The sequence below is a fragment of the Nelumbo nucifera genome, chromosome 4 (genome assembly GCF_055504915.1).
Source record: "Nelumbo nucifera cultivar China Antique chromosome 4, China Antique-T2T, whole genome shotgun sequence".
In the NCBI taxonomy this organism is placed as follows: domain Eukaryota; kingdom Viridiplantae; phylum Streptophyta; class Magnoliopsida; order Proteales; family Nelumbonaceae; genus Nelumbo; species Nelumbo nucifera.
The window spans coordinates 5,287,639-5,359,727 of record NC_142652.1 but is presented as its reverse complement, the minus strand read 5'-3'; the positions used below and the strand labels follow the sequence as shown (position 1 = coordinate 5,359,727).

The window sequence follows — 72,089 nt, the reverse complement described above, 5'->3', positions numbered from 1 at the left end:
AAATGCTCAAAGTAAATGCAGACAACGATCTAACTTTTCTTTGTACCATTGAGGGTGTGAAGTAGATTTAATGAAAGAGATGTATCCAAAGTTCAGCTTTGTTTTTAAAAGTCACAGACAACCAACTCAGAAAGTCTCAGCATCTCAACATGCACAAATGGTCATACATGCCATAGAGTGCAGAAACACCCTTACCACAAAACTTCTCAAGAACTTGAATAGCTTCATTGGCAGTATTCCCTCATTAGCATCCAAGATAAACATGCAATCTGGGTGGGCCACCCTTATGGCTTTAAGAACTTATATATCTGCATTCAGATTCTTTCCAACCTTAAGCTTCAAAGTGTTGAAACCTTGCTTGTAATACATTGAAGCCAATTCAAAAGCTTTTGAAGGAGAAACAATTGGAATCTGCATATATAGCATGCTAGATAAACTCAGTCCTTAAAGCAATACACAGTTAGCCACGGATGAAAATATTCAGTAAGAGATCAGCATCTAAGCTAGGAACTGAACTGTTATGTCAGTGGTTATGGTATTTGATACACCGCCAAATAATCTCCTTAGGGGTATGCCAATGCTATTTGCAACAACATCAATCAGTACCATTTCAACTCCTGCCCTAACCTTCAACCAAACATACAGCTCAATGAGGATTTGAATGTCATTGTCTAACTAGATAAAACCTCTAATGAGAATGAAAACTGCATAGAGAAATACAAGCAGATTTGTTGTTGGTGCTACGGGCTCTTATGGTATTTAATATGGTGACTGGTAGAGCTACCAGTAGTGTGAGAATATTATAAAATCCCTATGGATTACATCTTCATATCTCTTTTCTTTTCTTTAATAAATTCTTACCTTACCATTCTCAAAAAAAAGAAAAGAAAAACTCTATGAATGACATCCTTGGGCTGTGTTTAGTTTATGAGAATATTATAAAATCCATCAAGGACTTTCCCAACTTCAATAATATTTCCGCAGAAACCAAATACTTCAGTTCTAGGGCTTATTTTTTATATAATATATAAAAAAGAAAATTTTATTAAAACAGAAACAAACTGGTTTGGTTATCCCCACCACAAAGTATGTTAAAGCTACATTTTTATGGAAGCAACACGGAAATCTTGGACAATTAGGAATAAGTGGAGCTATAACAAATCATGAAATACATATTTATTGTGTACAAAAGAGAGTAGCTGTAGAAAAAAAGAAGAAACCACTTTCTTTTTCTCTTCTTGAAACCCGTGGATCTTTTAAATTTCAATAGTTAAAACATTAAAACAAAGCAGAAAGTGATATATATCATAGCATGTATCAAAACACATACTAATAAGATGCAGCCTTAGTAATAGCATTTTAATAAGCCTTTTTGGTACAGGTCAAAGTATTCAGTTTCAGCCGTGGCACCCAACCAAGAGCACCTAGTCAACTTAATGACTTAGGTGATGCCTTGACAACTATGTTTGGATCAAATAAAAGGAAACTCGATTAAAGTGTAACTCTTAGTGATAATCCAAGAACTAAGATTGGCTAAATCAATTGCATACAGAAATATATTTGTTGAAGGGGACTCAAAATCAGTAATTGGATGGCTGAAGGAAGAAGCAATCTATGGCATCTACCAACATCAGATCATAGAAGAAAATCTTTTAGCCAATTATTTATACTTACGCATTGTAGGGGTGCCACTGCCAGAAAATAATCTTGCTGATTTACTGACCAGGGAGAGAGTGCATAGAAAGAACTTGACTGGGGGGCATACCCTTTATCCATGGCCATGGGCTAGCTCTATAGTGTATCATACTCGTAATTGGCTATAATTATTTATACACTCATCTCATCTATAACGTTTTACAGTTACTAATAAGAAAACATTAGCAGTGAATAAGGCATCATATGATGCTTTTACCTTTTATTATAATAAAGATTTTAAAAGCAACATAAAACTTTCTGTAACTTTATTCTAAAAAAATGGCTCTTTGTCATCGAGAAAAGGTTTGGAAGTGGTTAAACAAAAATCAACATAAACAAAGCCAAAAATATGGGAGAAACGGTAGTAAACAAAACTAAATCTCTGAAATTTCGGTTGCATTAATTACAAAAACATGAAATGCAAGCAAGCACTACAAAGGTCAATTCAAAGAACACACAATATAATGTAAAAAAATGCCAAAAAAAGGGGAAAAAAACACAAATCACAACACAACACAATGTTCCCGGAAAGTTTTTGCTCCTTTGAGTATTGGTGTGCACGTAAACCACAAAGAAATTTTTACTGCCCTAAACATCTGCCCTGAAAAGAAAAGCCATTAAAACATGAAGGAAAGAAATGAAAAAAAAATGAAGGAAAGAAACAGAGAACAAGAGACAGAGGTGGTGAAGCTGTCACCGGTACTGGAATCGATGAGAGTAACCCCAACGCCCTATTCCCCAAGAAGGAGAAGGGGATGTTGGTGAAAATGTAGAGAAACCCCAACGCCCTACTCCCCCATGTCTTTAAAGTGTTTTTTCTGTTTGTTTAGTGCAATCCAGACTCAATCCAGTCCGTTTTACTCTACTATTCCTGCTCTTGCTTCCTCTAGTTGGTGAGTCAACGAACTGCTAAGAGTCACTTCGCCTCCAGTCCGTTTTATCTGATGCTCTTGCTTCCTCTACGACGAAAAGAGGATAGTATGAACTCAATGGACTCAGGAACCACCAACTCTCTAAGTAAAAAAATTGCCAGAAAAAGGAAAAAAAAAACACAAATCACAACACAACACAATGTTCCCGGAAAGTTTTTGCTCCTCTGAGTATTGGTGTGCATGTAAACCACAAAGAAGTTTTTGCTGCCCTAAACATCTTCCCTGAAAAGAAAAGCCATTGAAACATGAAGGAAAGAAATGAAAAAAAAAAAAAAAAACATGAAAGAAAGAAACAGAGAGCAAGAGACAGAGGTGGTGAAGCTGTCACCGGTATTGGAATCGATGAGAGTAACCCCAACAAAGTCCTGCCAATCTCGAAGGTTTGAAGCCTGTTGGCTCCTTCCTCCGTGGTTAAACCTTGTTACATTCCAGATCAACAGATTCTCGGAAAGTTTTTGCTCCTCTGAGTATTGGTGTGCACGTAAACCACAGAGAAATTTTTGCTGCCCTAAACATCTGCCCTGAAAAGAAAATCCATTAAAACATGAAGGAAAGAAATGAGAAAAAAAAAAAAAACATGAAGGAAAGAAACAGAGGTGGTGAAGCTGTCACCGGTACTGGAATCGATGAGAGTAACCCCAACGAATTCCTGCCGATCTCGAAGATTTGAAGCCTGTTGGCTCCTTCCAGATCAACAGATTCATACTTGCAACAGAGGTTGAGACTCTGTTCACGGTGAAGATTTCCGAGGTTTCTATTTTTGTGAGCGAGAGCAACAACGAGAGGGAGAGAGAGGGATGAGAGCAGGAATGCGTGGGAAGGATACGTGTTGCACATGCAATGACAAAGCTTATTTGAGAAGCCAAGAGAGTCCGAGAAATTGGTAGTGAGACACGCTCAAATCATTCGTACGTGAGAGCGCTAATCTGCTCGCACGAGTAGATTTCATTTTCTCAACGGAGAAACCACCCATGCAATGGCACATTGGTAGAAAGGTAAATCTAGTCATCCTCGAATTCTTCTTTATGAATAAATAAATGGATTATAGATATAGGTTCTTCCACCTGTTAAAGCAGATGATTTCTTTTCTCTGAAATGGAAAGCTATGACTGGAGCAGTTGTTTAAACTTTAAAGTGGAATATATTTACGATCTGGTTCTGCAGAAAGCAGAAGGTATATCTTGCGAAAAGTGGGAAACAAACATCAGCACTCTCATGTCCTCTCAAGTCCCTGCTAACAGTCCATATAGATAGGGTTTAATATTAATAAAAGTAATATATTTAAAAAAAATAAAAAAATAGATTAACTTTTTAAAAAATAATATCAATAAAGGACAAAAATACTGTTATCATTTTATTCTTGCCATTTGTTTATTAGAGTTATCGCCCGTTGTCGTCTGCCACCATTGTTTGCCGTCGCCCTTCCCCACTTGCCCACCTTTGCCTCCGGCAAATGTTGTCGGAGGTGGCCAGAGGCAAAGGTGGCGATGGCGGTACTAGTGGTTTTTCTGTCCAACGCTACCACCTCCACCTCCGATAAAGTTGTCGTTTGTCGGAGGTGGTCAGAGGTGGGAGGGCGGTGGTGGACAGTGGTTTTGATGAACAAATGGCAAGCATAATAAGATGAACAGTGTTTTTGCCTTTTATTGATATTATTTTTAAAAAGTTTACCTATTTTTAAAATTTTTTTAAATATATTACGTTTATTAATATTAAATCCCAAAAATTGCCTAAAAACCCTTTTCTTTTCTTTTTCTTTTTAATATGGTCCGGGCACACTAGTGGGGCACTATATTTCCCCTTCTAGCTATAGCTAGTTGCCTAGGACACTCGTGCAATCTTCATGGGTCCATCACGGCCAGATGGCCATTTCAAATTTCTGTTGTGAACCCACATATCCAATCATGTAAGTAATGTTTGTTAATGCCACGTGAGGCTGGGGCCTCTCAGGTTTTCTTTAGTCAAGAGTTAGGAGACATCCATTATCTCGAACACCGGGCCTTGTGGTGACTAGCCAATGTCAATGGTTTTGATTTTGCTCTTTGATTCAAAGCTTGACTACTTTCAGCACTCTGGGTTCATTAAAAAAATCATGGGTTCATCGGGCCGTTAAAGTTGTTCCGCACACAGAAAATGGTTTTCCTCTCAGAGCAATTTGGAGCTGATTCAAAATTCGCCAAGATGACTTTGTTAATATATGTTTATACTAGCGGGTTATTTTGTTAAGTAAAAATTATATAATTGTTCTATGTTTTAATTTTTTTAATTAATATTTCAGGTCCGGTTCTTATGAAACCTAGTAATTTCCAAAAAAAAAACAATTGAAAAGTCAGCAGAACCATGGACCCAGATGGTTGAACCGGTGACCCAATGAGTGGGCGATGGTTCAACTATCAATCAATGAATTTTAATTCCATGTTTTAGGTTTTAAATTTTATAAAATTCCCCAAAAGTCCCTAACATTAGCCCAAGGTTCAAAATATCGATATACACGATGCTGGTAGGGGCATATCGGGCAAATCGATACCCTTTTTTTTTCGAAACCGGTTCAGGGGGCAGTTTAGGGCTCCTCCACCCCCTGAACCGGTCAGACCCCTGATGCGCCCACTATAGGGACGTATCAAAAGGGTCACAAAATGATATGTATCGATACTTTGAACCTTGCATTAACCCCCCATCTCAGTTTCTCACTTTTGGTTTTACCTCTTTTGTGCCTTTGTTAGCTAGAGTTTATGAAATGAGGAGGAGAAAATAGAGACTAAGAGAACACTAAAATTTGCGCCGAGGAAACTTGCTCTTTTTCGTCTATACTCACCGGCGACACCGATTCTTAACATCCACGTCTGTTTATTTCTTTTTATTTTTGGCTTTTTACCATTTGTGCCAAATTTGGGCGACGCCAGTGACCAGACCAAAGCTCCATCAGTGTTTCTCACCAGAAATCGGTGACTGTATTAGGCTGGGTGAGTTTGGGCGACACCAAACCATAGCTCCTGTCGGATTCTTAGTAAGTCTTTAACTATATTTTGTATTTTTCATCTTTCCAATTTTGTGTAATTTTCATTTTTTTTTCCAGTTTTGGGCGACACCAAACCATAGCTCCTGTCGGATTCTTAGTAAGTCTTTAACTATATTTTGTATTTTTCATCTTTCCAAATTTGTGTAATTTTCATTTTTTTTTCTAGTTTTGGGCGAGTTTTGTGTATACTAAGATATGTAGTTTTTGTGTACATCTCATTCTAATATATATATATATATATATAATATTTTTATTTGAATATGAAATGTGCAATTTGGTCATTTTCATTGTTATTATGATATATATTATTTATGATTAATTAGGACTATGATTTATGAATTTTAAGATTAAAGAGAAATGATAATTTCTATTATGAATGAATGAATGAATATTGATATTATTGATATATTTCTGTTATAATTAGCAATTTATTTTGCCATCAATTGATTTCAAGGTTTAATGTTAGATGGTTTGCTTTTTTTTGTGCATTTTTATAAACACACACATACACATGTGTGTGTATGTGTGTGTGAATATATCTTTTTGTCACAAGTTGAGCCATTCAACCTGCCCGATCGAACGGGTGACTTACAACACAGGAGGAAAAACGAGTCGATCTTCAGTTAGGTTTTAAAAATATTATTTTTATAATTTTTTATAATACAAAATAACAATAATTAATTTTATATAGAATTATTCATCAATTTGATGAAACCGATCAACTTGACCCAAATTTATTGATTTTTTAATATCTCCCATTGAATTTCAACAATTTCCCAACTTTATATATATGCTAACAATTATTTTAATTATATAAAACTACTTTCTTTCTTCTAATAGCAAGGTATGCTTCTTTTGAGTCCCATTTATGCAATTTAAGCTTGCTCTAATTAGCACCAATTGGTACTGCGTAGGGTGGTTAATGGTGCGGGACATAGTACACCTTTCCATTATTTTAAACATTCAAAACAATGATCAAGTATTTTAAATAATATTAAATCCCACCTACCCCCACCCTCCACACACACATAGAAACCCTAATGTTAAATGGTGCGTTAGTGCCCACCATTATTTTGTATTGGCGAAAAGACGAGCCACTTTTGCTTCTCTCTTTGATTAATTAATAAATATGTCCTTCAATTTATCGTTAAACCATTTGCTTCTCAGTAATCCAAATAGAAGATGGCCCTTTGTTCTCCAAACGGTAATTAAAGCAAGCAAAAGCAGAAGTAGTGGGATGTTTGACATGAGCTGTATCCATTTCTTTAGTCAAAATAGAGTTTGTAGGATTGATTATTATTTGTTGGACTAATCTGTTGATCCCACGTATTCACAGGAAAAGTTGTCGGCCGCAACATTGTTCGTGCTTTTTTTTTTCTTTTTCTTTTTGATTATCACATTATTAACAAAAATCCTTCTTAATTAACTATTTTTCCCTTGTAGAAGAAGACACGTTTTCATATAGAAATGTTTACTAGTTTATTCAAACTAAAATGACAATGGGAAATGGCACAAATACGTTATTAATTAAAATCCTGGAAAATGCTGCCTCAGTTTGAGAAGATTATAAATACAAATATATATAATATAAATACATATAAAATATAAGATTTTACATTCTATATATTTTTATTTATACTCCTTCCAAACTGAGCCTTACCTCAAAACCTCTCAATAATGTAGTGACATAAAGTGTCATAGAGTTCTTGTTTTCACATGTACGGTTATACTATAAATAGACTCAAATATATAGCATCTGTATGCATATTTATACTGAAACATTTCATGTATAAATAGTAATGATTCCAAACTTAACCTAAATTTTACTTGTGTACTTGCTGTTTGGTTTCATTTAACACTAGGGGAGCATTATTTTTTTGGATTTTGAGAAGAAGGGAAGTTGATCAATGGGATTTTGGTTCCCATTTACCAAAAATCCCATGTTCTTTTTTTTTTTTCAGGTTTATGTGGGGACTAGGAAAATTTTATTTTATTGGGTATCACTTACCCAATACCCATCTCCTAGGTGGATAAATAAGTTTCCCACTTAGGGGAAAAGTTGACAACACTTGAATGAGACAAAAATGCTCATTATAATAATGGATTTTTATGGCTAAAAGTGTCATTGCCTTATTTACCTAGGGAATTAAAGAACATAGCTAAATGCACTTACCCGGGTAAGTGTTTCCCAGGAAAACCTTACCCAGTTAATTGCATTTACCAATGTAAGTAACTCACCAAAAAGCAAACGGGGCCTAAAAGTGACCCATTGGTTTCATATCTTAGCAATTTTCTTTTTTGATTGATAGAATTAGGAAATTGACTATGTTGTTTTCTGTTGTAAATTGTGTCCATAAGCCTAGGTCCTATATTAAGCCAATTCATATCATCACCCATGAGGCTAAGGCTACATTTGACATTCCTTATTTTAAGGACTTATTTCCTTTTTGCAGTTAAAATGTCCCTATAAATATTGTGTTTTTACCTACAAAAACGACATGAGTCCTTAAAATAAGAATGCCAAATGCATTTTCAAAAAAGAAAAAGAAAAAAGAAATGCCAAATGCAACCTAAGTCTTTAATTGATTTGTGTTCCTTGTATTTGGAACTCCCCTCTTAGCTGGTTAGACACTTTTCTCTCACTCGTTTCTTAGTTGTTACTTCTATTTTTATTAATAAAAAAAATCAAATTCTTAAATTAAATAGGTTCATATTTAATTTTTATTATAAAAAAATAAAAAAAATTGAAAAAATTTATTAATCAACAAACAATATGAGGAATTTGACGTGAATTAGATGGCACGCTTATATTGAAGTTTAAAGGTGACTAGGGGTGGATTCGAGCTGAGACAAGTTGAATACTTGACTATTCGAGCTCAAATCGCAAGAATAGTATCAAGCTCAAACTCAAGCTTGAGCTTGAGCTTAGCTCAATTCATGACTCGCAAGTTCTAGCTCGACTATAAGCCATGCTTTTTTGAAAAATAAAAATTATATGTATAAAATTATTTTTTTATTTTAGATAAAAAATTAAGAATTATAAAAATTATTCACTATTATACATAAAAAATAAAATTATTATTATATATAATAAAATTATTTATTATATATATATAATAAAAAATATTTATTTAATACTAGACTTACAAACTTCACGAGCCAAACTTGACTCGATTAACAAACGAACCGATATACCAAATTCAAATTCGACTACTCAAAACTTGATTTAAACTAAATCAAACTAATTTTTTCATAAACCAAACTCCAATAACTCGTGAAAATCTCGACTCGTGGCCACCCCTAAGTGACCATTATCATTTATCAGGTGTCGGTGACTTGCCTCTGCTTCCCCATACTACTTAAATCCACCCCACGTAAACTCTCGATGGAGCCCACCAATCCTTGTGGCCTTTCTTCATATTACCATCTTTGTTCAACTGCTCATAACAACATTTCTCTTTTTTTAGTTTTGTTTCTTTGGCAAGCGGGAGCTACCTAGTATCTGCGGACAACCCAAAAGCCCTGGGCCGTTGATTTCCCTTACATAACTATAGAGCCAAATGCCTTTTATGTTGCAAACTCACGTATCATAGTCGAATTTGGAATCCAATGCAACGTCTATTCGGTGATCCACGGGCTTACCAAGTCCCACATTACTCTGATTGTCCGTGCGATGGAGATTACTTTTTCTTTATTCTACCAAATGGATTGATGACAACTATATAACAGTAGGAGCAGCCGGACCAAATGAGGATGGAGATAGTTCAGACAAGACAGCGAAAGGTCAAGCGCCACAAGACATAACAACTGTATGATTGAAAGTGGATGGAAACAGACTTATGAGTCCACACACGTGCCATCGGACACGTGGAACAAGAGCTATGATGCCATGTGTGTAAAAAGGGTCCCCTTTTGATAGCCTTGTTGCAGGATTGATTGATTTTGTCCTTGTCATTTGATGGCTGTTCCTACCCCCTTGCCACACGTGGCACATGGGACCTATCTCCCCTGTTTCTCGGAAAATATTTCTTGCCTACTACTGTTTGCCCACCTCAAGAATACCCAAACTGTGCTCACCCCACTCCCCACTGGCCACTCTCTAATATGGCATTTTTGTATATGCCCTTGTTTTCATTGCTACGAGAGTGTTTGGTGTTTAATATAGATTTACATTAATGCTTAATTATCAAAAAAAGTCTTACATTTATGCTTTTGACTTTTTAGTGTGAATGGATAAAAGTGTGTTTGGTTGCAAAAATGGAAACTAAAAGGAATATTTAAAAAAAAAAGTCACTCTCTTTAGTTTAGATGATGGGAAACCAATATATATAGATTTTTTTTTCAAAAAATTCTAGAAAATTTTGAAAAATAACATTTATTTTTTGAGCTCTTTAAATCTTTCCGCTAAATAGGTAAAGAAAAAAAAAACTTGTTTTTTTTTATATTTTATATATACTATATATTTTTTATTTTATTTTTTCTTTCTCATATTTTATTTACACCCAAAAACGTTTATTACATTCTCTTGATCTTCCTTTCTTTCTCTATCTTTTAGGAGAGTACTAGAAGTAACCCATGTGATGCATGGGCTGTAAAAAGATGTCCATGTTACATTCAATTTCTTAGTTTCTTAACTGAGTTGCTTGTCGATAGTTTTGATTAACTGTGGATGAGCTTAAAGATCCCCATATTTAATTTTATTTAAAATAAAAAACACAAATTTCTAAAATGATTAAGAAGCAATATGAGAAGTTTGACATGGACAACTACACTTTAGAATATGGTATAGATAGGAATGAATAAGCAAGAAAATTGAACCCTGGCGCAACAGTACAGAAACGAAACACATTAAGAAAAAGCTTCAAAGAAAATAACTGAAGTTGAACTAATAAGAAGAATAATTCTTTATTGAATAATTAAGAGAAAATTCAATATAAAAATTTGTCTTAGCCTTCCTCTAGCTACTCTTTATATAGGCATACACCTTTATGGCTCCTACAATAAAGCTTCATAATCTATGAAAACACTCCATAATAAAATCATACTAGAACTCTTAAAAAAGAAAATCCCAATTGAACAAAAATTCGGAAATCATAATCTAATAATAATTTGGTAATTATGAACTAGAATAGAAGCCTTGCGCTAACACTGTCTTGGTAAATTCAAACTAAGATAGAAATTCTGTGTTGGCGCTATCTTAGTAAATTCGAACCATGATGGAAATTCTGTGTTGATGCTATCTTGGTAAGTTCGAACTAAGATGGAAATTTCGTACGGGTGGTAGCTTGGTAAATTCAAATAAAAGTAGAAGTTTTGCGTTTGTACTAATTTGGTAACTTCGAATTAGGATAGAAGTTTCATGTAGGTGCCAACTTGGTAATTGATTATTCGATTGGATCGTTAACGTCATCAAAGCTTCTTATGTGTTTTGTAGTGATCCCAACTTGCACATAACTTATTGGCCTTCTCCTGCCTGTACTACATCAAATCCAACCTCCTATTTTCTCTTAACTTTCTCTTATCTTTTTGTTTTTTATTTTTATTTTGGTTATCAACAAAAAACACAGAGGTTAATTTCTTTTTTATTTCCTCAATTTCTATTATTTTTCCTCGATTTCTTAGTCTCTTTTTAGTAAAAATTTATGATTCTTGAAAGACATTATATTAGAAAAGCTTTGATGAATCAAAACCCACTCCTGAATTTTGATAAATAGTATCTGATTGGTTAATACATTTATGATATGATTTTTTGGCCACGAATTTTTCAGATATGATGTCTTTTTGATTTCATAGTTCAACTCTCTTTCTAATAGTCAGTGCTAGGAATCTTAGATCCACATGGCAAGATTTAAAATTGGAGAAAATTATTTATATGTAAATTCTTACGTGTAAAGTGTAAACCAACTTTTATGAATTTGATGAACGTCAAATAAATAATATAGCCAAAAAATCACATCTATGCTTCTGCTGCCACCGCCTTGAATAAGAAAAAGGGGTAGTGGCGCATTTATACATTCTCAACATAGCTAATTTATCAACCATGAAAGAAACACAAACACAACCTTTGATCACACTATAATTTCACACATATTGATTTGTCTTTTCTTATTCATGATAGGGGGTTTTTGAAAATGACACACTACACCTTAATTCGAATGCATGTCAAATGGGAAAGGGTATATCAAAGAAGTATTAAACAAAATAAAATGAAAAAACAAAATTAATGTAGACAGCCCATATAATGGATAAGGCTTTGATGATGATGATAACGATGCAGTTTATAGATGCATGTGTATATGTATATAATATGCATATATTAACTATCGACTCTGTAATAAGCTTTAAATTATTAATTATCTACTTATTGGATCCAATGGAGCATTTAATAGAGCAAGTTCAAAACGAAGGGTGATGGCGCTGGCCTTGTATGAAGGATGCAAGCACGGGTCACATGCATGGAAACATAAGCACCATAATATTTAACCCCTTTTTTTAGCGACTGTTTGGCATCGTTGTCGTTGCTCCATAAATTGGTGATATATTAGTGTTACATCAGAAAAAATGGTTTTCTAAGAAACACCTGTTTGTTTGGAACCGTTTTTCTATAAAAAGCGGTACTTTAAGCCATGCCTTAGAAATTGAGAAGGTGTGGTTTAGAGCAATGTCGAATTTGGCATTTTCTGGAGCTGCAGCTTGTTACTGCCAACAAGGGCATGAGGTGGCAATGACAGGAAAATGACATGGCACTGGATTTACCTGACAAAAACATTTCCAAATAGGAATGGCAACGGGTAGGGTACCCGTGCAAATTGCCCTACCCATTTCCAAAACCGCATATATAGACCTGGCAAAAAGTTGACCCAACCCGCGAACCCAACTCAAAAAAACAGGGTTAGGGTCTCATATTTAGCTACATAAATGGGAGAATGACCTGACTCGACCCAACCCCCCAAAAAAAGCTGGGTTGGGTTGGGTCAACCCGATGACCCGATTGCCATGTCTAATTGAGACTATTTATGCGTTGTTAGAAGTTTTCACTCTTTAATTTTTTCTATTTTAGTTACTCTTTGAATTGTTAAATGTTCAAGTTTTTTATTTTGTATTTGGAATTTTAAAGTTAATTCCTTTAATTTTGGCATTTTTATGTATTCTTTATGTTTTTAAATTTCAGTTATTTTTGGGATGACCCCTAACCCGAACATTTTAGGGTTAGGGTAGTGTATTGACCCAACACAACCCAACCCGAACCTGATCCGCCCAACCCAATTGCCAGGTTGGGTTCAGGTTGGGTCGCATATGTATCCCTGATTCCAAACCCGTTTAACTTTTCCTCTCAATTTCCTAAACCCATCCCGTCCCAAACCCGTTAAATCTGTCCCGACCCGTCCCACTCGTTAAACCCCTTGACGAAACATTTTCTACTAAAAAAAGTTTCTTAATGCTTATAATGTGCCTTGAACCCAAATCAATTAGTGATAGCACCAAATCTCTTAACACTACTTTAAGCCACTAAGCCATCTCGCCATTTGTGCTATTTAATGAAACAAAATAGATTTTATTAACTTTTGTGTTCATCAAAACAATCAATACATGTATATGATTAACAATTCCAACTAAAAATTAAAAGAAATAATATTTAAAATTAGCATTTTGTAACTAAATGAAATAAACAATCTATCAAATCCAAATTTACATCAAATGATGATTTTAGCCCCAATAAATTTATACAAATAAAATATTAATAATAGAATAATTATCTTAGTACTTAAAATTTATAAATTTATGCATGATATATACTATAATAGGTTCATATTTATGCATTCCGAGTATCGGGTATCAAATACCCTAAAGTCAAAACCCATATACGTCCCAAACCCTATAAGGTTTTAATCTAAACTCCCAAACCTTACGGGGTTTTGATAAAGGAGTCCTATTAAGGTCAGGGCGGGTCAGATACCCAAAAATTCCCACAAAATTACCATCCCTATTTTCAAATAAAAAAAAACAGTATTTTCTCAAAAAACGATACTTCCAACCCATACATCAGAAAACGATGTTATACCTATAGGATCCATACCAAACATATACTTACTTACTCATTATTCATTGCTAGAGTGTTGGATCCTTTACGAAAGGAGTGAAATTGAGCTAACCCTCAGAGTTATTTTGGGTAATATGGATTATGGGCCGGATCAGTTTGGCTGTTTTGGGAGCTTCTACGTACACATAACATTTTAGCTAATTCAGATCCTCATTTGTTTTTTCAACTAAAAAGGTAACACTCATTATAAGATATCATTTCCAAGTTCAATAGCCTATGGCTGTCAACGGGGTTCTCATCGCATGACGGATAGGAAGAGCCTTGTTGACGGCCCAAGCTGTCTTTCTAGAGAGAGCCGTGGGGACAGGGAGGGAAGGTACGCATGTGAGAAACAAAAGTATATTTTGCTACACATTTTTAGAGGTAGCTTTAGCTTTGCGTTGAACAATCTTCAACTTCAACTTCAAGATAATGGGGGGGGGGGGTACAAATAGGCAAGCCAAGCCAAGGTGTCTATCACTATTCTATCTTTATGTCAGTGCTGAAAGGATAACTCGTCGACGTCAAGATCTTCTATCATGGTGTTTTTGTTTGCATCTCGATTTGTCGGACTTGGATCGTCATGTGATGGAATGGTGCCAAAATCACATTATATGTTGTGATTGTGGGTGGCTCTTCTACAACACAACACCACCTCTAACTTGGAGGAGAACTGTTCTCTCTTCTGCTTGCCCTTTATTAGCTACAGGATTTATTTATTTTTGGTGGAGTATCCAATGGAGGCACTTTCAGTAATGACAAATAAGTCTGTGCCACAGCAGCAGCAGTGCATCAGTGCATCACAATATTAACGGTCTGTCCAGCCCAGTCCAGTTCAGAGCTGTCTTATCGTCATATAAGTTATATGTAGGTGCCGTTTGTGTAGTTTTTTTAGAAAAACTCCGTTTGATAAGTGATTCGGTTTAGTGGATTTTTGAAAACGAGTTTAGAGGCTATCTTATCTATCACACAGAAAGATCAAAAAGTTTTATTTGTAGCTTCCAAAGTTTGATGTTTTTGGTCTTTCCGGATCTTAACGCACACATGTCTTCTCATCTTTGCGGTTTTTAATTATCAAAAGGACATAAAATCGCACAAAAAAACTTGTCAAACGCCACCTTAATTAAAATAAACAATCTTAAAATCTGAGAAGAACATTTTAGTCATTAAACATCAGCAGGAGGATGTTTTTATCTAGGTGCACCATCCATCTACGCCACGCAGACGCTTATTCCATTGAACGTACTTCAACTGAAGTGAAGGAATTGAATTGCATAGAGAAATATATAGAAGAATTAGTGACTGTAGCATTAACTAGGGTTAGTTGCAACTAATCCTAACCCTGGGTCTTAACCGAGATCACTTTCCACGTCCTATATATACAAATCATATCACATGCAACCCCGCTATCACCAAAGCAAAGCTCCATTTCTAGACATTTAGAGAGACGACTAGAGACCCAAAAGAGCCTTTTATAATTATCGTCTCAATCTCTGCTACTCTGTTAGTTAGCTCTTTAAGAAGATGACGAAGATGTACTTACTCCCCAATCTGTGCCTCTTCATCTTTTGCTTTGGAGCTACTAACCAGTCTCTAACTCTATGGCCTTTATTTCTCCCTTTTGCCATCTTCTTCCTCTTTCTCTCCTTACTCAACTCGTGGCTGGTTCCTGGTGGCTTTGCATGGCGAAACCACCACCGAAATTCGCCGCAGCTCCGTGGTCCAATCGGATGGCCCTTGTTGGGAAGCATCTCGCATATGAGTCGGCTTGCTCATCGTAAACTGGCCGAGATATCGGCCTCACTTGATGGTGATGCAAATCGTCTCATGGCTATTAGCTTAGGAGCTACACGCGTTATCATCAGTAGCCACCCGGACACTGCTAAGGAGATCTTGTCCGGGTCTGCTTTCTCCGACCGTCCAATGAAGGAATCAGCACGACTGCTCATGTTTGAGCGTGCCATTGGATTCGCTCCCTCTGGGGACTACTGGAGACACCTGAGGAGGATTGCCGCTAATCACATGTTCTCACCTAAGAGAGTTGCAGCCCTGGAGGGGCTTCGACGACGCATCGCCGATGACATGGTGGATCAAGTATGGAAGGAGATGGAGAGTAGAGGGGAGGTGGAGCCGAGAGGGATACTGCATAAGGGTTCCTTAAGCAATGTTATAGAGAGTGTGTTTGGAAGGGGTTTGTGTTCAGATGGGGAGCAGTTGGGTTCCATGGTTAGGGAAGGGTATGACTTGATTGCACAATTTAACCTGGAGGATTATTTCCCTTTGGGTTTCTTGGACTTTTATGGAGTCAAAAGAAGGTGTCATAAGTTGGCAGCTAGGGTTAAGTGTTTCTTGGGCGAGATCATAAAAGAGAGGAGGAAAGAGGAGTGCAAAGGAAGAGACGACTTTCTCAGTGTTTTGCTTACTCTGCCCAAGGAAGACCAGTTGAATGATTCAGACATGGTGTCTGTCTTGTGGGTAACTCTCTCTCTCTCTCTCTCTCTCTCTTCTTGGCCTCTAACGTCGTCTTGAGATCAGCAGATGATGGTATTCTGACGACGCATAGCCATTGGATGATAAACTCATTGTTTGTATATAATATAGCAGATGAACATTTTATTTCACCAGAAAATAAGTCCCAACCGGAAAAAAAAAAGAAAAACATTTTTCTCCTGTGTTTTATGCGAGACTCTGATGGAATTAATTTTGAGTAGATTATGAAGATGGTTGATATATGGTGAGAACGCAATGTTTGTTTATCATATTTTGAAATATATATTCCCTCATCTTTTACCTAAAAATTAAAATATATATCATCTGACTGTTTTCCCCTTTCCCATTAGCATCTTGATCCTGTTTGGTAAGAGAAATCCACTGACCTTTCAACCTTTTTTTTATCCCCTCCATAATATGACATTATCCAGATAATCCTAGCCATCCAAAAATTAATAGATGCATCTCTCTATCCATTGTTGGAATGTTTCTCACTCAGAATTTTTTTTTTTTTTTTGGAATTTGAAAACAAGCCCTTAGTTAATTGTCACTTACAGTGGATGATGACTTATTGCTGGACTTCTTAGCAGAAATAATTATAAAATAGAAATGAAAAAAAAAGAAATAATATATTATAAAAATGTAAAATATTAAGTAATTAAACTACACTCAGAAAAAGATTTATTTATGATATATATATATATTTTTTCTTCCCCAAATACAGGAGATGATATTTCGGGGAACAGACACGATAGCTATCCTTCTTGAATGGATCATAGCGAGAATGGTGTTGCACCCGGATGTCCAAGCCAAAGCCCAACAAGAAATTGATGAATGCATGGGCAGTCATAGAGAGGTCCAAGATTCGGACATCCCCAGCCTCCCTTACCTTCAAGCCATAGTGAAGGAAGTTCTCCGGTTACACCCACCAGGCCCACTGTTGTCATGGGCTCGCCTCGCCATTCATGATGTCCATGTTGGCAAGTTCTTTGTACCAGCTGGCACGGCGGCAATGGTAAACATGTGGGCCATAACTCATGACGAGTCCATTTGGAAGGACCCATTAGCATTCAAACCAGAAAGATTCATAGAAGAGGATGTGGGTATCATGGGCTCGGACTTACGGCTCGCCCCATTTGGGTCAGGTAGACGCGTATGCCCAGGGAAGACACTGGGTTTGGCCACAGTTCATCTCTGGCTCGCACAGCTTCTCCACAGGTTCACTTGGCTTCCAGCCCAACCCATTGATCTTTCTGAATGCCTTCGCCTCTCACTGGAAAAGAAGCAGCCCTTGGCTTGCCATGTGGTTCCTCGGGAATCAGCGGCTTTCATGTGAGAATCAGCTTTCAAGCTATTGGTAATAAGTGTAGATGTTTATTTCTTGCAATAAGATGCCGCTAAGCACATAGCTACTTTAGCTCAAAAGCTTATGTAGTTAGCAAGTGTTGTAGGCTCTTTATGTTTACTAGTATATTAGTGTACATTATTATGAGTGCTTAACTGCTTACTAGTATATTAACAAAATTAAGTGAGAGAGAGAGAGAGAACTCAAATAATATTGTGAGAGCGAGGTTCTGAAGAGCCAAAAAGTGAATAAATATCGCTACAGCATCAGTGGACCTTGATCTAATGTTTAGAATGGCCAAAAACATTTGTCTCTTCCTAACAGTGTTTTCAAATCCGGTCAGGAGGTTGAACCGCTTTTTCCCTATGTCAATGGGTCAACCTCTGATAACATCATTATAAAAATAAAAAAATATATAAATTGAAAATCCATTGAACTGGTTCAACCATTTGAACTGATGGACCATTGACCAAACAGTTACTGGTTTTTGTAATATAGTGGATTAGAGGTTGATCCGAACCGGAATTATGACCAGATCACAAGGTCACTGATTTAACCGGTAAGAGGTGAATGACAGGTTAAAAACACTGTTTCTAATGTATCATTGCAATAAAGCTAATCACAATTGATAGCCATTGCTATTTTTTTATTTGTCATTTTAAGAATATATGGATACAGGAATATTGCAAATGGTATGAAAAAAAAAGGTTTCTTCCATAAAATAATCAAAACAAATTATAAGTAAGTATGAATCAGATCAAATCAGGTGCACCATCCAAAATTGTTTCATTAGTATTTGAGCTTGGTCAAATTTTATTCGTTTGATTTTTATCGGATGTAAGATCATATTGACAAGTTAAATTGGAAACGATCAAAACAATGCGTAAGGAAACGGGAAACCCACGAAATAGTAACTTTTTTTGGGTGGGGTTCTATACTCAGCTGAGCGTTTATGCAAATTGTTATGTTCTTAATTATCTGTGTTTTGCCTTTGCTTAATAAGCAATAATATCACAACATTGTATGATAATGGTGGTTGACTGAAACTCAATTTAACATCAAATATGGATCCTTTTAGTTGCTCAATTATAGAGCTGTTAATGGGTTGGTTCTACCCATATAGAACCGAACTGACAAAATCGATCATATGTCGGTTACGATTCTAAGTTTCGTTTTGTGTCCTGATTATAATTGGGTTGAGATTGTTTTTTGCTGACCAAACTGATTGGCGATTCCAGCTGAATATGTAATCAATAATGTATGGAGGTCTCCTGATTTTACTGTATTTTTTGTTATTTATTTTGTGTCTTAAAAGGATAAATTCCATCCAGTATATCAGATCAATTTCATATAAAAGAAAAAGAAAAATTCGCTCATTATTTTTACGAACATATAAACAGTTTACCATTTACTAGTGTCACTATTTATTAAGGTTATGTTATTAAAAATAAAGTTTCACATTATTATATGATAGCAGGTAATTATGGACGAGAGTATAATCGGGTCAGACTTTATTTGTTATGATTAATAATTGATTCAGTTTTAGATCTTTTTATAAAATCAATTAAATAATTGGTTTGATATTCTAGATGGCTATATTTAAACAATAACAACAATAATAATAATAATAATAATTCAGTTTAATATCCAGCATATAATACTTTGAGCTAACAATCCATGTGTGTGTATTGGAAAAATATGTGCATGTTTTTTTTATTTTTTTATTTTTTAAAATATGTGCATGTTTAATGTTTGTTTTGGAAGACATTTACATGGCAGATTTTTTGGCTTGTGGGGTGAAACCCTCAACCCCACTTAGACAGCCTATAAGCGATGTTTGTTATAAAAATTGTAATCATTAAGCCAAAAAAGATGGTTTTATGGTGAAACTTCTTTTAGTAGCGTTTTCACAGCAGCTCAACCAAAGTTTTAATCCTTCCAAACGGACCCTTGATTAAAACCAAAATCCTTCTACGGGCAACCCACAAATGCAGATGCTCATATTGTATATGTTTGGTAGCGTGGGTTTTTTTTTTAGGGAGGGGTGGGGGGGGGGGGCACTTTAAACGTTTTTAGCTTTGTTGTTTGACTGAGCTTTTGTGGGCGTTTCAATAAAAGCTATTTTCCATGTCAGCAAAGAAAAAAGTTTTCCCATATTTGGTTGTTTGGAAGGGTATTTCAACGGTTGATTTTGAGTGTCACAGAATTGATCCAATGGTCCAACCTACCCCTGCCTACATAGTTTATAATTCAACAGTTGATTTTGGTCACCAATGCATATACTAATATCAGTTCTAAAACAACAAGAACAGCTCCAATAACATTGTTTTAGCACACTCATCTCCGAAGTTGTGAACATGGTCGACAACTTCAATAACAGCTCGGACGATCTATGAACGAGGGAGATTAAGACTGTGTTTGGTTTGAATGAAAAGATAGGAAAAGGAAGGGAAAGATAGGAAACCTTTAACAATTCTTGTATAGGTTTCTTTGTTTTCCCCTTCCTAAACATAGCCTAAGGGAAGGATTATATCTGCAAAGAAAAAAGCAAACAAACAAACAAACAACAAAAGGTTAATATGAAATACCTTACATGAATAAAACGGAAAGAACTGGTATCAACAAAACAGGAGAACAGGTAGGTTGATAGTGGAAAGAAATTTTTGCCGATGGTTTCGAATATGGTTTTCACAACCGGACCGAAAAAATTAGGAACCGGTCACTTGATCGGTTTCATTTTTCCCCAAAACCGTTGATTTTGGGCAGCAAATCGCTGAACCAGCCAGTTAACCGTTTGAATCATTCGAATTGACCTTTTTCAATTTTTTTTTTGTCAAAATAGATCGACCGTTCAAGTCGAAAGATCGGACCGTTCGAATCAATAACCGGACCCCTGACCGGTTCAGTCATTGGTTCGATTTAAAAGAAAAAATGGTTTCGAACAAGGGGTACTTGCGGGAAGAAGACAATGGATCTGCAAAAAATTAAAATAAAATAAATGTCAACACTAGAAGAAAAAGGGAAATAGTAGAGGTTATTGGCTGGCCGACGATGGTCTTACCGCCATCAAAGGGTAGTTCTTTTCGGACCAGACGGCACCTAGTTCCCTTCATGCGCATTAGAGTAAAAAGGCATACAATTCATTGAGAGTTTACTATTCCGTGAAGCATCGGATCAAACACCGCGGGTTGACACATCGGCATCCACGTCGGTGCCACATCGGTCGTGAAATGCCAACACATTAGGGGAAGTGTGAATTTGTGGCTTCCCCCAACATCTCTGGCACAAAAGTCCTGACATTTATGCTTTTTTGGCATTTTTTCAATAAACGGGTGAACCAAACAATGGTTCCATGCTCAATGAACACACACTTAGCTGACGTAGACGTGGCAGCGTTTTTCTAATAAACACTCACACTACCAAACACCACCATTGTCTTTTTCTATTTTTTCGTGGGCAAGACCAAAGTGGCCAAAGAGTTGGCCATGTGGCAAATTGGACTGTTGTGTTTAAACCATGGTAGTGTGGCCATGTCCCTTCATGCGCATTATGGTCATCGGTTTCCGGGTTAATAGTTCGACCATCTAGTTCGAACGGACGACACGTTCTAACAATAAAAATTAAAAATAATTAAACAATAAAAAGGCCAAAACCATTGAACGGGTTGATGGGTCGATTACTCGATTTATAGGTCATTGACCAATTCAATGGTTTTTGGCTAGGGATCGGGTTTGGGGTAAAACAAAACCAGTTGCTTGGACAATTCCCATGCCGAACGGTCCGACTATCTAAATCAACAACAGTTCAAAAACCATAGTTTAAACTTTAAAAATAAGATTCCAAATATTGTTACCGACGTTTTTTAGAAGATTGTTCTTACTTCCTAAACACGTAATCCACAACAATATTCTTTTCTTTTTAATAAAGGGGGAAATTTTGGCATTGACATAAACTTCAAATAGTATTGGTTCTGCCCCTCACAGTATTACACCATCCATGAATTTGGGTTTTGTCCTTAAAAATTTGTTCTCATACCATTCCCACAGTCCCTTGGACTATGCATGGAGAATATCTTCTTATGAATAAAAATATATAGGCTCACTTTGAAAATAACTAGTAAATTTGCATTTGACAATTTTAGATGATGAAGATAGTAATATACATTAAAATATTGTATCCCAAAGAGAGTGATATTATTTCTATAAAATAATTTCATATTAGAGATGTTCTAAATGTTTTTTACAAATATTATGCATTTTTTTTGTATATTTCACGTTTTTGTCTTTCTTTAATTTTTATTATTTAATAATGACGTAATGGCTTGACTCATTTGACCCAGATTGTTGAATTTCTTACCTACTACCTAGATAGAAAGACAATTTCAAATTTTTGGTTCAATGTTGGGAAAAAAAGAAGAAGAGAGATTTAGGGTACGTTTGATTTACGGACATAACCAAATGTAATTTTATTAGTCTATTTATTATTTTCTTATTACTTTATTAATATTTTATGAAATATATAATTATTATTTTATTAGTTCTTTGTTATTATTATCTTATTCGTATTTATCACTAATATAAATAGTTTACTAATATTTATTATTATTATTACTTTCATAATATTTTGTTGTTTATTTGTGCATTTGTTTTATGATTATTACTTTAATTATATCATATTAATATGTTATTGCTATTTTCATTACTATTAATTTGTTATTTTATTAGCATTAGGGTTTGGGGGCCTTTTGTCACGAGTTCTTTATTTATTGATACTCTCGTATGGGAATCCCATTCTTGGGGGAGAAGCCTCTAATGGCTATTCCCCCAAGAATGGGAATCAACATCCCATTCCACCACATGGGCGTTCGCGCCTTAAATATATGACTTAATGAGAGGGATTTAAATGAGGTGAAAAATAATAGTTAAAATTACATGTTTTGGACTCAATTAAGAAGGGACTAAATTCAAATTACATTTTTTATCTTTTCATGCGTATAAAAGTATTTATTATTTATGGAACTTGTTTTTATTTTATAAGATGAATATGCAACTATTAGAGATGCACTCAATTTTTTTTTTTTTTGCAAAAAGTATGTATTTTTCATTTATTATTATTTAATTGTGACTTCAAATATTGACACATTTGACACGAGAGTTTAATTGTTGACCTGGAGCAAATAGGAAATCAATTTCATTTTTTTTTGTTGGTTTTGAAATTGTATTTCATTTCCATTATCAATAAAAAACAAATATTGTTTATGGCACTTGTTTTTCTTTGATATGGTTAATAAAATATTAGAGAAATGACCCATTTTTTATATATATTTTTTTATTTTGTGAATTTGTTACTATTTTAAATATTTTATTATTAATTATGATATCATTGATTCACCCAATTAACCGGGATGGTTGAATTGACTTACCCACCACTTGGATGGTAGAATAATTTTGTTTTTTTTTTTTTTGTTGATTTTAAAAAAGGACAATTTGTTGAAACCTCCCCTATTGTTGAAATTTCCCCTTAAGTTTGGTAATTGCAATCACCTCCCTTGAACTTTATAATACAGTTGCAAGTAAACCCCCTCTCTTAAAATCCTCTAATAAGAGGCACACAAATGTCCAAAATACCCAAAAAGTTAGTATTGAGGCTGATTTTGCATAACAAACAATACAAAATTTATGAACAACAATTTTTTTTTAAAAGAAGTTAAAATTGCAACTTTGAGGGATTCATATGAAGGGAAAATTTATAAAATAATTCAATTTCAGAAAAGAGATTGGAAGGGTTTGGGGTAGTGATTGATATAAAGGGAAAATTTGAAAAATAAACATTTTAGTCTAATTAATTACATGGTTATTTTGGACATTTTCATGCCTCTTGTTTGAGGATTATAAGAGAATGGGTCTACTCGCAACTGTGTTACAATGTCCAGAGGTGGTGATTGCAATTACCCAACTTTAGGGGATGTTTTTAGCAATTGTCAAAAATTTTAGGTGATCTTTTATAATTTTACCCCTAAAAAACATGGGTTTCATATTGTTAAAAAGTATTTGATAAACATGGGTTTCAAATTACTTCTCAAAATATTTATTTTTATACTATTAAAATTAATGTTGTGTCATTAATCCGCAAAATTTAATGATGAAAAAAATATATATTAAATATAGGTTTAATGAGAGAATATATCCAATTAGTTTTAAATTTTATATTCAATTTCCATCATTAATAAAAGATCATTCCTGTTTATCATACTTATTATTGTTTAATATGTCGAATATATGATGTTAAAATGTTCCCAATTATTTTTATTTTTATATTTTTGAATTTTATTATTTAATTGTGGCATCATGGATTAACCCATTTGACCCAAAAATGGTTTAATTTCTTACCACCACTTAGATGAAAACACTACTTTTTCCTATGTAGATTTTAAAAGTACAAGTTTTTATGTTATTGGAATTATTAATTTATTATGTATGGATTTTATTAATATAACTTAATGATGAGACGAAACAACAAATGTTTTAGATATGTGATTTAATGAATGTGAATGTAAGTTAATTCCTTACATGTTGGGGTTTAATGAGAGATAATTAAATGCATTGAATACCTTAAAATTACATATTTTCAACTCATTTAATATCAAAAACTGATCACCTTATTTGCCCTCATTTTTATCAATAAATTTAAATATAGAGGGATAACTTTTGGCCTTAAAAAATTCCATAAATATTCTTGAAGCTATTCGTGTTTTTTTAAGTAATATAGATATAAATACAACTATGTTATATGTACAATGCAAATACATACAAAATAATACAAAAAGACAAGGTTTTGCACTCTACATATTTGTATTTGTATTTTTACCAAATGGAGCCATGAACACAAATATGCTCTGAATGCACAGATGCAAAAAGGCTGTGAAGACAGTTTTGTTTGGGAGTGCACAAACATGCCCTTAAAAACAAGTGCTTATTCGAATAAACATTTATTTGCATTTGGCACCCAACCTTCTTCAAGTACTTATTTTAAGACACGTATTTCATATTAGGTGTTTGGTAGTCTTTTTCTTCAATAAGCACTCAAGTAAACATTTGTAACTATTTTGTTATTCTTTTTCTTTCAAATTTTATGAAAGTATTTTTTTATAAAACATTTTTACTAAAGTACTTTTATAAAAGCATATTTACATAAATATTTTTATGAAAGCACTTTAATAATAACACTTTTTTGAAAGTATTTTTATAAAAATCACTTTTTATACAAGTACTTTATATAAAATTCAATTAGGGATAGTTTTATAAGAGGTGTTTTAAAATTCAACTAGGGATAATTTTGGAAGAAAAAAATCGAATAGGTGCTTATTGTATAATCACCTAAGAAAAAAGCTGGAAAATTGGGCTTAAAAAAAGCCCTTATTTTAGGCTTATTTCCCAAATACCAATAAGTGCTTAATGGCGTGGTCCTGGCCCAGATAAGCACTCCCAAACATGCCCTAAATCCAAATTCATTACCCATAATGCGTGGTTAGGATAATTTTAGTTTGATGTTTGGACTTTTTCTTTAGGCATCCGGAAGGAGTGCGAACACAAATTTGTAGAATGCAAAACAAAAATGTTTGGTTCATGTGAGTGCAAAGTGGTTCAAGATTTACACGCCCACTTTGCACTCAGCTCATTTGTTTTGAACGATGCAAATAAGAATACAAATTTTGTGAATGTTTGGCATTTTCATCAATGCAAATACATGTCTTACTAGCAAATGGTGTTCCAGCTACTCTCACTAGGGCTATCAATTGGACTGGATTTGGTCCAATCTAACATTGATCCATTTATAAATGAATTGGACCAAATCCGATCCAAACCCCATACAAAACATCCAGTCCGGTCCAATTGAAATGAAAACGGACATGATTATACCCAAACGCAGAATACATATATAGTTCAGGGAGAGTGAACTATATTATACAGTTCATACGGTGTTTGTCAAGCTGATTATACGAGGTGAAAAGTACTGCTGATTATACGAGTTGGGTCAAGCTGTAAGTCATACGGTGTTTGTCATGTGTGCGATAGCCGATAGGGGTAATTTGGATATCCTCGCAAAAAGACACAAATCTCCAGCAAGCGACAACTGACGTTTCAAATTCTATTGATGAAACACGAAACACGGTTGACGGTCCCTCGCTCGCTTTCTTTCTCCACCTTTGTTTTCAAATATTCAAATTTTCGAAAAAGATTATTCTTACACTGTTTTTTTTATTAGCCATATAATAGGAAGTAAACTAATTTTTAAAAACAGAAATTAACCCGAAAATTAGGGTTTCTGGGAGAGGACAACAAAAACCACTGACGTCATATACCCAGTACTAACTTAATACCATACTGCAAAAATATCAACCATTCTTTCTACACACAATGACATTATCATCTTGGATCCAAAGGCTAAGATTTGTGCTCTAGTATATACAACGACTTCCTCAGTTCTCCGTCTCCCTCCGTGCTCATGACCTTAGCTACCCCCTATATATATATAACAAAAGAATTGGTTTTCCCTCTATTCTTCTCTTTGGAGGGAAAACTTCCACCAGGCTTCTACAGTTCTACCTCCACTCTCCGTCTATCCTCTAATAAAAATAAAAAACTAGGGTTTCTTCCCCACTGGTTCTAGGTCTCTTGGACTCCTGTACTTCGTCACTATTTTCTTTTCGTTGATCGAGGCAGTGATTATTGTAGATTTGCTTCTCTGTTATTCTTTCGTTAGATCGAATTTGCATTAGGTATGGATTCAAAGTTCGTTGTCTTTTTTTTTTTAGTTAGGTTTTCATTAGTTGCAATGTTAGACTATCGTATTATCGGTAGTTACTCATTTCGTTCTGGTTGGAATGTTTGCACTGATATTGATTGGATTGCTGATTCTGTTCTCCGGCCGTAAGTAGTCCCTTGAGTGACTAGGGTTCTGGGTTTTTTCGCTTTCAGTAATTGTTTAGGTTCTGGACCTCTAACTTCTAGTAGCTATTCATTTTTAATTTCTTAGTTCGGATTACTTGTAACAAATGTACTATTGAACGCTGTGTATGGAACCAGGAGCAATGCTTTTGCTGAATTCTTCCCCTTGGAAATGCTGAGTGGGAAACATCATAAACTTGTAAAATTGAGAAAAAAAGCACCTCTAATTTCCCTAGGTGGGTGCCATCACCTTCTAGACTTGTGGTTTCACGTTGTTCTTGGACTAAAAATTAATGTGGTATTTGTGACGGGATCAAACTATTGACCATAAGAATAGTAAACAGTTGATAAGGTTTCTTATTTTGGTCCTTTATCTTAAAATCTCCTACTCAATTAAGAAGTGCACTTTAATAACTCTTGCAGCTAGTGTAAATCTTCCATGTAGCTTGACGTGGTTCTTTGTCTGATTGTTTGTTACGTGCAGGGTGGCCTGCTAAACACTTTCTTAGTCTGATGGGATATGAATCATACAAGGTAATTGGTTCAGACTCTGTTAATTTAATTTCATGGATATTCAGCTTTCCATTCTTAGAGCTCTGAAATATCACTCAATGTTTAGATTTGCCGAGATCATCAATTTGAGTCTGGAAACTATATTTCTGGTTTTCAGCATAACTTTATTGGAGAAAATTGCTCACAATAAGTTCTTTATTATTATTATTTTTTAAGTAGCTCACTATGAATTGTATTCTTGCATTCAGTATTACACTATTGGAGAAGGTAGCTCACTATAAGTTTATCAAGATTAGCCTCTTTCCGTAAAAAAACAATGCAAACCAAGAAGAAACTTTTGACAAGGAATGCTGCTCGAGAGCATGCCAATCCCAGAGTTTGTAGATCACAAAGGAAAGTATCTGAGAATGTTGAAGCTGCAGAAAAGAAAGTTACAGAGCTGATTACTTCTGCAAGAAAACAGAGATTTGGTATGCCACCAGTTTCTTATTGGTTTCTACTATCATTCTGAGACAAGGTTCTTCCTAACATGATGCAAGTCAGTAACTGACAGTATGCGTTGTTTTTGCTCTTATATGTGGATGGGCTATTCATATTGCAAATTTCTTACCTTTTTTTGAGGACTATAGATAGCTGCTTATGGTTATATCTTTACATGCAGATACTATAATTCTGTGAAGTGATTGATATGATAGCCATGACACTCTTAGGAAACTTATGTAACCTACTAACCTGTATTAATGTTGTATAGATATGGTCTACTGTGGTTAAGAAATGTAATTGCAGAATTTTTTGTGCAGCAAATAGGTGATTATAAGGTAACATAATTTCATAAAGAGAATAGGTATAACATAAATATATGTTACTGCAATAGAAAACAAAATTTTAGATGAAGAGAGAGGAGAATACCTTCAGATACGTCTCAATTTGACATCCAAGGCTTATCCCAATTATATGGGGTTGGCAGCATGAATCCTGTTTCACCATTCTGCTCTGTTTAATACCATATCCATTGCTAAATTATGGACACTTAAATAATTTCTAACTACTTTGATCCATGCCCTTTTTGGTCTACGGTCTACCATTACGATAGTCTATGTATTTATATATACTGGTGGGTCAACACTTTCAACATATTTGCAAGACAAGCATGAAGATTTGACTTGTGGTAATTAATTTAAGACTATTCCATTACTCTCTATCACCCTGCCAATAAAATAGCCTTACTTTTCCCTAAGCATATTAGATTCCCAAGATCTTGGTCTCGTTGAATAGGTAACTAAAAACTTATTTATTAGCATGAAAATCCAGTCAAATTTGTATTGACTCCAAACTAAGGTTTCATAAAAATTGTCAGCCATAAAATTTTTCTGACTCTTAGGCTAACTAAGTAGGTTTTTGGTACCATTGTGTTTGAAGTCCCAATGTTTGTACCCAAATTATAGCATTGTAAATCAGGAAAGTAAGGTGCTTTGGTCCTTTTGGCACATAGGACAATGCACAATTGTTTACTGTAGTTCTAAACACAAAAGTGCCACTAGGCGCCACATAAGATGTTTCTACCAACTCCTCCATGTACATAACTCAATGTAAAGGGTGGTACAGATGTTTGAAGTTAAATCTGACTAACCAATTGACTTTAAGTAGCAATGCAACACCACAGTTTCACCCCCCTAGGGGTGAGCATAATTTGGTTAAAACTGAATAACCGAAGCGAAAATTTTGGTTTCGGTTTTTGGTTAAATCGGTTTGGTTATTTCGGTTTTTGGAATTAGAATTTTGGTTAACCGAATTAACCGAACTTTTTATTATTATATATAATATATAATATATTTATATACTAATATATAATATACTGAAATTTGATTTCATAATATATATTTTATAATATATAATATATAATAAAGTATATATTATTAAAATTCGGTTTATGAAATTCTCTATGGGAGATATTGGGATAAATCTAGCTACTTTCTTTCTCCATGGATTTTCTTCTTTTTTCCTTTTTTTGCATCAATTTTACTTGTATTTTGACAACAAGTATAGGAACCTCCATCATTACAGGGTCAACAAATTGTACAAATCACTAATTGTTGATGGTTCTCGTATTATTCTTCTCTTTCTATTTATATCTCATTTATCTTTATGTCCTTTTTAAATTTTTCTCTTTTCTGCTTTTGTCCTTGTTGCAAGTAACAATATTGTAAGTCTATAGTTGTTCTTGATGCCTTCTGCATCCTTTATGCTGTTGTACTTGTATTGCATTTGACTGAAGGCTAGTATTTTTTCCTTCAATTTTTAACGATGGGTTGGTTTATAAGTAGCTGATTATGTTTTATTAGATGGTAATTGCTGTTATGTTCTGTGATTACAGGTACTTTATCTTTTGGTTACGTTTTGAATCTTCTTTTCTAACATGTTAAAAAACATTTCTCATCTTTTTCAGCACAACTTTCAGCTGGGATTCTGCTGAATAAAAGCAAAGAGGCAGTAACTGCAAAAACATTGAATTCTAAATATCTCCTAGAGCACAATGGGACTCATGATATATGCTTGGGGTATGATACATTTGATGAGTCTTCCATTGATTGCAAGGTGATTTGATCCTTGGCTTTCTTGACCATTTTTTATTTTTATTCTCTTGAAATTAGCTACTTTTGCCACATCAATGACACTTAACATGGTTTTATAATTTTTGTTAAAAATCTAGTGATGAAATTCAATGCTGTTATCTGATAAATAATTGTCTTTTCTTTAAAGGTGGTTTTCAGAATAAAGTGGCTGGTTTCACTATGCAATTTTCTTAATGTTTTCATCTTTGAATTCATTATGGAATTCCTCTTACTATATGGCATTTCTCTTACTATACCTTTGTTTAATTTTTTCCACTTGAACGATATGCAGAATTTGAAGAATGGAACTGATTCAGGTGTATTGGAGACTATATTTTCACCAGCCTTTCACATTTCTAAAGATGTAGGAGCAGGCATTACAAATGGAGGTAGATAACTTTGTATGCAACTTAACTACATCGCCCCAAATATTTCAATTTGAACTTGAGATGTTAATTTGACATTGTAAAGCAAATGCATTTACTTATTCTTGGTAGATATTTCCGTGAAGGGTGAACAGGAATATCTCTACTTTATGCCAAAGTACCTTTGCCTCTGTAGCTTCCTCTTTTAGGCTTTTCCCTCCAGGCTCTTTTTCACTCTGTTAGAGGGGCAGGAAAAAAATTTTGAATGCATAATATTTCAGTTATGTGTCTGGCACTTAAATGGATAAAAGCTTTGTTTCTGCCCCAGTTACATGACTACAAATGCATCCAGAAGGACATTCCAGTTCAAATATCTTCGTAATTATTTTTAGCCTTTATTTATGTATGACTATTATTGAATATTTCAGTCTTTGTGAAGTTCTTTAGAAGAAAAGACCAAGAAATTCTCGAGAACTGTGTAACTGAGTTACAGGGAGACATATTGAAGAGTCCTGTTACTCAAGATATATGTGATTCACTTCTAGAACAGACAAACTCTCACTGGGACAATAGAATATCGCCTACGGGATGCCCTATTGAGGTAAGGATGGATTCAACATACTTCACTTTAACCATGATTTAGTTTGGGCTAACATATCTTCTGAAAGTGTCCACTATATATCTTGCCATGCAGCACTCGAAATTGGAATGTATTGATGAGCCAACTGATGATTCCATGTCAAGTGAAGTATACATGGAGGAAGAAAATATTGAGGAAATTGATGAGTTTGATCCATACTTATTCATAAAAAACTTACCAGACTTATCATCAGTAGTTCCCACCTTTCGGCCCATGCTCCTACCAAAACAGACACGGAGTTGCCCACCTACTACTCTTGTTTTGGACTTGGATGGTAAGAATAAATATTTTCTTGCATAAAGCTTTCATGAATATCCATTTTATCAGCAATCTTTTTTTTTTTTGTTTAGTTGATGTATTTACTGTTTTTTATTATTGGGGGGGAGGGGTTGGCAGAGACTTTAGTGCATTCCACTCTAGAACACTGTGAGGATGCAGATTTTACATTTCCAGTAAATTTTAATTTCAAAGAGCATACAGTCTACGTTCGATGTCGTCCTCATCTCAACGACTTCATGGAGAGGGTTGCGAGCCTCTTTGAGATCATCATCTTCACTGCAAGCCAAAGTATCTACGCTGAGCAGCTTCTCAATATGCTGGATCCTAAAAGAAGGATATTCCGCCACCGTGTTTATCGTGAATCCTGTGTTTTTGTAGGGGGTAACTACCTCAAAGATCTGTCCGTCCTTGGCCGTGATTTGGCACAAGTTATTATAGTTGACAATTCTCCACAGGTACTATTTTGAACCATTCCCTTGCGTCATATATTTGCCACTTTGGAAGATATTTAAACATTGTTAATGTAGTTGATTATAGTTTCTAATTTTAGTTTTCTCCATCAAGTTGAGAAGTGTTTAGTAATTGGGTTTGGTCCTTTTCTCTGTGTTTTTTTTTTTAAATGCCACATCAGCAAAGTGGGGAAACTCATTTTCTAATGGCTCTTTCCATGTGGGTACAATTTCAAATTTTTCCAAAGCTGTGAGAAATATAGCTTTTGGAAAAATGGAAATAAATTTATCCCACAAGCTGCTAACATGATATTGAAAATCTCAGTATGGTCAAGTTATGAAACATGACCATGTTTTTACAAAAAGTGTTTTTCTAGAGGACGTCATTCTTTTGTAAAATGGTAACGAGCCTTTTCTTTTCTTTTTTGAAAATTGCAGTGCTAAAAACTGAATAAGTACCGCAATATCCCCTAAATTGAAGGGGTGCAAGTAACATTTAGGTCCAATTGTTGCTATTGGTGGCTTGAAGCATACTGGGCTGCATCTAAAATAACTTCTTGTGGCGTAGTTTAGATGTGAGTTAGCACTGCTCTGGTTATTCAGCCGTGATGGGATTCAGTCACCGCATGGCCTGTTCGAACAACTATCATAGCCTTGCATTGGGAATATCTCCCCATGAAATAAAGCATAAAAGTACAGAGATGTTCCCGATGCAAGGCTGTTCGAACGGGCCTTACTGTGACTGAAGCCGATCTCTATTCAGCGACCACTGAAATGTAGAGATGGGATATATTTAATGTCTTGGAGTAATAAAAGGTCATCTTTAATAAAACTTGTAATGTTGGAAAGAACATTTTCTTGATTCCTCAAGGATGCATCGCTCACTTCTTTTTAACTGTTGTGAAGGAAAAGAACTGAGCATGGGTTTTGCTAATGGGGTTCTATCTTTTTTCCCTTTTGATTTGGTCAGGCATTTGGCTTCCAAGTGGACAATGGTATTCCTATTGAGAGCTGGTTTGATGACCGCTCAGATCACGAATTGCTGCTATTACTACCCTTCTTGGAGAGCTTGGTTGGAGTTGAAGATGTACGGCCTTTGATAGCTAAGAAATTCAATCTTAGAGAGAAGGTAGCAGCAGCATCCCCACCTTAACCCTTGAACTCTAATAAAGGAGATCCATTTGAAAGATAGGATGGCACAAGTTGAGGGTTAGGAAACCCCACCATAATTTGTGCAACATCACTTTTAGAAGCATCTCTATCATGCTTGATAAAATGGTACTGGGAAGTGAAAACGCTGATTTCGGCCAAGGAATTACACGGGATAGGGCCTGGGTGATCAGTAGTGAACTTCCTGGAATTCTATATCCATGTGGTTAACGTCAGAAAAGCATGCAACTAATGAAAGGGTGGAGGTAATTGCTCGCGTTGTAGGTTATAAGCAAAATCTAAGCGTTTAGTTTGAGGGTTACAAAGGCTTTTAATCTGTCGAAAGGGTTGCTGATGTTTGAGATGTTCAAATATTCATGTATAATGCAGTTTATCGGAAGATGAGCGATTCAAGCGTTGTAGGCAAGTATTGTGAGAATAAATATTTAATGTTGTCTAATTGATTTATATGTAAACTATTCTATCTACTGGGTGGCTTTATATTCCAACTTGGAACCCACAGAGCTACATGTAAGGTAACCGGTTACCTTTCTTTCTCATTTCTCGCACAGAAAAAAAGGCCGTTTTTTGTGCTCTATTAAGCATAACATGTAGGGGTGTCAGTTGGACTGGATTTGGTTCAATCCGAGTCAGTCTGTTAGTCCATTGCAAATGGACCAGGTCCAATCCAATTCTCTATTCAATGAAAATTTTGGACCATTTTGGATTGGTCTAATTCAATGTCTGGGCTGTTCAATCTGTTCAAATTCATTTTAATTTAGATTGGTTTCATTCCAAATCCTTTTCATTGACACTTAAGTTATCTTATATTGATGGACCAGATTTGGTTTAATCCAATCCAATATAAAATTATTACAGGTCTACTTCAGTACTCCAATCTAATAAATATTTTTGGATTGGATTGGTCCAATCCAATGTCTTGTTGGTCCATGTCTGTCCAATTTGTCCAAATTGATTTTGGACTGGAATTTAAGATCATGTTTCTGAAATTGGGAATTCAAGAGTTTATTGTTTTAGCTTACGGAATACAAAAGTGTGGGACAGTGGGACCTAATTTGAATTTTGACATTGTTTTTTCCAGATGTAAAAAATATTTTCTCCAATGTCATTGTATTTAGGGCTGTCAACAGATTTGGATCTGGACCGGAATCAGCTGGAACCAGAACTGATCCAACATGAAATGTTGAGGACCCGGACCTAATAGGGTATGCAATTGTTTGGAATTGGAACACAACCGATCGGTTCTTAACAATTGGGACTGAATCAATTCCGGACTAGGTGAAACTGAATCAGGACCCTATGTCAGGAACCAGAACTGACCCATTGGTTTTAGCTCAGAACCAGAACCGGCCCAATTGGTTTGGGACTGTTGAGTAGAACCCGACCCATTGACGGCCCTAACTGTATCTGTTGTCAGCTTTTGGTGCTTTGATATAAAAAATTGTGGGTACTATTGATATGAAAATATTGTAGTAAAAATTTCGATGTACAATGTACTTTGGTGGCAGTGACATTTAAGGGCCTTAGTTTCTTTTACTGGCAAGGTATATTCTACTTTAAGAAATCAAAACTCAAGCCCAGTTAGAATTATATTAGTGTCCCACGGGAAACTGCCATCCTCCCTCTACCTGCGTAAATTATCCATTCGAAACCAATTCTTGGCAAGTTACAATTGATTAAAAAATGCCCTTGTAAAAACACTTACCCAGTTAAGCAAACTTACACTTACTGGGTATTTGCAACTCTACGCCTTAACCATGTCCATATCTATCATTTTACAATTTTATTCTCTTACGTCCTGTCTACTCAAACCATAAATGGGCATTTTAGCAAATTTATATTATTAATGCTGAACATGCTGAAAATTATGTCACTTGTTTTTTTATTTAACAAAAATACTCAACTCCCAATTTTTAGAGTATAGGTGATCCTGAAATTCGATAGACGTTTTTTTAAGTTCCAATATACATTGGTACACAGCAATACATTGTGATATTTTGAGCCGCATTTGCATCATCATTGTCCTTGTGTGTCATATATACGTTATTTAACTTGAACATACGATATGTATTTGGTTTGCCAGATTCACTTAAACCGGAGATATCCTACTTAACACTGGGTTAGGCACACGGAAGTGGCATTCGGTGGTTGGGGGAAACATCTAAAAAGGATGTTTCTTGAATCTTGGTTCTCGGGGGCCTTCGCATTATTTGTCATATGTGGCGCTTGATGTTGCCTGTTAAGGTATTACAATAGCAGCTAGCCAGCTACCTTGTCTTGTTGGCTTTGGCCAACTTCTTTTTTCTTTTCTTGACAGCCTTTGGAACTTTAGTCTTGCGGGCCTCTCTCTTTTCCTCTTTCACTTTCTTCTTGTTCTCTTTCCGAGCAGCTTTTTTATCAACTGGTGTTGGTATTTTTGCCTCATATGCTGAACCATTCCCTTCCAAGGAATCCGAGTCCTCATCTTCATCTGTTTCAGTCTCTGTTTCACTATTTGCAGAGTCGGTATGCACAGCTAAACTATCAATGAGTTCTGTGCAATTTTCTTCATGTGGCTGGGGCAGCTTTTTGGCACCTTGGCCTGTAGTTGGTTGAACTTCTGAAAGAGCTTGCTTGAGTCCTGTTACAGTCTGATAGTAAATACCCCCTGTATCTTCCCCGCTTGTTATGCGTTTTATATCCTCCTCAACATTCTTCACATGTTCCAGTGTCCTTGGAATGTATGCCTGGGGAATTATCCAAAAAAGCATGAGCAAAAAAAAAAAAAAAAGACTTCATCTAAGCACTGTGTAGGTTGACTGAGCTGAATCAAATGAATCATAGTAGAATCTTCCAGCTCTGTAAATTCAACTCTCAAAAAAATCTTGTTGGCCAATATAGCTAGGGTATGAATAATTGAGAACCATTAAAAATTTAGGAGAGATGAATTTCAGAAAAAAGAACATAGAGAAATATTGTTTATTTGGTTTGGTTAGCGTGACAAGCAGAATGACATGATGATTAATTACCTGGACAAAGACAGAATCTGCAATTTCATCCTCTGCAGATATCACATCTCCCCTTGCCAAAATTTTTTGCTGAATCTGAGAGTATTCCAGGCAGAGTATGGTAAAATTCAGAAAGGACAAGGCTCAAAAAAAAAAAACATGCACAAAAGGTTTACAGCAGGCATCCCTGCCCCATGCCTTCCCCTCAATCCCATCCCCCACGATTAAGACTCCCATTTCAGAATTTTAGGCAATCATTGAATAGTTGCTTTTGCATAATAACAGATTAGATAAAACACTGAACCTCTTCTAAATAGTTGTCCATAGATTCATCAGCTATAGATGGATCAACTATGAAATCAAACAGCTCTCGAACTGTCATAACAGCTACTCCATGCTTTCTAAAGAAATCCTGCAGAACACCAGATACTTGATTATGGTAGGTCTAATTATTTCACCATCCACACCACGCTAACCTCATTTACTTCTAGAATCAACTTACAGAAATATGGACACAATCTTCACGTAGAAAATCTAAGGCATGGGGGTGGTCAAGGTCCACAGCTTGAGAAACATCAATGATGTACAAGTGACCCTGGGAAATGAAAGTCAAAACATAATGCTAAGTCTTTGAATTTGGTAAAAATAAATTCAATATGTAAAGCACAGGGCCTACCTCAAAATAAAGTATGTTATATTCACTGAGATCTCCATGCACTAGTTTGCACTTCTGATACAAGGTTCTCATTGCCACAATCATCTAATCAGCAGAAATGCTAGAATGTTATTCACATAAAATCATTAAAAGCATAATAATATGACAACATCAGAATTATAAATGCAACACCAGGAGTAGTGAACAAGAGGCAATCATATATAGCTTCCACAGTTGGCCCCTTTGTCTTTATTCTCTTGCAGCAGAATTTGCTAAATACATTGTTATTAATATTATCATCAACATGTTGGCAAAACAATTTAAGAATACAATTTTTTTTTATCAGTAATCAACATTAAAATTTTATTACTTAAAGAAAGAAGGGAGTACAGAAACAAGGGCAGCCTCGGCTACCATCAATAGAAATACATAGACAATTAAAAATTCAGTCTCACAACTGAGCCCAGAAGCACTCTGCTCTGTTTACTCCTTGCTTTGCTAGTTGGTCAGCTAATCCATTTGCCGACTTAGGAGCCCATTGAAATATCAGCTGCATATCCTTTGAGAATCTCTTGAATTGTTTGATTTTGTTTCTGAAAAACCAGGGAATCTTCTCATTCTGCTTTAACCAACTTATTACTATTTTGGAGTCACCTTCAACTATTAGCTTTCAAGTCCCCATTTCCATAGATTTCTGCATAGTACCTTGAAGATTAGGTTGATGAAAGAAGAAAGGCTCAAGGGCAGATCCTTATCAATCACCCTCAACCCCTCCGTAGTAGGTGTTCCAAGTTGGGTTTCTCCAGGTGCAACGCTAACATTTTGAGCTATTAATGGTGCCTCGGTCCTTGTTGGTGCATCTGTGCTCAACCTCTGGCTATTCTCCTCATTCGAGATGTCAAACCTTTGTGATTGCCACTGGTTTTGGTCGGCTCCCCCCCTTTTTGAGTTCGTATCGTCCTCCTGGTCAGAATAGACCTGCACGGCTAAGATTTTGCTGCCCAGCTGGCTCTGAGCTTGTTGCTCTTCTAACTGGAGATTGAAGAACATAGTCCTCCGTTTCCAGCACTGCATAAGTCTTTTGTTCAAACACACTCTCTGTGCTGTATGACTTGTCGGAGCTTGAAAAGTCTTCTTCCTCTTCTGAACTGCACCAATACATGTTGCTATCTTCTTTTATTGATCAATAACCACAGAATTCATTAAAATAGGAAAAAACCTACAGGGAAGGGGAGCTAAAGATACTTAACTCCTCAGAAAAGAAGTACAACTGATTTAAACACTCAGACCCTCACAATTGAGCCCAAAACCCAGAATTTCTAAAAACTCCTTGCCTAGCCAATCCATCAACAAAGGAGTTAGCATTTCTTCTAACCCAAGTACATTGGACTTCCATATCCTTAATCAGCCACTTGAATTTTATTTTCTCATTGCTGTAGCTCCACATCTTGGAAGTGTCTTCTTTCAGCCAATTCACAACAATCACAGAATCTCCTTCTATAGGCAGTTTCTTGACTTGAATTTCTTTGGCCCTTTGTACCCCTTCCAACACTGCTAACACCTCAGCCCTCAACGAGTCTCCCACTCCAATTGGACATGAGAACATAGCTATTACATTACCTCTCTCATCCCTTAGGACCCAACCAATACCCAAAGGCCCTGGATTCCCCATGCTACTGCCATCAAAATTTAGTTTGACAAAACCATGAGGTGGAGGGTTCCACATGAGATTCAAAGTCTTCTTCCTTGTAACTGAGCTAGCAACTTCTTTCCACTTTCTTAGCATATCATTTGTTGAAAAATCTATAAACTCCTTCATTGTCTTCAGCCAGTGTATTACTCTTATATGAATCAACTCTACCAAAGTTTCCAAGCCTCTCTCCTTTTCCGAGAAGATTCTTCCATTTCTTTCCTCCCATAGTGTCCAACAAACAGCAGCTCTCACGCATCTCCACATAATTCTTGATGTTTTCGTTGAGCATTCAATAGGTGAAGAGGAAAACAAGCTTTACAGACTATTTGGAGGTGTCCACTTGCACCCAAATAAAAAAGCAAACCAATCCCAAATATTTTTTTGCCAAAACACAAGATATTAGTAAGTGGTACCCAGACTCACCAGCAGCTTTGTATAAAACACACCAGTGTGGAGACAAACAGCTATTGGGTCTTTTTCTTTGAAGTAGGTCACCTGTGTTGATTCTTTCAAGGAAAACTTCCCAACAAAAGCTCCTAACCCTCGGAGGTATAGGTTTACACCACACTTCCTTGATAGGGAATGACAGACCAAAAGGAATTTCTGGTTGTATCAGGACTTTAAAGAAGGATGCACAAGTGAAGGATCCAGAGGGAGACAAAGACCATATCCTACTATTTGTCTTTGTGGGTTCCAAGAAGATCCCCTCAAGAATGGACAAAAGAGATGAAACATTAACCAGTTCTGTGTCCCTGAGTGCTCTTCCCAAACCCAAGTTCCTAGCAAACCCGGAATTTGAGTTCGAGGAGACGAGGAAACTGGAAATTGGTTCATTTTTGAGGGTGGAGATTGCAAAAAGAGCCAAAAATTGTTCTTTCAAAAGGGTCTCCCCAACCCAAACATGTTCCCAGAATTTTATGAGATTACCTGAGTGTAAATCATACCTGATCCGAGGAGAGAAGAGAGGCAAAACATCTTGGATGGATTTCCAAAGTGATGCTCTTGTAGCTATAGCCGGAATCCCAGAGCCCCAACCATTCTCTGCAAGCCCGTGAATACTACAAATTATCTTCGTTCACAGTTTCTCCCTCACCATAGAAAACCTCCACAGCCATTTCCCTAGCAAAGCCAAATTCCTCTTCCTAATATTCCCAATGCCTAGCCCTCCATCCTGCTTATTCCTACACACCATCTTCCATCTAACCCTATGATCCTTTTTTCCTCTCCCGGTTCCCACAAGAAGTCCCTCATTAATTTGTCCAACTTACTAGCAACCCTTCCAGGTACCTTAAAGACTGAGAGATAATAGATGGGCAGATTGGCTAGGGTAGACTTGATTAAGGTAATTCTTCCCCCAAGAGATAGGTAGTTTTTCTTCCAAGAAGCAAGTCTCTTTTCAAACCTCTCCACTACGGGAGTCCAAAAATTTCCTTTTTGAGGATTATCTCCTAAAGGAAGACCGAGCTAAATCAAAGGCCAATTCGAAAGTCCACAAACCAAAATATTTGCACACTCAAGGATCTCACTTTCCCCCATATTCACACCTACAACACCACTTTTATCAAAATTAACTTTCAGACTAGACATTTTCTCAAATAGTTGTACTGTAAGTTTCACATTTCTAATCTAATTCATGTCCCTCCCCTCACAAAACAAAATCGTATCATCTGCAAACTGCAAGTGTGTTAGTGGTGTACTCTCCCTGCCAACTCTCCCACCCTTAATTAGCCCTCTAGAATCTGCCTTAGAGATTAGACTCCCTAATACTTCCGCAATCAAGGTGAACAAGAAAGGAGAAAGGGGGTCTCCTTGTCTTATTCCCCTCAATGCTAGGAAGAAGTTTACCACCGTTCCATTCACCAAAATAGAGTAGTGGCAAGACCTAATAAACCCCGACACCCATCTGCACCATCTATCACTGAACCCAAAATTAGTCATCACCTCCAACAAAAAGGACCAGTCTACCAAGTCATAAGCTTTTTCCAAATCTAGCTTACAGACTACCCCCTTCTTCTTACATCTCTTGTGAAGTCCTCCACACTCTCAATTTGCTATAAGAATCTGATCAATGATCTTGTATAGACTGTTCACTAGGCTAGTAGGTCTATAATCCCTTGGATGTGTTGCCTCTCTCTTCTTGGGAACCAAAGCAATAAATGTGGAATTCAACACCGGGTTAATCACTCCTCTTCTGTGGAACTCTTCAAATACTAACATTAGCTCTTCCCTCAAAACCTCCCAACAATCCTGGTAAAATGCCATCGTAAAACCATCTAGGCCCAGAGCCTTTGATCTATCCATGGAGAATACTGCCTCCTTGACCTCCTCCACCTCAAATTTTCTCTCCAACCACTCCTTATCTTCTGATCTCAACCTCGGCCATTCCATCCCCTCAATCCAAACCCTATTACTTAAGGGTTTTCTATATATAGACCTAAAGTGGTTAGCAAACTCCCTAGCAATCTCCCCCTATTCAGATAAGGCTATCCCCTCTATTTCCAAGTTTGAAATAAAATTCTTCCTTCTTCTCCCGCTTGTCAAACAATGAAAAAATTTTGTATTCCTATCTTCCTCCTTCAACCATCTACACCTTGACTTTTGTTTCCAACTGACTTCCTCCTTGAACAATTCATCCTCCAGTTGTTTCCGCATATTCCACCTTTGTTCTTTGTCCTCCTGTGTTAGGTCTCCCCTCCCCTCCTTCCCATCCAAATCTTCCAATTGACCAACTACCGTTTGCTTTCTCTCTTCCAACCGCCCAAATTCTAAGTTGTTCCATTCCTTGATTTTACCCTTCAATAGTTGTAATTTCTTATGGAACATCATTCCTTTCCATTCGACTACAGGGTCACTCTCTAACCACCACTCTTGATTTTTTTAATAAAACCCGAGTGAAGAAGCCACATATTATCAAATCTGAAAGGTGCAGGCCCTATGCTTCCCATCTCTTCCACACCAATCATGATGGGCCAATGGTCTGAAGTTACTCTTGGAAGTGCTCTAGAGGCCAAGCTACCCCAATGTTCCTCCCAATCCACCAAAAAAAGAAACCTATCCAACTTAGAGCAAATGGGATTCACTTGTAAGTAGGACCAAGTGTAACTACTACGGGCCAATGGGATTTCTATAAGTTCAAAGCTTTCCACAAATTGATTAAACTTCCTCATGCTCGTGGTCACCCTCTGTCTAGGATTATTTGTTTCTTCGAAAAACCTAATTACATTAAAATTGCCTCCTAAACACCACGGACCATCCCACAATCCCCTTACATCCCCCAATTCTTCCCAAAGATTCCTCCTCTCTCTATAATCATTAGGTCCATAGACATTTGTTAACACCCATTCATATCCATCCTCCACCTATTTAAATTTCAACAAAACTGAGAATTGGCCTATTAATTCCTCCATTGCTATACACACCTCACTCTTCCATAAAGTTATTATTCCCCCAGCAAATCCCCATGAAGGTGCCATAGCCCAACTAACCCCCCTAGTTCTCCATATACTCCTAGCGCACCTAGCATCAAACTTTGCTCTCTTGGACTCCTGAATCATAATTATATCCGGGATCTTTAATTACTGCCCTCTTCCTACCACTACCCAACCCTCCAACATTCCAACTGACAATTTTCATTTTACTGAGTTATTCTTTTCCCTTCAAACCCAAAGCCTCAATACTTTACCCTTTCCTTCTATCCCCCTTGATACCAGCATAACCTCCAAAATCTCTCGTCAATTTTTCAACCTCATTCAATTTTTTCTTCCTCACCTTACCCCCTCCTTTTTTTCTAGAATAAATTTGAGATCATTTGGGTCTTTTAATTTGCACCCCAGTTTCCGCAAAAAATCTGACACAGTATCCTCACTATCCACCTTCGTAACCTCTCGCCCTTCAGAGCCCCCATCCTCGTTTATTTCTTCACCTCCTCCTACCCCAGAAATTAAAACTTCTGCCCTCTCCTTTTGTGTGTTATTTTCCCCAAGCTCATCCACCAACCTCCTAAAATTTCCCAAAGTCTTGTATCTCTATCTCTACCTTCCTCTGCCCCTTCACCTTTACCCTACCCTCACCCCTTCTACTCCTCTCCTTTGTTTCCTCTACTCCATCACGAGCTTCATCCTCTAGAATGGGAATGGAATCTGGCATAACAGACAAGAGACAATCATTAGTAACACAAAACGAATGGACACAGATACCTGACTTTTGCTGAAGGCGAGGAGGGTTACAAGGTTTGAGAGTCAAACCCGACACTCCTTGTACTGGTTTGTGAATGTGTCCTAAACCCTCGAGATGGAACTGGGCTGGTAAATTTTTTCTCTGTTGTAAATCACATGGACTACTCTCTATACCCAACTGTTTATTCCTTGCTGAAGCGTTCCTGTTTTGCCATTGGGAAGCCTCAATTCCTTCCTTACATACATCCTGCCTAGCAAACTGGTTCGGCAAAGGCGCTTCTGTCTTTGAGAGCAGATTTCCTTCCCCACGCACTTGTTTGCAATCTGCTAACTTGACCTCCTCTTCTCCAACGGTTAGGGGCTTCTCACCAACGACTTCATTTCCAGCTTCTTTCGAAAAGAGGCACCCTAGGTATAGTGTGTCTTCCACTTCTTCTAGCTACCAGATCTCTTCCCTTACACTATCTAGATTGGTAGAGCCATTCGATTCACCTTCTTCATCAACCCCCTCCACACTGCAAGCCACCCGATCAAAAACCGCTTCCTTCCCAGCAAACGCACTAGCTTGAGCACTCCTTGGAGTTCGCCAGCTTGAGATGGAATGCTCTGCACCTTGCAAAACTTCCTCTGAGCACGTGGACTGTTATGGGCCCGGGAATAGGATCTCGTCACGGGTCGGTCCACGGGGAAACCTCCTGTTTTCCCTTGTTCCTCCCTGCTCTTGATGAACCTATCTTGGTGCCCTAATGGTGATTTGTCCAAGAGATCACCTAACTCTCCTTGCTCTCTTTCTTGACTGAAATTTTCGATATGTTTATTGAATAATATCAGCTCCTTAAATAGAAGATTACAAGAGGTAGAATCCTACTTTTAGGAAGACTCCTTGCTAATCTACTACTCTATCCTATTAAACTGATAAGATAAGACTGAACTGATAAGATAAGATAAGACTTCCTTAATCTATCCTATTGAACTGATAAGATAAGATAAGAACTGTAATTAGATAAGATAAGACCTCCTTAATCTATCCTACTAAACTGATAAGATAAGATAACTGAATAGATAAGACTCCTACTAATCCCTGCTACTGAAAGCAAATAAGGTAAGAATAATGAATAGATAAGATAAGATGAGAACAATAAATTGTTGCTGCTGAGAACACTAAATTACTGCTGCTGCTGTCGGCGCCCACATCATTACTCCCCTCCTAGACTACGAGCTTGTCCTCAAGCTCGAATTCAGGATGGGTATCTTGAAACACAGTCAAAGGAATCCCGGATAGGTGGAATGATTTTGCCCTCCTGGATCGGGTTCCAATGAAGAGGGTTCATCCTCAGACAGCTGCAGTGAGATACCAAGATTTGACCATGCATAGCTGCATTCTTTGCCGCGGGTAACTGCAGCCTTAAGGTACTTCTGAGATGTCTTGAACTGTAGAGTACAAAGATTGTGAAGGCCAAGCTGGTGCCACTGAACAGCGTCATCTGGATCCTCTTCTATTGCCTGCTTTAGAAACCATGGCAAGTCCTGCCCATGCTATCCGAAGCTCAATTGTTGTAGAGTCCCCTTCTCTGAGTATTGAAGCCATTTCATTTGCAGCCCATGAAAGTTGTTCAGTGGGATCCTGAGACCTTTCTGCATCCTTGATATGATGAAGCACAACATATCGAGTTGACATGCAGATAGGCTCCCGTTTTGCTGCCTTCTCCAGGCACTTTCCAGCACTTCTATGATCACCAGCCAAATAGTATGCATTAGCAAGATTCACCCAGATATGTGCAGCCCTAGGATCTGATCTGATTGCAGCTAACAAACACTCTTTTGCAACATTTGCAGCTGCAACATGAGGCATACAAGCTCCTTCACCAGCGATGACGACCTTGGAGTAGTTGCTCTTATTCTTCTTTGAACTCTCGTCGATGGAATCCTCGATGACACCGGATTCCTGCTTAATCGGAACATTCTGGGTGTTGCTAACTTGCACTATGGCAACGACTTGCTGCTCGTTGGACGATTCTGCCATGTCTGGTTGACGGCTGGTTGTGGTTGCAGCCCCTTCTGGGTTCCTTTCCTTGCTGGAAAAGTACAACTCCATCAAGCGCCTTAATTCTCGGACGTCGTCCTTGATCTCGCGCACCCCCTTGCTGTTTTCCACGAGTCTGTGCTCCAGATCATGAACCCTAGACGTCAATCGCTCAAGGTCACCCATGACGCCTTGCTCTGATACCAAGTTGTTATGGGCCCGGGAATAGGATCTCGTCACGGGTTGGTCCACGGGGAAAACCTCCTGTTTTCCCTTGTTCCTCCCTGCTCTTGATGAACCTATCTTGGCGCCCTAATGGTGATTTGTCCAAGAGATCACCTAACTTTCCTTGCTCTCTTTCTTGACTGAAATTTTCTATGTTTATTGAATAATATCAGCTCCTTAAATAGGAGATTACAAGAGGTAGAATCCTACTTTTAGGAAGACTCCTTGCTAATCTACTACTCTGTCCTATTAAACTGATAAGATAAGATAAGACTTCCTTAATCTATCCTACTGAACTGATAAGATAAGATAAGAACTGTAATTAGATAAGATAAGACTCCCTTAATCTATCCTACTGAACTGATAAGATAAGATAACTGAATAGATAAGATAGGATAAGAACAATAAATTGTTGCTGCTGAGAACACTAAATTACTGCTGCTGCTGCACTAAATTACTGTTGCTGCTGCCGGCGCCCACATCATGGACCACTGCAACTGGCGTCTGGAGCCAATCTTCAACGTTTGGTCGAAACCAGCCCTAACAGGCTTCAGTGGAGAAGAATCTAGACCATTCTTTCGGTCTAGTGTCACACGAGACAAGCCCCTACCCACATGATCACTTAAACAGTCACGTGGGCCAGCTAAAACCTTCAAAAAAGAACCGGGTCTAACCTGGTTTGGTTCGGAGTCACCCATGCACCCCTTATAATTGACCGACCCACCCCTTCTTTTGGCCACGTCAGCAAAAGAAAACCGGCCCACCTTCTCACCAGTTAATTTGAAATTTTTTGAAAGTTTTTCCTTAATAAGATTACTTGACATTTGGTTTTCCTTAGTTAACTTCTCTGCGCGCCCCTGTTATTCACCACCGAGTGTACGCCACGTGTACCAGCCTGCCACGTTAGCATCTTCAACCTTGGAACCTCTTCCCCAAAGAGACGCTTCCACTTCTGAAACTAGCCACACATGATACCAGCAACCTTCTGAAAACACTTCAACAGATCTGGGTATCATTTCTGGTTTCACTCCCGCAACCTTGACCTCGGTAGCTACAAGATCTTGAAGGTTAAACTCCACCACAGTTCCTCCCAGCAACGTAACCAGTTTCTCCAAGTTTAGCTCACTCCCCAAGTGAAATGGAAGGCCAAATAACTAAGTGAAAGGCTTCCCGAGTGCTGTTCCATTTCATTACAGAACGGTTTCCACTTCTGGAACTGAAGCAAACCCAGTTCGGATTCAAAGATAGTGAAGTCCCAATCTTCTTCACCAACATCGATTACAGCTTTCCTGTCAGAGAATGGCTTCAAAGCTAAATTAGCCGAAGTGCCTAAGTTACAGGCCACTGTGTCCAGCAGTTTCCTCCAGTTCTTCACCTCTTTTGTAGTTGATATTACCAGTGTCCTCTCCCAAAAAGTTTTCTCCGCCTCAACAGGAATCTTTTAACCTCCATCGAACTCCCGCATATCTCTCCACCAGAGGATGACACCTCTGTTTTGGAACTTCTAGTACTCCCTCATTTCTGTCCACTGTTATCTGAGTCTTGGGCTTATGCTCACTGGACACCTCCAAAATTGCATCCTGCACCTTTATAGTCCATCAGTAGTATGTAACAAAAATTCCTGTAACTTATTATTAGCAACCTCCAACCAGCCCTGTCCCTCCTTCCCTTCTGGAAAGCACACCAACTGTCTCCTTTTATCAAAGAGTTCAGTGACATTAATGAACCAGCCTTTTCCATTCCTTCTCAGTTCTACTTCAAATCTCTTCCTATGGATTTCTAGGGAGTTCCTCCAACCTTCCTTCCTTACAGAATAAGTAACTCCATCGATAAAACCTTTCAACCACAGAACTGCTGCATCATTTAGAATTACTGTCGCCCTTCTGTCTTCTCTAATTTTCAGCTGGTTTCTACCTCCAGCTCTTCCAAGATCAAACAAAAATCGCTTGGCCTCTACCTTCAACTCAGATTTCCACCTGTTCACCTTCTGAAATAATCCTACACTTCGGCCTCTCTCCATTGGACTCAGATTTCAGAGCCTAATGAATGATTTCATAGAATGGTTTGTCCATTGGCAAGAGATGGTTCAATAGTTTTTGTCCTACCCTATCTTTGATATTAAGCAGATGGTTTTGAAGGTTCTCTAAAGAGCCCAATGAACTATGAAGGAAAACAATAGCTGGGAATTGAGAAATATGGGATCAGAAGCAACAGATGGAAAGCAGAGAACCGATGCCCTAAACAATACATGTCGCTATCTTCTTTCCGCCCCTGTTTGGAAAATCTTGGGTTTGGATGCCCCCACCGAGCAGTTAGATCTAGGCTTCCTCTTCAGTTCAACCCCTTTCCTGCCTTTGATAGCCATTTCAGAGGTTGGGGACGAAGATAGACCAAAACTTTGATCTCCCATCGACACACCCCCCAACCTCACGTGACTACTAACGGGGTTGAAAGTCATGCCAGCTGGACTCCCTCTGTGTGGACCGGATGATTGGACCTAACCCCGGTTAGATCTAACGTTTCCTTCCTCTCAGCCGCTTCTTCTTGGGAACAGACCTGTCGCTTCTCCTTCTCAGGTGAACCCTGCACACCCCATGACTTTCCTCCCGACTTTAGGACTTCCTTGTAGGAGTAAAACCCCGCCTTGCTACAGGAGTTATTTGAAGCCCTATTCTTAATGCATGACTCCCTCTTTGCTGCCACACCCTCCACTTGTTTGCTTACGTGTCCTCATTCTCTTCCCCTAACACCCCCACATGTCACCCACCCTACTACGTCTTGTTCTTCTTCAACCTTTGATTTTCTACTCCAGAGCGACGCTTCCACTTCCGACACTACCCACACTTTGCTCCAGAAACCTTTAGCAAAAATTTCGACCGATCGCGGTACTCTTTCCGACTTGACACCCGCAATTCTTAATCGAGCTGCTCTAAGATCCAGTTTTTTGAATTAGACAAGCACCCCTCCCATGGCGATCGCTACCTTTTTAAGGATGGATTTCTGCCACAGATTGAATGGCAATCCGAGCAATTTCACTTGGAAGCAGCCATCTGCGATATCCACCGAATTGTAGGAGGGGCATCAGTTTTCAACCATTATCGGCCCCTTCTTCTTGGGAACAGACCTGTCGCTTCTCCTTCTCAGGTGGACCCTGCACACCCCATGACTTTCCTCCCGACTTTAGGACTTCCTTGTAGGAGTAAAACCCCGCCTTGCTACAGGAGTTATTTGAAGCCCTATTCTTAATGCATGACTCCCTCTTTGCTGCCACACCCTCCACCTGTTTGCTTACGTGTCCTCATTCTCTTCCCCTAACACCCCCACATGTCACCCACCCTACTACGTCTTGTTCTTCTTCAACCTTTGATTTTCTACTCCAGAGCGACGCTTCCACTTCCGACACTACCCACACTTTGCTCCAGAAACCTTTAGCAAAAATTTCGACCGATCGCGATACTCTTTCCGACTTGACACCCGCAATTCTTAATCGAGCTGCTCTAAGATCCAGTTTTCTGAATTAGACAAGCACCCCTCCCATGGCGATCGCTACCTTTTTAAGGATGGATTTCTGCCACAGATTGAATGGCAATCCGAGCAATTTCACTTGGAAGCAGCCATCTGCGATATCCACCGAATTGTAGGAGGGGCATCAGTTTTCAACCATTATCGGCCCCTCTTTTGTTTCTACAGTCGTAGACTCCACCTATGCAAAACCCATATCTAGAACTGCCTTCTTATCAGAAAAAGGGATTAGAATAACCGTTCTTTTCAGGCCTAGCTTTTTCGATACCTCCTCCCAAACTGGTTTCCAATCCTTCACTTCATTCTTCGTCGATAAAATTAGCTTTTGCTCCCAACCACCTATTTCCCCTTCCACCAATATCTTTGGTATAGGCATAGAGAGAACAACCGACGTAGCTGCATTATTTTCTTCCTTTTCTTCTATCCCCACTTTCTCCAAAAATTCCTTCCATGCTTTCAAGTCCTCTTTCCTTTTCAATGTATTTTCCTCCACTACAGGCTTCTTAGTTTGTTCCTGCACTGCCTTGGTCCAAATTCTTACCACAAACTGGTGAATCTTGTTTGCTACCTTTATCCAACCCTCCAGCTTTTTTCCTTCAAGTATGATAATTATTTGTTTTTTCTTCAAATCTTTCTGCTAACATCATGAACCACCCTTTGGAATTTCTCCTTCGTTCTGCAACATACTCTTTCCTTAATGTTCTGAATGTATCTTTCCACCCCCACAGTCCAGTCCACATTGACTGCACCGTCGAGAAAGCTTTGAAACCACACCAAAGCTTCACCGACCAGAAATACCACCCCTCTTGATCTTTCTCTAATCTTCACCGTCAACTCCTTATGATGGAACATCTCTTCCAGAAATAGCTCTTTACTCTCCACCTTGATAAATCTTCTCCATCTCCTTGCCGGTGCAAAGCCCTCGTGATTCTTGTCTTCCATAATGACCACTCCTCCAATTTAAGAATACATATTGTGCATAAACAAAATAATATGCTAAAGACAAGCATGTTGAGGGTGGGCCTTGGCACAACACAACAGTTGGTTTGCTCCATTGCTACCTGGGTGACTAGGGTTCAAATCTTGGTTGGAAACAGCTTCTCTCTGTATCTCCAAGGGCAAGGCTGTGTGCATCTCTCCCACCTTAAACCCCGCATTGGCAGGAACGTCATGCACTGGGCTGCCCATGTTAGATAAACTGTTAGGAACTTGCCTAACTCAGGGCTCTTCGAGGGAGCCAACCTCCTAGATTCGAGTGTAGGGAAGAGGGAGAGAGAGAGAGAGAGAGAGAATTAGTGCCGAAAGATTCATGCCTTTGCTTCACTATTTATACTGTTTTACATTCTTTAATTCCTTTCTGTTACAACTGTTGCAAGTGGACGATTAGTTGTGCTGACGTGGCCTTCTCTTGTAAAACTGACCAACTATTTTCTGTTGTTCTGTTTCAGCGGTCTTAACAATCCCTCCCTCCTTTAGGGAGACATTGCCCTCAAGGTCTAATGTGGGGAAATTTGATTGTAGATCCAAGTAGGATTCCCAGGTTGCATCTTCTGGGAGTTTAGACCAAATGACGCACCCATCTGAAATCAACGATGCGGGCTGGCTCAGTCTGCACCCATCTTAAAGCAATGATGCGGGCTGGCTCAGTCTGCACTTGTCCTTCATCTAAAAATGTGGGAAGAGTAGCACTTGTAATGACTCCTGGCTTCGGCCCTTTCTTCAGTAAAAAGATATGGAATAGAGGGTGTAATTTTGATGTTGCCGGGAGGTCCAACTTGTATGCCACATACCCTATCCTTTCAACGATTTTAAATGGTCCAAAATAGCGTGGGTTGAGTTTGTTCCACTATCGGCTTGCTACTGAAATCTGTCTGAAAGGAAGTAATTTGAGAAACACCCAATCACTGACTTCATATTGAACAATTTTGTGATGTTTATCACAAGTGTGCTTCATCCATTGTTGTGTCTACAAGAGGATTTCTAAGCTCCTTTAACACCTCATCTCGTTGTGTCAATTGTTCTTCTAAGGTTGTTACTGTGGTGGTCCCTTTTTCATGAGGAAGTAGAGGGGGAGGATCCTGACCATATAGAACTCTGAAGGGCGTCATCCCGGTAGCGCTATGGAAAGTGGTGTTGTACCACCACTCAGCCCAGTGGATCCACTTCGCCCATTGTCTTGGTCGATCTCCCGCGAAGCATCTCAGATATGTTTCAAGACTCTTGTTGACCGCCTCCGTCTGTCCATCAGATTGGGGGTGGTAGCTAGTTGACTTGAAGAGTTTAACCCCATGCAGACGATAAAGTTCAGCCCAGAAACGGCTCATAAAAATAGGGTCCCTGTCAGACACAATTGAGTTGGGGAGCCCATGAAGGCGCACAATTTCCTGGAGGAACAATTCAGCAACTGTGACTGGTGTAAATGGGTGTGATAGAGGTAGGAAATGACTGTATTTTGTCAATCTATCCACTACCACAAGGATAACCGTTTTATCGGCAGAAACGAACAATCCCGTGATGAAATCCATTGATATATCATCACAGACTTGGGATGAGATTGGGAGTGGTTGCAAGAGGACTGCTGGTGTTGTAGTGGCTGACTTATTTTGTTGGCATACTGCACACTCGGCTATGAAGTTCTGGATGGATGTACACATGCCTTTCCAATGGAATTGTGTGGCAATGCGTTTTTGTTTTCGTAGGATGCCGGAGTGGCCACCTGTGGGTGAGGCATGGAATAATTCAAGGAGCTTCCTGAGATGAGCAGAATCTGCGGGGATTTCCAGGCACCCTTTGAAGAAGAGTAGGTCATCCTTGATGGTATACCCGGGGTACAGTGATGGATTTGCCAATACTTGGGCCTTCAATTGCTGTAACTCCATATGGGAGTGGGCTTCTTTTCGAAGCTGATCCATGAGTGAAGATGTTGGGGAAGATACTAGTAGCTGAAATGATTGTGGGTGTCGTGAGAGAGCGTCAGCCACCCGGTTAGCAGCTCCTGCTTTGTACTCAATTGTGTAGTTGTATCCCAATAGTTTGGATATCCACCGTAGTTGTTCTGGTGATAGGACTACTTGTTCTAATAAGAACTTCAAACTTTGATGGTCAGTCCGAATTATGAACCATCTACCGAGCAAGTAGGATCGCCAACGTTGAATTGCTAAGACCACAGCTATTAATTCTCATTCATAAACTGATTTGCCCAACTTTTGTGATGTTAAGGCCTTGCTGAAAAAGGCTAGTGGTTGACCCTCTTGCATGAAGACAACCCCAACACCTTGACCGGAGGCATCATATTCAATGATGAAGTCTTTTGTGAAATCGGGCAGTGCTAATGTTGGAGGTGTCGAAACAGCATGTCTCAACTGCTCAAAAGCTTGTTGGGCCAGGGTTGACCAGTGAAAGGCATCTCGTTTAAGTAATTGGGTCAAGGGGGCAGCTATTAGGTCGTAGTTTTTTATGAAACGGCGATAAAACCCTATCAGGCCCAAGAAGGCCCTCAATTCTTTCACATTTTTGGGTTGCAGCCAGCCTATTATACTGGAGATTTTATCCGGGTCGGCTGCTACAGTTCCGTTTTCTACAACATGTCCCAAGTAATAAACTAGGTTTTGTCCAAAGGAGCACTTGGACTCTTTAGCGAACAACTGATGGGCCTTAAGTGTTGTGACTTGTAGATGATTCAGATGTTTCTCCCAATTAGGGCTATAGACCGATATGTCATCAAAGAAAACAAGAATGAATTTATGTAAATATAGCCGGAATATGTTGTTCATTAAGGCTTGAAATGTTGTTGGAGCGTTGGTCAACCCAAATGGCATGACCAAGAACTCATAGTGGCCATCATGTGTCCTGAAAGCCGTTTTGTGAACATCCTCCCTATGTACCCTTATCTGATGATACCCAGCTCATAAATCTAATTTTGAGAATATGGTGGCTCGACTAAGTTCGTCAAGCAGTTCATCAATGATCGGTATTGGAGATCGGTCTTTAATGGTGATATTGTCAAGGGCCCTATAATCAATACAAAATCACCACGTCCCATCCTTCTTTTTGACAAATAATATCGGTGAAGAGAATGGGTTGTGGTTGGGCTGTATTATTCCTTCCTCAAGCATATCTTGAACTTGCTTCTCAATTTCAAATTTTTGAAAGTAAGGGTATTGGTAAGGTCTTTACATTGGTTGGGGCGACTCCTGACATGAGAGGAATGTGATGGTCATGTTCTCAGCACGGTGGAAGCTCTTGGGGTTCTTTGAACACGCTGCCATATTGTTGGAGGAGTTGTCGTAGGTGGCTTTGGAAGTCTCCATGCCCATTTGAGCTGCTGTTAGCTAAGGATGGGCTGGTCCAACTTGAGTCCATGTGCATGAATATGGGCTGATCCGGATCTCCCATTTGCTTCGTTAATGTTGCAAGACTGATGGGCCTTGGACCCATGCATGTTTGCCCTAGTAGATGGACTGTAGAGTTCCCCGATGTGATGTCCATGGTGAGACGAGCCCAGTCACAGATCACGGGGCCTAATTGACTTAACAACTGAATGCCTAACATCACGTCCGCTCCACTAAGATGAAGGGGGTATAGGTCCATTGAAAACTGGTGACCCTAAACCTTTAGTGGTAAGCCCATGCATATACTATTGCATGATAGGCTATTACCGTTGGCCACATGAACCGTAAAAGCCATTGTTGGTTGAACCGGGAGTCCCATTTTATCCACCAAGACTTGAGTTATGAAGTTAAGGGAACTGCCACTATCTATGAGGATTGACACATGGCGCCCTTGGATCAACCCGGCAACTCTAATTGTTTGTGGGGACGCAAGTCCCATAAGGGCTTGTAGAGATATTTCAGGTGTCCCATTGGGTTATATTTCCCACCTAGGGTCAGATTCCTCGCAACCAGTGAAGTCATCTTCCTCTTTGGTATCCGTTTGAAGGAGAAATGCTTGTTGTTTCTTGCATCGATGGCCTGACCCAAATTTCACTTCACAGTGGTAGCAAAGTCCTTTGTTTCTGTAGGCCCGCATTTTGGACCAGGTCAACCGTTTGAAGGGAACCGATGGGCCTGAACCCAATATTCCTTCCTCCTTGTCTTGTGTTGTTGTCTAGGTTACCGGATCCCATGGCCGATGTACCCTTCTTGCTCGAGCGAACTTGTCTTCATACAATCTTGCTAGTGCTGCTGCATTTATGACCAAAGTAGGCTGCATCGCCTTTACTTCCAGTCGTAGTTCTTCCTTCAAGCCGCCAACGAAGCTTCCAACTAGCGTTTTTTTCCGTCCACCCTTGGACTCACACGGCCAGTTTTTCAAACTCCATCTAGTAATCTTTAATCGATCCCACCTACCACAGTTTTGCAAGATTCTCATTGTGATCTTCGAACCCCGACGATCCAAAACGAATGGTCATGGCATTGGTGAAGTCTGCCCAAGATTGACAAGGATGTCCCCGTCGGTACCACTGAAACTATAGGATAGCTTCCCCCCTCAAGATGCGCCAAAGCCATTGCCACCCTGTCTTGTCCAGGTGTCTCATGGTAATCAAAATATCGCTTGGCTCTGAGAATCCAGGGAGCCGGGTCGCCACCTAAGAAGATGGGGAAGTTGATTTTTGCTGCTCTCATTGCCATCGACCCTGTTTTGCGGTTGTTTTCATTGTTGTGCTCCTCTTGGCTTCCTCTGTCGTTGTTCGTTGACCCTGCTCCAGCCGATTGAGGAGAGCGGTGAAACCTTCCTTCATTTCTTTGAGGTCTGATGATATTCGATGGATCTCTACTTCCATCTGATCTACCCGGGCGTCTACTGATGTTGTTCTTGTGTTGATCATGCTAGCTCTGATACCAACTTGTTAGGAACCTGCCTAACTCAGGGCTCTTTGAGGGAGCCAACCTCCTGCATTCGATGGTAGGGAAGAGGAAGAGGAAGAGGGAGAGGAAGAGGGAGAGGGGGAGAGAGAGAGAGAGAGTTAGTGCCAAAAGATTCATGCCTTTATTTCCCTTGTACTTCACTATTTATACTGTTTTACATTCTTTAATTCCTTTCTCTTACAAATGTTGCAAGTGGACGATTAGTTGTGCTGACATGGCCTTCTCTTGTAAAACTGACCAACTATTTTCTGTTGTTCTGTTTTCAGCGGTCTTAACATAAACATAAATGCAACCCACTTCTATTAAGAACTACAATGTGTGCAGCAAACATTGCAGAAATACAGAGTTCATTTAAGAATGCTGATTAGGGTACAAAATAATTTTGATAAACGAAGCAAGTCCCTAGTAAAAAGACAAGTACCCAGTTGAAGTACACGTGTATTGTGCATAGTGGTGCCCATCTTTTCAAAACATTACTATTGGTCCATTCACTAGGGGTGTGTCTCTTTATTAAAAATGGGATTTGCTCTAATCACCAACTTTTTAAAAAAGATACATGTTCATAAATGCTAAATTATTTAAATGAAAAAAAAAATCTATAAAACTTGCAGATATTGAATGAACCTCTGAGAGCTTATACATTACGTAGTTAATCCATTTATTATTTTTTAAGATTGTTCAACAAAAAAGAAAAATAAATATTTAGTTGAATTTTGTTTTCAACAAATACTGTTCAAGTTTATTCCTTTTATGTTTTTCTAATCAGCACATTCAGGACCTCTCATCAAGTATAAAGTATATCACTTCCAGGTTTGAGTGAGTGGTCACTCCATGCAAAATAGGCAGAAGATAGGTCTGTATCCAGTCCATACCCCCCATGACCAAGGATAGACAGGAGCAGCATTGGGTGATGGCCTTTCCAAGGCTCTCCTCAGGTATCAAGTCTGTATTGATGTGTATTATGGTTATACATTGAGATCAAATAGGGTCATGATACAGTTTAGTACAAATTTAAACAATATGACACTAACAAATAAAATATAAGAACAAAAATTTGCAGAGGCAATTTTTTATGTGTATCAGTGTATGTGCAAAGATGGATCACAAGAAATTTCTAAGTGAACTTTTGACAAATTCTTTAGAATTAAAAGGTAATTAGTACCACGAATACGTTTAAGTAAAATTTTAGCAAGAATAAGAGTACACTTTTAGGGTGTTCAGCAATCTGCCAAAATAATTCAGATAGAAACAAAATTCTACAAGACATATATAAGAACAAATAGTTCTGGATGCAGTGGAATGATGGAGTAGGACACATGTAGTCAACCCAAAATAGTTAAGATAAAGCTTAATTGAGTAGAGTTGAATTAGCAGCAAAAATGGACCAATGCATCTCTTTCTCTTTTTTGTAACTATCAGCATTATCCAAGCAATATGAAAGAACACACCTCAACATAACCTTCACGTATTTTGTCTTGAGATAAAGCAGCATCCTTGAGACGAGGTGCAGCCCAGCCTGCTTTTCCTGTATGGCATAAAAATACAGAATTATCGGGATAAATCTGATGTGGAAGTACCAATTTTAAATCCTACACCATTCCAAGAAATATGGAAAGACAGAAAAGAAGATTTTACATGGAGCAATGAGAAAGCTACTACGGTTCTAGTTATTGCAAAATCTTGGCTATTGAGTATAAGTCAGGTAATTATAGCCTACAAAGAGTGCTAGAATGTTTGAAGCACGTGCTAGAATCATGACCAACCATTTGGTGGTTGTTCATAATTCATTCTGACTAGACTATTACAGTGATCTAACATGGATTACTGATGACAATGTGGTAAATCAGAATATCAGCTTAAGTAGACAATCTAATCAGTTCTGTTTAATGGTATATCCATTGTTAAATTGTGAGCACTTAAACCATATCTTACTACATGGATCCATGTCCCTTTTGGTATCTCCCTAGCCCTTTAGCACCTTCAACTTGTAACAGATCACTTTTTCTAACAGGTGTTGTAGGTGGTCTTCTATGCCTGTGAACAAATCATCTCAATCAACTTTCTCTCACTTTATAACCTACTGGAGCTACTCCTAGGTTAATTTGTATGACTTCATTTTTAACTGTCCTTTCTTGTTTTACCACTCGTCCATCTAAGCATTCTCATTTCTGCCACTCATTTTTCAGGCATGCTGTTTCTTAACTGCCCAACACTCTATACAATATAATTGGCCTTACAACTTTTATGTTTAAGTGATATTTGCTTATCACATTAGACTCCAGATGCACCTCTCCATTTTGCCCATCCTTCTCTAATTCTATGGGTAACATCCTCAATCTCTCCTTTGTTATGAATTATTGAACCATGGTATCGGAAAAGGTCACATTGAATTATCTCCTGGTATAAAATCCCGAGTGCACCATGATTTATACTCCTATTAGTAATATTAAACTTACATATCATATATCCTTCATTCATAATTTCATAATCCTTTTTTTTTATTATTTTGCTTTTTCTTTCTTTGTATTGTGTTTTGGAGGAGATGTGGAACTCCATAAGGGAAGCAACTAATGCTACCTCCCAACCTCTGCACATGTTGCTATCACTTTTTGAAAGCATTTAGAATATACATAGTGACTTTTATTCCCATCATGGGACCCTTGATCCTATATATCTAGATAATAGAAAGTAGAAAATAAACAAACTAATTTTATAAACTTAGATATGCGTCAAAGACATTCCTGAAAGGAAAAAAAAAGAAAGAAAGAAGTAACCTCCAAAGAAAAAGGGATAGTGGAATCAGTCAAAAAATGTGGATAGGGAAGGTGAAAAACAAACCCATACCTATAAATTCCATGACCAAAACATGAAGCCTCAAAAGGCATGGAGTTGGACACCTAATTCCTGCTGCCTTTAACCTGCAGTACAGAGCATTACATTTCAAAACATCAAACCATAAGAATGTTCTTCATATATAATTGGAAGGCAAGATTGCTTCAAATATGGATTACAACATAGGTGGGCGGTGGACCAAGCTGGGTTTAGGCCCAATTACCCAACCCTAAAATTTAGGCCCCAGCCTGAGGCCCAAACAACCCAAAGGTAAAGCCCAAAGCCCCAAACTGAACTCTAGCAAAATTAGGCTGGGCTTGGACCTAGGCAGGTTGCTTGATTTTTATGATTTCCTTGGGAACATATGCAACCTACTAGAACAGTAGAACTCAACCAAGATTTGGTCCTTTCACTACAAAATAGGTTTGAATGGGAAGGTTAGCTAAAAAGTGACTTGAATACTAATTGCAAGTTAAAGGTCTTAGAGGAACCAAATCACTCCTTTTGAGATATGTTTGAGGAAGTTAAAGGTCTTAGTCCTGAACCATTCTACTTCTGGCATCTCTGATCCAAGAATGATATGTAGAATATAGTAATGAGATTTAAACCTCAATTGGCATCACTACTTCCATGTCATGCATGGGAACAATGTTCTGTAAATTCTTCTCCATTCGGTTCAGCAAGGCAAATAAAGAACTTTTTTAACAGAAAAACAAGGCATAAAATCACCTAAAAAGTTCATCTCTACCTTTCCAGAAAGAAAAGGAAAAAAAAAAAAGAGAGAAAAGAGCACCTCTCAAGGCTCCCCCTCTGGCAAGCCTATTAGCAGCAGAATTGGCTTGTCTCAGAATTTGAAAGAGCCTTAGTGTGAAATCAAAGAATTGAATTTTTTTGGATAAAATACAAAAACCTCCCCTGAAATTTCTGACAATAATAAAAACCTCCCCTTTAGTTTCATTTTAACAAATACCTCCCCTGAAATTAAAAAAAAAAAAATCAACAAACACCTCCCTTCCATCACTAACTTAGACGGAAAACCTTAAGTTGATGCATCATTTTTTTTCAAATACCCATTCTAACCTGGGTATTGGCAGCATCTCTACCAAGGCCAAGAACAGCAACGAAAGCTGGGGTTTGGGATTCTTTGGCTATTCTGCAAGGAATGAAAACTCTGTTTAGGAGAGGAACCGGAGCAATGAGTGGCCTTGTTGTCGCTCATATCATAGAGGACGTTACAAATGACAAGCTTCCCTTGTTTATCATAAGTATATATCAATCTGGTCTCATCGTGCGATTAGATGTCACACTTATCTTCCCTTCTTCCTCTTTAGCTTCCCCACTTGGCATTTCTTCGATTTATTGTTCTATAATTCAGGAAGAAAATGATGCTTTCTTGAAGCTCATCTGTCATTACAGAGACAAGCGCATGATCGTGGTACCTGAGGTTCCCGGAATGTTGGACGTTGGGATAAGTGTGTAAGTCTGCTAGGACAAGGCGGGTCTGATGTCTCTGAAGATGGAGGTGAACCAACCAAAGGTGCTGCTGTCACTTTGTGGCTCGTGGACACCACTGTGGAGATGGACGATAGTGGGAATGCCACCGTTCTTGGGAAAGGCAGTGGGGACGGTTCGATCCCATGGGAGTATGTGATTTTGAGGGAGATGATTTTGCCACATCACATAAGTTGGTACTCCTCAGAGTGTCTTAATCATGGACCGGGAACAGTGGTGGTTATTCAGGAGAGTCTCGATTGTGGGACCGGGAGCAGTAGCGGCCATTTAGGAGGTCCCATACGTGAATACTGTCGTTGGAGGCAAGTCACGATGGAACTTCTGTAGTAAAGTGGAGAAAGAAAAAGTTCATCAAACATGATAAAGAAGCAAGAGGGAGTACTGTGAATCAAGATTAATCAGTACCCATTTCTTTTGATACATGCCGATGGTGAGACTTGAAAGAATGGAAAGGCGATATAGCATGGAATAACCGTAGAGCTTTGTTATTTGTGGGAGTTCATCAATTGCAGAGAAGCGGATACTTGTTGAAGATTAGTTGATTTGGTTATCGGAGGAGGAGGAGCCTATGCTTGGGCTAAGTAAAAATATTGGAGACAATTATAACGCTATTGTGATTGTGAGAGATAATAAAAATTTGTGGTTTTGATGTAACCCAGTTTGTGAAATCGGATAGGAAGGAGAAGAAGGTGGGAGAGCCATTGATGTCGATAAGTATTAGTTTTAGACCATACACGTGGATGAGTGTAGTCAATCTGCAATTCCAAAAGATTCAATGCAAAAATCGCTCTGACATTAATAGGGGTAATTTCGTCACTTTATAATTTTCTGTCGGGGTCCATAATTGAAGGGAGGTTTTTGTTGACTTTTTTAAAAGTTTAGGGGAGGTGTTTGTTAAAATGAAACTAAAGGGGAGGTTTTTATTATTGTCAGAAACTTGAGGAGAGGTTTTTGTATTTTACCTTTTTTTTTCATCTGATAACCATGACTCAAAGGATCTGGGAATCTGGGACCAGTCCTTAATCCATCCCACCATTGTCTTGAGTCACCTCATGGTGATCCTATCTTATTCCATGGTGAAGGACAATAGCCCTTGTAGAAAGAAAGGAAAAAAGAAAGGTTCTCCAAATCACTAATCCCTACAGGATCTATGCAGGGAAGTATGACTATGCAATTGCTGACCCATCCTTGACGACCCAGGATTCCCCAATGAACAACATAAAAGTTTAACCCAATTGATTGCGCACATGGAGTCACCCAAATATGGACCACCTGAGCCTGGGTTGAATCACCCAATTGATTACATCAGCTTTCTTGAAATCTTGTTAAATTGTGTTTTCTCCACTAGTGAAAATAATGATAAATTGGCTTAGCATAAGTTTTCCTTTCAAGTATGTGAAAGAAAGTTATATAGCTATTGGCATATGCTACCTTAAAATTTTAAACACTCCTAACACAGTTTGCCAAATATACAAACTAGCTGTAGTACATAAACTAGTCAATTGCTAAAACAATTATTAGTTGAAATTTTTAGTAGATTACTTTATTGATATAACCTTTACAGAAAATGTTTTACCACTATTTAGTGTACGTGTAGGGGATACTGCTTGGTCTAACTGTAAAATCTCAGGCTAACAAGTAACAAAAGTTTGGGTTTAAGAGCAGCCACTTTGTGAAAAGGAAACATGTCAAAGATTAGGTTTAGGTCCATAACCAGTACTCCCCTCCCAAGACCGCAGATAGCTGGGACCAACATTGGATAATGGCCTTTAAAGTGTACACATTTGCAAAAGACAATGCAGACACCAAATACTAGATGAAAAGATAATAACATTTTGATTACCTCAAAAGGTTCCTCATTTCTTTCTCAGCCCAAGTTTTCACCATTTTCCTTGGGTTGTGCTTGCAGTATCCATGTCTGAAACGATAATCTCCTTGAACATACCGATCCCTGTCTCTGGAGTGGTAAAGTAAAGCAAAATCTGAATTACATCATTTATACAATGTACATGGATAAGATATTTGGGCACTCATCAGCTAGTTGGAGCTTGAATCATAAAAATATAGTGGATAAGAAAGATAAAAATGGAACCTAAATGCCCAAACTGTTTTTTGCATCCAACAAAACTCATTCAATATTAATGCCCTGCTGTGAATAAAGAACACCAAATTTGGGGGGAGGGGGAAGGTGAAAGGAAAAATATGCTTAGCTAATGTTAAATATAACAAAACAAGTTTACAATTCAATAAAAGCTGCATAGACAATATTAAGGAAAAAAGAATTTGTCGTGGCTGAATGTTCTATGGAGTTTTGACTCATAACATGATTGCAGCCTTTTGCCTTCTAAAAATTGCACCCTAAAAGAAATATTATAGAAACCCCACCAAGTTTTTCTTAAGACAAATATGAACTAAATTTACATTTAACATGTCTTATTTAACCATAGTGATTAACAAATCTAATGTATATTACTATATTTGTTTACTGATTCTGAACCCTATTGTCCTCTTTTTTTGTCTCTTTTGACAATTAATTGTCTAAAAAAACCACAATCATTAATTGTTATGCATGCAAATAGACATATTCTCGTAGATATTATTATCAGTGAAGCAATTGCATTAAGAGTTCCATTTACTCTATATATTGTCAGGAATCAGGAGTCCAAAGCCATGAACTTCTTAATGGCACCCAACAGGAGAAGAAGCATAACAATTGATTAAGAATAAAGTAACATTTATACATTAATAACTGAAAGTAAAATGCAACTGTCATAACAGCAAAACGCAAGTTTCGTTGGATTTACTTGAATACAAGAATAGAAGTTTTGTATACTTTGATTGCCAGTTCTTGACCATCAGCTTTTGTTGCATGATAAACATTTGCCTGAGGGAGAAATAAAATGATTGCCGGATGAGAACAGAGCTGCATTTATGCCATTGGAAGGATTTTCCAAAATTTTAATTGTAGTATGTAATGGTTATTGCATATCCAAATGCAGTTAATGATAATAAAATAAACTACTAGGCTACTATGTCATAGAAGGAAATCATAAACAAAACAATAAGAATTTAGATAACATATAATTCAAGGGTACTATCATCTTACTTCTTTCCCTGTTGATATGCAACCATTGATATCATGAAATACTCCACGATTGAGCATTTTGAAGAGAACCATGCGAGTTCTTGGATCAATGGCCTGAAAAATACATTATATGTATATAACTATTTCTCCTGTAACAGACACCAACAAGGAGGAGATGTATCGTGTATGTACTGTTGTGAAACGAATGGTTTTTTTTTTACCTTCCATACTACCTCATAATCTTTATAAATACGAACCTGCTCAACTGTGGCACGGTCTGCTTTCTCGGTAGTTTTTGTTTTCCCAATAGCCATCTCTCGAACGCTTTCGCGAATTGCAGTTGTTACAGAGTTTGACATGCCAACATTCACTCTTCCTTCCCACTCCTACAAAATCAATATACATGAAATAAAATATAAAAAAGAAAACCAGCACTGTAATACTAGGAAAGGAAACGAAGTTAACAATTCAAATATCGGGTAATTGTCAAAAAATAAAAGAAAAGGAAGATCAAAAGGAAGTCAGTTCCACTCTGACTAGAGTAGTCCAGTCTACATGTTTATAGCCCTAAACTGGCATTATCAACTGAGCCAATGCAACAGCTACATTCCCAGATTTTTTTGTTCCATTGGTTAAAAAATGAATTTTTTGTCTTATTAAAATTCTACAAATAAAGCAACCAAGAAGAGTTTTTTAGTCTACCAAGTACCAACTAATGCAATGATCATCTAGTCACACGGATAAAACGGAAAATCAACAATTGGCATACACAAAATTAAATTCTCGGTCATGCTCAGGCCTGTAATAGTTAATAACTACTACCAAATAACCCATCCTCGGGCTATCGAGTCTTCCTAACAAGACTGCCAGATCCAATGACCGTACTAAAGCTCAAAACACGAAGCTCTATACAAAACAGGTAAGAAGAAGCGGGCATACCTCCAAGGGTGCTGCTCGAATGTGATTGAAAAACTTCTGGCTGCGATTAGATAGAGGTTGAAGAGGAGATGAGGAAGGACGAGAGAGAAGCCCGCCATGAGCGTTCGGACGCCTCGATGAGAGAGAAAAGGCTCCATCAATGGTTTCGTTATCGTCCTTCGTGTCCAGCCAATCCAGAGCATCTGCTATATCAGAATCCGACGACCATGAAAGCTCTTCGCCTTCGTCTTCATTTGGTAAAGTAGATTCTTCAGCTTCTTCTACGTTATATTCTGTTAGAGGCATCTTCTTCTTCCTGCAATTCTGCTTCTGCTGCCAATACCAATATTGATGTTATCAGGGTTTTTCAAATTCCGTTCTAGGGTTCTGTGGGACAAAAGGACGCGGCAGCAGGATTGTAGCGGTCCCTGCTTGGGGTCTTTGGTTAATAACCGTGGATCTTGAATCTTGAGTGCATCAATTTGGATTTTACCGATCCAAACGGTCCATCAGTTGGCAAACCATCTGACTAGGCCATGTTCATTCTTCTGAAGTCCCAACAGGTAACGCAAACAAGCAGCTCGCCCCCTCAACGGCCCAAGGGCAAGGGGTGATCATTTTCAGTCACACCCGGAAATTATGGGCTTGGACCTAGGTTTTGTGTGCAGGTCTGGTAGGCCAAAACCTACATCAAGCTCATAAATTTCAGGGCAGGGCTGGACCTAGCACTTCAAGTCCAGCCCCGGCCAATGATATGATATCTAAAAAAATTGTGACCAATCAATCGATATTATAAATGTATTAATTAATCAATCATGTGGCATTTTCCTAAATATTATACACAAAAAATTCTACACACAAAAGGTATAGGTGTAGGAATCAAGCCTGACCCATGTAGGCACAGGCTCGGGCTCTTGTTCCATGCTCGAAAAAGATAGGCTAAGCCCAGGCCTAGGCTACAACCTTGTATCGTGGGTGCAAAGCCCAACTTGGGCCCAACCCATGGATCAGCCCTAGCAGATGTAGAGATGGCAATTGGGGGGGTTAGGGGGTGGGGAGGGGTTTGTAAATTCAAGGCCCTACCTGCTTCCCTAAAGCTTCCTACCCATACCCGCCCCAAAACCTATGGTAGGTTGGACTTAGCATATGAAAATATAAAACTCTTCCCGCATTCAAGGGTAGAGTGAGTTGGGCTTAAAACCTGCATCTAATTACCTATTATTTCTTATTATATATGAGCAATAAATAAGTAAAATAATGCAAACAAGCAATAAAATTTCCAATTATTTGATTAAAACATGTAAAACACATAAACTATCAATTGTCCTTCACATAAAATTCAAAATATTGTTACATTACACACCTAATGTATAAAGTTTATATGCTTTCCATCAGTATGTGGGTAGAGGAAGGTTGGTTTTAGCCTGATGTGGTATCCTAAGAATCCCAAAATTGGTCCCCCGCCCCAAAAACGCATCCTTCAAGCAAAAAAATAACACCCCAACATGGTGGGTATCCATTGAGTATGGTAGAAATTGCCATCCCTAACCAAAGACCCAAAACGCATGACCACCCCTCTAACTTATGTTTTGTTGGATTAACTATTTAACATATAAAGAAAACCATGTCAACAGATAAATTCCTAAAAACCTCTCCTCTAATATTGTCCTAATTCTCCTATCAACAAAATGCATTCCAACACCCCCTTGAAAGGAGCGAAATATATGTCAATGCCTCTCAGTATTAATATTAACTCTTTTAGCAAGAAATGGAATGAGTGAAATATAGTCCTGGAAGAACTCAACAACAGAACATGCCTCTACTACCTTTTTAAGTCTTGTAATGGAGAGTTCTAAATCCAAAGGTCAATCTTGAAATCATAGTTGTCAAGGCGATTAGGCGGTTTTTCATGGTCACCTCACTCAAACGCTACATGTTTTGCACACTAGGCGCTCGCCCAGAGACTTAAGAAGGCGCCTAGGCACTTACAATGCAAGGTGGGTCGCTACACACATCTAAAAAAATTATTATTTTGTTTAAAATTTATTATTTTGATATTATTATTGGTTGTTGCAGTCTTTTAAAATAAATCAGTTACATTGTATCCTTTTAGTACTAAGACAAGTATACAACTAAACTATTCTCCATTTTCTTTTCTTTATGTCATAAGGGTTTTGGTTCAATTGGAGAGGGAAGAGAACCAAACACTCCAAGCTCGAGCCCCAGCCCAGCTCCATCACACCTTAGATCGAGCAGGTAAGTTGATAAGTTATTCTATTCTTATTCTTCTTCTTTTTCTTTCTCTTTTCTGATTTCAGTTAAAAAAAAAACAAGGGCTCCGCCAATCCTCCCATTCTCTTGGGTTGTGTTAGGGGATAGGTGCTGAGGGATCAATCTTCCTTTCTCTTGGGTTGGCTGGTGATGGTTGTTCCTTTGCGGCCTGTGTTGCAAGGTTCAAAGTATCGATACGATGCATCCCGTATCGGGCGTATTGCATTGTATCTTTTGGGGTCCGAAACGCCTGTTTATAGGTATTTCAGGACCCCACTCTTTTTTTAATAAAAAATATATTAAAATATCTTCCCCAAAACCAAATTTAAAAAAAAAAAAAAAAGCCATTTGCCCTTGTATCTAAGTGTATTGATACGCCTCTGCGGATGCACAGAGGCGTATAGATACTTTCAACCATGCTGTGTTGTTAGGGCCTGGTGCAGGATTGTTTGTTTTTATTCTGTCCCGGTTTTTTAAGGGCCGTGTGTGGTTTTGGGAATTTGAAGGTTGGCCAGTGGTGAGGTTCTGCTTATAGTGATATCTTGTAACCCATATCTACCTTCTTATTTTTCATTAAAATTTTATAGTCACTATAAAATTTGTATGTAGAGATTTTTTATGAAGGCAAAATTTTCTCTCTCAAAAATATCTTGGGCAAAATTTCGACGAATGGGAAAAAACTTTGCAAAAGAAACTGCCAATTTAAACAAAAAAAAAAGAGTTTTAGGTGGAGCTTACTGATAAGAGATGGATTTTGGTAGAATTAAGGTGACAAATATCTATTGGGAGAGTTCAAGCATGAAAATAAACAGGGATAGTAGAATTAAGGTGATAACTATCGAAATGGGAAGTTTTGTGGAAACTAGAGAAAAAACATACTTGGAGTAGTTTCAGTCCTTTATATATGTTGAGTGAACTCCTTGATGGAGAATTTGAGGGATGTTGATGGTTGTAATGATTTCTTGTAGAATTAGATAGAAGATAAAAGGCTTCTATAGGCATAAAACTTCATTCCAATATCATTCGCATTTTCATAGCCATGTTTTTACACAGTACATGTATATATTCTTTAGGGTCTACCAATCTCCTTCCTAAATTAAAAAAAACTTAAATTTATGGTTCTGCCATCACCCTCCAACAACCCAAAAAATAAAAAGAAATAACTTTAAGTTGTGACTGAAAGTTTAAAAACAAAAAGACAAACTAGGCCAGACCCACAGACAGACAGCATGCAGTTTTAACCAAAATACTTGTTCCATGTATTGAAAAAAAAAAAACAAAAAACAAAATATGCATCGGTACTTAGGCAATACTTTGAAATCAATTTTGAAACTTGAACAAGAAAAAGTAAGGTCAACCAGCTAAAATGATATAATGAGAACATCTTAGGCATGTTAGGTATTGCAGTAAAAAATTGCCACCATATGAAACTAAGTATTTGAAACCCTTGACAATCTACAATGACCATAACAAGATACCACTTCATCTCCTCACCCTAAACCTATTTTAAGGTGAGTCCCAAAATATGCATTGAAACTTGAGCAATGCTTTGAAATCAATGAGTGAAATAAAGTGATATGAGGAAAATATTGGACATGTAAGGTGCCACTGTAAAAGTAAGGTCAGCTTGCTTAAAGGACATATTGAGGAAAAAGTTGGGTATCAAGGTAAACAAATGCTATCTTTTACTAAGGCAATGGTACTGTAAGCTATTGATATACAAATTCTCTCTCACTCTCTCTCTCTCTCATTACTAGTTTGAATTTGCAATTTTCCCGCTGCATAATTTATCTCAAGCCAAGAATGATGTCTCTTTTTCTTGTTCTGACCTTCTTTTTGGGCTACTTGCTCTTCTACATTGGTGTATATATATACCTACATCGTATGGGGAGCTTTCAGAGCATCTATGGTTAATGTCTTTGCAAAATATTGGATGATGCTTTTGCTTTTGTATTTGGATGTTGCTTTTGTCCCTTAATCTACTTAAAGACAACACATAATACATTTTCCAGGTGGTAATTGAAGGTGGTCAAGAAGCATCACATGTCACAACTACTGATCGTCGTGCTGGGTAATTTGAGGCCAAATTCTTTCACAAGGTGAGCTCTCTTTTCTTTATGTCTATTTTTTGTAGAAAATTTTTGATCCGTGATGTTTGGGGACTTATATTTGTCTCTGGATAGATCCTTCAAGAAGAAATTGGGGGCGTGAAAGGGCATTTTGGACCAATAAATGCTTTGGCATTCAATCCTGATGGAAGAAGGTCTTTCTCATCTCTTAATCTTCACATTATATTTTCCAATTTGCTCCTTACCGAAAATGAGTTCGGTTCTTAACCTGTGAACAAGTCTCCTAATTATCTGATCATGAGGCTGGGGATCTGTTGAATTCTGAGACCCTACTAGGGAAATCCTGCCCCTTAAGGTTGGCCATGGTAAAAGGGATTTCCCATGCTTTCTTTAGAGCATTTTTTTTTTTTACTTGCACCAAATCATTCCTTCATTGGTGTTGTCATTGATCATCTAGTATCGAAATCCCATTTTTTTTACTAGGGAAGTTGGAGTGATTTCAAATAAATTTCTTGCATGGTGACAATGACCCAAAGAATGATAATTTAATTAATTAAAAGCGTGCTTAGAAGAGGGAGAAATTAAAACCAATATTATTAACTTGATACAATGAAATGACGGGGTATCCTATTTTAGGAGGATTGTAAATGGTTTGGAGGTTTTGCAAGAGATTTAGACATTTGTTGATAAGTAACAGTCAAAAAATACATTAGTTGATAAGTTATTGTGATCTTGTAGCAAATGAGTTTGACTCTAAGGAAGTTCTATTTATTGCTTCCATGAAAGATTTTTTGAATTCTTAATTTCCTTTAACTAATGCTTTTCTTTATGTTAAACATCATGGGGCTTTTATTAACAGCATTTTAGACATCTAGAGGGAAGTCAATGGTCTCCAAAGTTCTGTTTGTTATCACCCTCTTGCAAACCAAATGGAGCCAAGTGGTTAGAGGTTGGAAGTTGGAACAAATTCAGATGGTTACTTCCTTTGGAATGTAAGGGTTGACAGCTGTACAAATTTTTCTTGGTAAAATGGAAGTTGGTTAACTGTCCCCTGTTATTGGGAGGATTGGATTTGGGAAAGATGGTTCTAGTGAATAAATCACCTTTTAATAAATGGCTTTGGAGATGTCATGGGAAGAATATGCTCTTTCTGAGAGAACGGTGATTGCCAAATATGGAGATTCAAAATGGTTTAGTTTCTATATCAATATCGGATTCACATGGGCCAGACTGGCTTGGGCTAGGCTTTAGGCCTATATAATATATATATATATGTATGTATTAATAAGTCATCTATATTATTTGTAATAATATATTACATAGACAAATAGATAGAGTGCGGGTTGGACTAGAAGTGATCACTCATAGGTTAGTAAGTCAAGATTTTGGGAAGATAAGGGATTCTCTGTTTTTGGCTATTTTGTAACTAGGGGTGTTCACGGGTCGGGTTGGGTTGATTTATTGGGATTTTCCCAACCGACCCGACCTGGTCGGGTTAGCTAAGGTGGGAACCGAAACTGACCCACTGACAGGCCAAACTGACCTGGTCGGTTTGAGTCGGGTTGGGTCGGTTTGGGTCAGTTTGGTCGGTTTTGCTCCTGTACAAAGCCAAATAAAATCTGAATTAGTTGATAATTTGATATTCAAGAGTTCAAGATAAATCTAAATTTAATTCAAGTAAAGAATAAAATCAATAAATTCTTCATGTAAAAACAAGTGTCAAGTAAGAAATAAAAACAATCATAAATTGAACATCATTTCAGCCATCTCCTATGATAAAATTTAAATGAAAAGTTAATCACAAAAGTTGTTCATTAATCACTAATCCAAAGTTGCTTGCAAGTTGCAACCATTCAAAAAGGTGGCCTAATGGGCTTTGGAAGTTGGAACTTCATGTTTGAAGAAGAAATGCGGCCATGTTAATGACTCAACTGTCAAAAAACAAACAAGAAATGTTTGTTTTAGATTGCCACATTACTTGGAAAATAAAATTGTAAATTGTAAAAAAAATAATTACATTTGTAAAGATTATTAAGTCTTACCAAAAAAGTGAAAACACCAATCATCACCACTTAATTACACTTGTTCTATTGTTCCTGATAATTCTAAAACAAATATTAGTATGTAACCCAAAAAATTATATAAGTTATAAACAATATCATGAAATAAAGTTTATTCACAAGATAACAAATATTACCTAATGCAATTTCTTCATATTTTTCCACTTCATCTATAGCTTCTCGAATATCAATTGGGATTGGTTTGGACCGTAACCAATCTTGGCCGCATATAAGAGCCTCCACCATTTTTGGAGTGAACTCCTAAATGGATCAACTAAACGCCCACTTGTGCTGAATGCCGATTCAAAAGCAACTGTAGAAATTGGCATGGCTAAGACATCTCTTGTTATTTGATAAAGTATATGATACTTTTGACAATTCATTTTTCACCAAATCAAAATGTCAAATGAATCACTTGGCTTTTCACAACTCTCTAACAAATACCTTGCAACCTCAGATTTACTTTCTACACTTTCTAAGTGTTTTGCAAATTGAGATGTTAAGAACTTCAATGTATCATCTTCATTGTCATCGAAATCCATCTCACTAGAAGCTTTACTTAAACTTGGTGCTTCATGTCCAACATTAAAATTTGAATTGCATTTATGATCATGATAATAGTAATATAAACGATTAAGAGTTTCCTCTACTCTCTCAGTCATTTCTCTAGCCCTCAAATTATCATATATTTGACCAAAACAAAATTTTACATATTTTAATTTGTAACAAGGATCCAAAACAATGGCCACATATAATAAGAAATTCAGATTTTCAAGGTTCTCCCAATATTTATCAAACTTCCGTTTCATGCGCTCTGCCATAGAACTCAAGAAATTGTCTCCACTTCTACATAAACGAACCAACCTAGTTTGCAATGCCACAAGTTCATGAAAAAATGCATTCGATGTGACATAAAGAGATCATGAAATTCGCAATATTACATTATAGAAAAGCTTTAGAAACTTCACAAAACATCTGGCATTGTCCCAATCATCATAATTAGGAGGCCCGACATACTTATTCCCTCTCCCTTTTCCTCTCTTATTCCCGCCTCCACTCTCCTCATTTTCATCCTCATCATTGCCTTCAAAGTATAAGAAATATCTTGAGTCATCCTCACCTAGCCAGTTAAAAGTTCTTTCAAATTTTTCAGCAACCTCCAACATCAAATAGGTAGAATTCCACCTAGTCTCAACATCAAGGCATACAAGATTCTTATTTTCTATTTTTTCCTTCTCAACACACATTTTGAAAGTTTGAAACCTAAATGGAGATGATCTCACATATCTTACAACATTTCGGATTTTGAGAATAGATTCATGTAAGTTTTCCAATCCTTCTTTCACTATCAAATTCACAATATGAGCAGAACATCTTAAATGCATGAATTCATGTTCTAAGATGGTGCTTTTCCAATCCCTAGTTCTTCTTTTTAATTATCTAATTGCACCATCATTAGAATTTACATTATCAACAGTAATTGTAAAATTCCATCAATGCCCCATTCTAGCAAGCAATCCTCAATAGTCTTACCGATTGTTTCTCCTTTGTGATTAGGAACTTGACAAAAGTTTAAAATTTTTTTGTTCAAATTCCATTCACTATCAATCCAATGTGCTGTCAAGCACATATAATTTAAATTTTGGATTGATGACCAAGTATCGGTGGTAAGATATATACATTGATTTTTTATCACTTTTTGCAGTTTCATCTTCTCCTCAAAAAAAAAAATTTCATGCAATCTCTAGAAACTGTGATACAGGATGGGATTGTAAATTTAGGTTGCAAAGCTTGAGAATATTTCTTAAATCATTCCCCCTCCACAATCCTAAAAGGCAATTCATCAAGTATAATCATTTTGGCAAGCTCCTTTCTAGCTTCCTCAACACTAAAAGTCATTGCTTTTAGCTTACCAATAGTGAGACCATCTTCTCCTCCTTCATTTTTAGGCTCAAAAGATAATATCTTTTGCCTTTTATCAACCCTATAGGGATATTTCATGCACTGCTGTTGCAAATGACTCTACATGTTACTAGTGCCATGATTTTTTGTCACATGAATAGTCTTTACCACAATAATTACATGCAGCCCTAGGTTCATCCTTATCCTCCATTTTAGTGAAATGGTCCCAAATGTCTGATTTTAATCTAGAACCTTACCTTTTGTTTTGCTTAGTGGGCTGTGTCTTAGTAATTTTACGAGGAGCAAGAGGATTTTTTACCGAGTTTGTAGCATCAGAATCTTGTTGCTTTGAGCCCATTGCTATTGAATCTTCAACTGAATCAACTCCATCAATCCCATGCACATTTTCATTTATTTTAGGATCCATCTGAAAACAAAATATCATTATAAATTTATAATTATTATTGAGTTTCTCAAGTGACATTCCTAATGTAACAAATTAAGAAAAAAGCAACTGATTGGTTACAATAAAAAACTATATATGTTATTTTTTTATCTAACATCAATAAAACTGAAATATATAAAATAATAAAAACATGTTTCAGAATATATATATATATATATATATATATATATATATATATATATATTTTTGAAAATATATATATATCTGATATATTTCAGTAAAAATATATAGTTTTTGTGCAAATTATGAAATTACTATAAAATCTATTACTATATTTCAAATATATATTCCGAAATATATCAGATATATTAAATATATATACTATATTTAAATACTATATATAAATAAATATATATATACTATATTTCAGTTTTAACTTTCAAATTTTTAATATATTTCTATATTTTAGTTTCAGAATATATTTAACAATTAAAGCTGAAATATATAATAATATAAAAATACATAGTATATATATATATATTTCGGAAATACACATATTATTTATAATATTTAAAAGTATATTTTCTGAAAATATATATCTGATATATTTCAGAATATGTACTTTTTAGATATAGATTTTTTCAGATAATTCGGTTTTTATGCAAAACTGAAATATCTTTATTTAACAGTTTTAAATATAAAATATATTTAAATTAAAACCGAAATATATATTTAAATAGATTAGGTTTTTCATAAAAACTGAAAACTGAAGTTTTTATTTTTTAAGATATTTTCTGAAAATATATTTAAAACTGAAATATGTATTTTAAAATATATATATATATATATATATATATATATATATATATATATATATATATATATATAAACAAAAATATACATACAAATAAAATATATTGAAAATTTGGAATATATATTTTCTGGAAATATATATCTCATATATTTCAGAATATATATTTTTTAGATATAAAATTTTTCAGATATTTCAGTTTTTATGTAAAACTGAAATATCTTTATTTAATAGTTTTGAATATAAAATATATTTAAATTAAAACCGAAATATATATTTAAATAGATAAGGTTTTTCATAAAAACTGAAAACTGAAGTTTTTATTTTTTAAGATATTTTCTGGAAATATATTTAAAACTGAAATATGTATTTTTAATATATATATATATATATATAAACAAAAATATACATACAAATAAAATAAATTGGAAGTTTGGAAAATATATTTTCTGGAAATATATATCTCATATATTTCAGAATATATATTTTTTAGATATAAAATTTTTCATATATTTCAGTTTTTATGTAAAACTGAAATT

At 37.1% G+C, this 72,089-nt stretch overlaps 3 protein-coding genes, 1 long non-coding RNA gene and 1 pseudogene across 7 annotated transcripts in view; 3 read left to right on the top strand and 2 right to left on the bottom strand.

Annotated features, from left to right (window-relative positions):
* The window catches only part of LOC104591992 (L-Ala-D/L-amino acid epimerase-like), an 8,479-nt pseudogene extending 5,004 nt beyond the window's left edge, over positions 1-3,475 (bottom strand). The window contains exons 1-5 of the transcript XR_016085572.1: positions 3,240-3,475; positions 2,956-3,148; positions 1,675-2,849; positions 517-627; positions 196-411 (exon numbers count right to left, since the gene is read on the bottom strand). The product of XR_016085572.1 is annotated as an L-Ala-D/L-amino acid epimerase-like (transcript). The remainder of the gene's footprint in view (positions 1-195; positions 412-516; positions 628-1,674; positions 2,850-2,955; positions 3,149-3,239) is intronic.
* Positions 3,476-15,127: 11,652 nt separating this feature from the next.
* LOC104591715 (cytochrome P450 78A5-like) lies at positions 15,128-17,740 on the top strand. Its single transcript, XM_010250698.3, has 2 exons — positions 15,128-16,201; positions 16,941-17,740. The coding sequence occupies exons 1-2, from the start codon at positions 15,251-15,253 to the stop codon at positions 17,550-17,552; spliced, it is 1,563 nt and encodes a 520-aa protein (XP_010249000.1). The 5' UTR covers positions 15,128-15,250; the 3' UTR covers positions 17,553-17,740.
* An 8,379-nt stretch (positions 17,741-26,119) lies between these two features.
* Positions 26,120-33,004, top strand: LOC104591716 (uncharacterized). Of its 2 annotated transcripts, XM_088902571.1 has the most exons (10): positions 26,120-26,340; positions 26,648-26,745; positions 26,994-27,043; positions 27,271-27,492; positions 29,469-29,617; positions 29,927-30,023; positions 30,428-30,600; positions 30,694-30,913; positions 31,036-31,373; positions 32,338-33,004. In XM_088902571.1, the coding sequence occupies exons 4-10, from the start codon at positions 27,339-27,341 to the stop codon at positions 32,518-32,520; spliced, it is 1,314 nt and encodes a 437-aa protein (XP_088758697.1). In that variant the 5' UTR covers positions 26,120-26,340; positions 26,648-26,745; positions 26,994-27,043; positions 27,271-27,338; the 3' UTR covers positions 32,521-33,004. The 2 variants fall into 2 exon arrangements, with proteins under 2 accessions (XP_088758697.1, XP_019052291.1); XM_019196746.2 differs by lacking the exon at positions 26,648-26,745 and having other exon boundaries at positions 26,124-26,340.
* A 1,443-nt stretch (positions 33,005-34,447) lies between these two features.
* On the bottom strand, positions 34,448-62,442 carry LOC104591717 (uncharacterized). 2 transcript variants are annotated; one of them, XM_019196747.2, is made up of 12 exons: positions 62,053-62,442; positions 61,371-61,499; positions 61,135-61,227; positions 60,833-60,951; positions 59,872-59,985; positions 56,529-56,602; positions 55,133-55,209; positions 36,201-36,284; positions 36,027-36,119; positions 35,829-35,936; positions 35,546-35,620; positions 34,448-35,263 (listed from the first exon to the last, which is right to left on the bottom strand). In XM_019196747.2, the coding sequence occupies exons 1-12, from the start codon at positions 62,335-62,337 to the stop codon at positions 34,805-34,807; spliced, it is 1,710 nt and encodes a 569-aa protein (XP_019052292.1). In that variant the 5' UTR covers positions 62,338-62,442; the 3' UTR covers positions 34,448-34,804. The 2 variants fall into 2 exon arrangements, with proteins under 2 accessions (XP_019052292.1, XP_010249001.1); XM_010250699.3 differs by having other exon boundaries at positions 60,833-60,912; positions 62,053-62,440.
* Positions 62,443-66,183: 3,741 nt separating this feature from the next.
* The window catches only part of LOC104591718 (uncharacterized), a 9,924-nt gene continuing 4,018 nt past the window's right edge, over positions 66,184-72,089 (top strand). The window contains exons 1-2 of the long non-coding RNA XR_734298.3: positions 66,184-66,401; positions 66,486-66,565. This is a non-coding gene — a long non-coding RNA (uncharacterized LOC104591718). The remainder of the gene's footprint in view (positions 66,402-66,485; positions 66,566-72,089) is intronic.

Excerpts from the sequence above, each read along its gene's own strand:
- LOC104591715 (XM_010250698.3), top strand. The coding sequence starts at position 15,251 with ATGACGAAGATGTACTTACTCCCCAATCTGTGCCTCTTCATCTTTTGC. Across the intron at positions 16,202-16,940 it reads ACATGGTGTCTGTCTTGTGG|GAGATGATATTTCGGGGAAC; the intron begins GTAACTCTCTCT and ends CCCCAAATACAG.
- LOC104591716 (XM_088902571.1), top strand. The coding sequence starts at position 27,339 with ATGCAAACCAAGAAGAAACTTTTGACAAGGAATGCTGCTCGAGAGCAT. Across the intron at positions 27,493-29,468 it reads TGCAAGAAAACAGAGATTTG|CACAACTTTCAGCTGGGATT; the intron begins GTATGCCACCAG and ends CATCTTTTTCAG. Across the intron at positions 30,914-31,035 it reads TCTTGTTTTGGACTTGGATG|AGACTTTAGTGCATTCCACT; the intron begins GTAAGAATAAAT and ends AGGGGTTGGCAG.
- LOC104591717 (XM_019196747.2), bottom strand. The coding sequence starts at position 62,337 with ATGCCTCTAACAGAATATAACGTAGAAGAAGCTGAAGAATCTACTTTA. Across the intron at positions 59,986-60,832 it reads ACTTCTATTCTTGTATTCAA|AGACAGGGATCGGTATGTTC; the intron begins GTAAATCCAACG and ends TTACCACTCCAG. Across the intron at positions 55,210-56,528 it reads TTTGGTCATGGAATTTATAG|GAAAAGCAGGCTGGGCTGCA; the intron begins GTATGGGTTTGT and ends TATGCCATACAG.